The sequence below is a fragment of the Camelus dromedarius genome, chromosome 9 (assembly GCF_036321535.1).
Source record: "Camelus dromedarius isolate mCamDro1 chromosome 9, mCamDro1.pat, whole genome shotgun sequence".
NCBI classification, from domain to species: domain Eukaryota; kingdom Metazoa; phylum Chordata; class Mammalia; order Artiodactyla; family Camelidae; genus Camelus; species Camelus dromedarius.
In genome coordinates this window covers 54,928,533-55,000,621 of record NC_087444.1, presented here as the reverse complement: position 1 = coordinate 55,000,621, position 72,089 = coordinate 54,928,533, and positions in this window count along the sequence as shown.

Here is a 72,089-nt window from a genome sequence, read left to right as displayed (position 1 = left end):
AAGGGGAGATAGAAGCTCCACCACGGTTTTACAGTGAAAACTGCAGGAACTTCAAACCGGCACTAGGAAACAGACTGAGAAACAGAGAAAAAGTTTCTCCTGCAACCCGTTCCTTTGGTGCTAGATGAACGAAACTCTCTCCACATGCTCAGTTCTCAGAGATAATTGTGTGTGAAAGACGTCCTTCACCTAGCTTGTTGGGAACACATAGATACTTTTCAGTTGCAAACTGCATTCCATACATATATATGGGGAGGTACAAGTTCCAACTCTGTTTTACACTAAAACTGCAGGAACTTCAAACTGGCATTAGAAAACATACTGAGAAACCAGGGAATAATTTATCCTGCAAACCGTTCCCTTTGTGCTAGATGAACGAATGCCTCTCCACATGCTCAGATGTGAGAGATAAGTGTGTGTGAAAGCCGTCCTTCACCTAGCTTGTTGGGAACACAAATTTTCTTTTCAGTTCCAAACTCCACCCCATACATATATATGGGGAGGTACAAGCTCCAAATTTTTTTTATAGTGAAAACTGCTGGAGCTTCAAACCGGCACTAGGAAACAGACTGAGAAACCAGAGTAAAAGTTTCTAATGCAAACCTTTCCCTTTGTGCTAGATGAACGAAAGTCTCACCACATGCTCATTTCAGAGAAATAAGTGTGTGTGAAAGCCGTCCTACAAATGGCTTGTTGGGAACACAAATTTTCTTTTCAGTTGCAAACTCCACTCCATACATATATATTGAGAGGTACAAGCTCCAAATCGGTTTTACAGTGAAAACTGCAGGAACTTCAAACCGGAACTAGGAATCAGACTGAGAATTCAGAGTAAAAGTTTCTCCTGCAAACCGCTCCCTTTGTGCTACATGACGAACGTCTCCCACATGCTCAGTTGTGAGAGATAAGTGTGTGTGAAAGCCGTCCTTCACCTAGCTTGTTGGGAACACAAATTTCCTTCTCAGAAGCAAACTCCACTCCATAATTATATATGGGGAGTTACTAGCTCCAACTCTGCTTTACAGTGAAACATGCAGGAACTTCAAACAGGCACTAGGAAACAGAATGAGGAACCAGAGTAAAAGTTTTTCCTGCAACACGTTCCCTTTTTGCTAGATGAACGAACGTCTCTCCACATGCTCAGTTGTGAGAGATAAGTGTGTGTGATAGCCGTCCTTCACCTAGCTTGTTGGGAACAAAAAGTTTCTTTTCAGTTGCAAACCCCACTCCATACGTATATATGGGGTGGTACAAGCTCCAAATCGATTTTGTAGTGAAAACTGCAGGAGCTTCAAACCGGCACTAGGAAACAGACTGAGAAACCAGAGTAAAATTTTCTCCTGCAAACCTTTCCCTTTGAGCTAGATGAAAGAACGTCTCTCCACATGCTCAGTTCAGAGAGATTATTGTGTGTGAAATCCGTCCTTCACCTATCTATTTGGGAACACAAATTTTTTTTTCAGTTGCAAAGAACATTCCATATATATATATGGGGAGGTAAAAGCTCCACCTCTGTTTTACTGTGAATACTGCAAGAACTTCAAACCGGCACTAAGAAACAGACTGAGAAACAGAGAAAAATTTCTCCTGCTACACGTTCCATTTGTGCTAGATGAACGGACGTCTCTCCACATGCTCAGTTCTCAGAGTTAAGTGTGTGTGAAAGCCGTCCTTCACATAGCTTGTTGGGAACACATGGATACTTTTCAGTTGCAAACTGCATTCCATACTTATATATGGGGAGGTAGAAGCTCCAACTCTGTTTTACACTGAAAAATGCAGGAGCTTCAAACCGGCACTAGGAAACAGACTGAGAAACCAGAGTAAAAGTTTCTCCTGCAAACCATTCCCTTTGTGCTAGATGAACGAACGTCTCTCCACATGCTCAGTTGTGGGAGATAAGTGTGTGTGAAAGCCGTCCTTCACCTACCTTTTTGGGAACACAAATTTTTTTTCAGTTGCAACACGACTCCTTATATGTGTATGGGGATGTACTAGCTAAAACTCTGTTTTATAGTGAAAACTGAAGGAACTTCAAACCGGCACTAGGAATCAGACTGAGAAACAGAGAAAAAGTTACTCCTGCAACCCGTTCCATTTGTGCTAGATGAATGAACGTCTGTCCACATGCTCAGATCTCAGAGATAATTGTGTGTGAAAGCCGACCTTCACCTAGCTTGTTGGGAACACATAGATACTTTTCAGTTGCAAACTGCATTCTATAAATATATATGGGGAGGTACAAGCTCCAACTCTGCTTTACACTGAAAACTGCAGGAACATCAAACCGGCATTTGGAAACAGACTGAGAAACCAGAGAATAATTTCTCCTGCAAACCGTTCCCTTTGTGCTAGATGAACGAACGTCTCTCCACATGCTCAGTTGTGAGAGATAATTGTGTGTGAAAGCCGTCCTTCACCTAGCTTGTTGGGAACACAAAGTTTCTTTTCAGTTGCAAACACCACTCCATACATATATATATGGGGAGGTACAAGCTCCAAATTTGTTTTATAGTGAAAACTGCTGGAGCTTCAAACCGGCACTAGGAAACAAACTGAGAAACCAGAGTAAAAGTTTCTCCTGCAAACCTTTCCCTTTTTGCTAGATGAACGAAAGTCTCACCACATGCTCTTTTCTGAGAAATAAGTGTGTGTGAAAGCCGTCCTACAAATGGCTTGTTGGGAACACAAATTTTCTTTTCAGAGGCAAACTCCTCTCCATACATATATATTGAGAGGTACAAGCTCCAAAACAATTTTGCAGTGAAAACTGCAGGAACTTCAAAACGGCACTAGGAATCAGACTGAGAATACAGAGTAAAAGATTCTCCTGCAAACCGTTCCCTTTGTGCTACATGAACGAACGTCTCCCACATGCTCAGTTGTGAGAGATAAGTTTGTGTGAAAGCCGTCCTTCACCTAGCTTGTTGGGAACACAAAGTTTCTTTTAAGTAGCAAAATCCATTCCATATATTTATAAGGGGAGGTAGAAGCTCCACCACGGTTTTACAGTGAAAACGGCAGGAACTTCAAAAAGGCACTAGAAAACAGACTGAGAATCCAGAGAAAAAGTTTCTCCTGCAACCCGTTCCCTTTGTGCTAGATGAACGATCGTCTCTCCACATGCTCAGTTTTGAGAGATAAGTGTGTGTGAAAGCCGTCCTTCACCTAGATTGTTGGGAACACAAAGTTTCTTTTCAGTTGCAAACTCCAGTCCATAAATATATATGGAGAAGTACAAGCTTCAATTCGGTTTTACAGTGAAAACTGCAGGAACTTCAAACCGGCACTAGGAAACAGACTGAGAAACAGAGAAAAAGTTTCTCCTGCAACCCGTTCCTTTGGTGCTAGATGAACGAAACTCTCTCCACATGCTCAGTTCTGAGAGATAATTGTGTGTGAATGCCGTACTTCACCTAGCTTGTTGGGAGCACATAGATACTTTTCAGTTGCAAACTGCATTCCATACATATATATGGGGATGTACAAGCTCCATATCTGTTTTACACTAAAACTGCAGGAACTTGAAACCGGCATTAGAAAACATACTGAGAAACCAGAGAATAATTTATCCTGCAAACCGTTCCCCTTGTGCTAGATGAACGAATGTCTCTCCACATGCTCAGTTGTGAGAGATAAGTGTGTGTGAAAGCCGTCCTTCACCTAGCTTGTTGGGAACACATAGTTTCTTTTCAGTTGGAAACACCACACCATACATAAATATGGGGAGGTACACGCTCCAAATTTGTTTTATAGTGAAAGCTGCTGGAGCTTCAAACCGGCACTAGGAAACAGACTGAGAAACAGAGAAAAAGTTTCTCCTGCAACCCGTTCCTTTGGTGCTAGATGAACGAAACTCTCTCCACATGCTCAGTTCTCAGAGATAATTGTGTGTGAAAGACGTCCTTCACCTAGCTTGTTGGGAACACATAGATACTTTTCAGTTGCAAACTGCATTCCATACATATATATGGGGAGGTACAAGCTCCAACTCTGTTTTACACTAAAACTGCAGGAACTTCAAACTGGCATTAGAAAACATACTGAGAAACCAGGGAATAATTTATCCTGCAAACCGTTCCCTTTGTGCTAGATGAACGAATGCCTCTCCACATGCTCAGATGTGAGAGATAAGTGTGTGTGAAAGCCGTCCTTCACCTAGCTTGTTGGGAACACAAATTTTCTTTTCAGTTCCAAACTCCACCCCATACATATATATGGGGAGGTACAAGCTCCAAATTTTTTTTATAGTGAAAACTGCTGGAGCTTCAAACCGGCACTAGGAAACAGACTGAGAAACCAGAGTAAAAGTTTCTAATGCAAACCTTTCCCTTTGTGCTAGATGAACGAAAGTCTCACCACATGCTCATTTCAGAGAAATAAGTGTGTGTGAAAGCCGTCCTACAAATGGCTTGTTGGGAACACAAATTTTCTTTTCAGTTGCAAACTCCACTCCATACATATATATTGAGAGGTACAAGCTCCAAATCGGTTTTACAGTGAAAACTGCAGGAACTTCAAACCGGAACTAGGAATCAGACTGAGAATTCAGAGTAAAAGTTTCTCCTGCAAACCGCTCCCTTTGTGCTACATGACGAACGTCTCCCACATGCTCAGTTGTGAGAGATAAGTGTGTGTGAAAGCCGTCCTTCACCTAGCTTGTTGGGAACACAAATTTCCTTCTCAGAAGCAAACTCCACTCCATAATTATATATGGGGAGTTACTAGCTCCAACTCTGCTTTACAGTGAAACATGCAGGAACTTCAAACAGGCACTAGGAAACAGAATGAGGAACCAGAGTAAAAGTTTTTCCTGCAACACGTTCCCTTTTTGCTAGATGAACGAACGTCTCTCCACATGCTCAGTTGTGAGAGATAAGTGTGTGTGATAGCCGTCCTTCACCTAGCTTGTTGGGAACAAAAAGTTTCTTTTCAGTTGCAAACCCCACTCCATACGTATATATGGGGTGGTACAAGCTCCAAATCGATTTTGTAGTGAAAACTGCAGGAGCTTCAAACCGGCACTAGGAAACAGACTGAGAAACCAGAGTAAAATTTTCTCCTGCAAACCTTTCCCTTTGAGCTAGATGAAAGAACGTCTCTCCACATGCTCAGTTCAGAGAGATTATTGTGTGTGAAATCCGTCCTTCACCTATCTATTTGGGAACACAAATTTTTTTTTCAGTTGCAAAGAACATTCCATATATATATATGGGGAGGTAAAAGCTCCACCTCTGTTTTACTGTGAATACTGCAAGAACTTCAAACCGGCACTAAGAAACAGACTGAGAAACAGAGAAAAATTTCTCCTGCTACACGTTCCATTTGTGCTAGATGAACGGACGTCTCTCCACATGCTCAGTTCTCAGAGTTAAGTGTGTGTGAAAGCCGTCCTTCACATAGCTTGTTGGGAACACATGGATACTTTTCAGTTGCAAACTGCATTCCATACTTATATATGGGGAGGTAGAAGCTCCAACTCTGTTTTACACTGAAAAATGCAGGAGCTTCAAACCGGCACTAGGAAACAGACTGAGAAACCAGAGTAAAAGTTTCTCCTGCAAACCATTCCCTTTGTGCTAGATGAACGAACGTCTCTCCACATGCTCAGTTGTGGGAGATAAGTGTGTGTGAAAGCCGTCCTTCACCTACCTTTTTGGGAACACAAATTTTTTTTCAGTTGCAACACGACTCCTTATATGTGTATGGGGATGTACTAGCTAAAACTCTGTTTTATAGTGAAAACTGAAGGAACTTCAAACCGGCACTAGGAATCAGACTGAGAAACAGAGAAAAAGTTACTCCTGCAACCCGTTCCATTTGTGCTAGATGAATGAACGTCTGTCCACATGCTCAGATCTCAGAGATAATTGTGTGTGAAAGCCGACCTTCACCTAGCTTGTTGGGAACACATAGATACTTTTCAGTTGCAAACTGCATTCTATAAATATATATGGGGAGGTACAAGCTCCAACTCTGCTTTACACTGAAAACTGCAGGAACATCAAACCGGCATTTGGAAACAGACTGAGAAACCAGAGAATAATTTCTCCTGCAAACCGTTCCCTTTGTGCTAGATGAACGAACGTCTCTCCACATGCTCAGTTGTGAGAGATAATTGTGTGTGAAAGCCGTCCTTCACCTAGCTTGTTGGGAACACAAAGTTTCTTTTCAGTTGCAAACACCACTCCATACATATATATATGGGGAGGTACAAGCTCCAAATTTGTTTTATAGTGAAAACTGCTGGAGCTTCAAACCGGCACTAGGAAACAAACTGAGAAACCAGAGTAAAAGTTTCTCCTGCAAACCTTTCCCTTTTTGCTAGATGAACGAAAGTCTCACCACATGCTCTTTTCTGAGAAATAAGTGTGTGTGAAAGCCGTCCTACAAATGGCTTGTTGGGAACACAAATTTTCTTTTCAGAGGCAAACTCCTCTCCATACATATATATTGAGAGGTACAAGCTCCAAAACAATTTTGCAGTGAAAACTGCAGGAACTTCAAACCGGCACTAGGAATCAGACTGAGAATACAGAGTAAAAGATTCTCCTGCAAACCGTTCCCTTTGTGCTACATGAACGAACGTCTCCCACATGCTCAGTTGTGAGAGATAAGTTTGTGTGAAAGCCGTCCTTCACCTAGCTTGTTGGGAACACAAAGTTTCTTTTAAGTAGCAAAATCCATTCCATATATTTATAAGGGGAGGTAGAAGCTCCACCACGGTTTTACAGTGAAAACGGCAGGAACTTCAAAAAGGCACTAGAAAACAGACTGAGAATCCAGAGAAAAAGTTTCTCCTGCAACCCGTTCCCTTTGTGCTAGATGAACGATCGTCTCTCCACATGCTCAGTTTTGAGAGATAAGTGTGTGTGAAAGCCGTCCTTCACCTAGATTGTTGGGAACACAAAGTTTCTTTTCAGTTGCAAACTCCAGTCCATAAATATATATGGAGAAGTACAAGCTTCAATTCGGTTTTACAGTGAAAACTGCAGGAACTTCAAAAAGGCACTAGGAAACAGACTGAGAAACAGAGAAAAAGATTCTCCTGCAACCCGTTCTTTGATGCTAGATGAACGAAACTCTCTCCACATGCTCAGTTCTGAGAGATAATTGTGTGTGAATGCCGTACTTCACCTAGCTTGTTGGGAGCACATAGATACTTTTCAGTTGCAAACTGCATTCCATACATATATATGGGGATGTACAAGCTCCATATCTGTTTTACACTAAAACTGCAGGAACTTGAAACCGGCATTAGAAAACATACTGAGAAACCAGAGAATAATTTATCCTGCAAACCGTTCCCCTTGTGCTAGATGAACGAATGTCTCTCCACATGCTCAGTTGTGAGAGATAAGTGTGTGTGAAAGCCGTCCTTCACCTAGCTTGTTGGGAACACATAGTTTCTTTTCAGTTGGAAACACCACACCATACATATATATGGTTAGGTACACGCTCCAAATTTGTTTTATAGTGAAAGCTGCTGGAGCTTCAAACCGGCACTAGGAAACAGACTGAGAAACCAGAGTAAAAGTTTCTCCTGCAAACCTTTCATTTTGTGCTAGATGAACGAAAGTCTCACCATATGCTCTTTTCTGAGAAATAAGTGTGAGTGAAAGCCGTCCTACAAATGGCTTGTTGGGAACATAAATTTTCTTTTCAGATGCAAACTACACTCCATACATATATATTGAGAGGTACAAGCTATAAATAGGTTTTGGAGTGAAAACTGCAGGAACTTCTAACCGGCACTAGGAATCAGACTGAGAATACAGAGTAAAAGTTTCTCCTGCAAACCGTTCCCTTTGTGCTACATGAATGAACGTCTCCCACATGCTCAGTTGTGAGAGATAAGTGTGTGTGAAAGCCGTCCTTCACCTAGCTTGTTGGGAACACAAATTTCCTTTTCAGAACCAAACTCCAATCCATAATTTTATATGGGGTGTTACTAGCTCCAACTCTGCTTTACAGTGTATCATGCAAGAACTTCAAACCGGCACTAGGAAACAGAATGAGGAACCAGAGTAAAAGTTTCTCCTGCAAACCGTTCCCTTTGTGCTACATGAATGAACGTCTCCCACATGCTCAGTTGTGAGAGATAAGTGTGTGTGAAAGCCGTCTTTCACCTAGCTTGTTGGGAACACAAATTTCCTTTTCAGAACCAAACTCCAATCCATAATTATATATGGGGTGTTACTAGCTCCAACTCCGCTTTACAGTGTAACATGCAAGAACTTCAAACCGGCACTAGGAAACAGAATGAGGAACCAGAGTAAAAGTTTTTCCTGCAACCCGTTCCCTTTTTGCTAGATGAACGAACGTCTCTCCACATGCTCAGTTGTGAGAGATAAGTGTGTGTGAAAGCCGTTCTTCACTTAGCTTGTTGGGAACAGAAAGTTTCTTTTCAGTTGCACACTCCACTACATACGTATACATGGGGAGGTACCAGCTCCAAATCGGTTTTGTAGTGAAAACTGCAGAAGCTTCAAATCGGCACTAGGAAACAGACTGAGAAACCAGAGTAAAATTTTCTCCTGCAAACCTTTCCCTTTGAGCTAGATGAACGAACTTCTCTCCACATGCTCAGTTCTGAGAGATAATTGTGTGTGAAATCCGTCCTTCACCTATCTATTTGGGAACACAAATTTTTTTTTGAGTTGCAAACTCCATGCAATACATATATATGGGGAGGTAAAAGCTCCATCTCGGTTTTACAGTGAAAACTGCGGGAACTTCAAACCGGCACTACGTAACAGACTGAGAATCCAGAGAAAATGTTTCTCCTGCAACCCGTTCCCATTGTGCTAGATGAACGAACGTCTCTACACATGCTCAGTTGTGAGAGATAAGTGTGTGTGAAAGCCGTCCTTCACCTAGCTTGTTGGGAACACAAAGTTTCTTTTCAGTTGCAAACTCCAGTCCATACATATATATGGAAAAGTACAAGCTTCAACTCGGTTTTACAGTGAAAACTGCCGGAACTTCAAACCGGAACTAAGAAACAGACTGAGAAACAGAGAAAAAGTTTCTCCTGCAAACCGTTCCATTTGTGCTAGATGAATGAAAGTCTCTCCACATGCTCAGTTCTCAAAGATAAGTGTGTGTGAAAGCCGTCCTTCACATAGCTTGTTGGGAACAAATGGATACTATTCATTTGCAAATTGCATTCCATACATATATATGGGGAGGTACAAGCTCCAACTATGTTTTACACTGAAAAATGCAGGAGCTTCAAACCGGCACAAGGAAACAGACTGAGAAACCAGAGTATAAGTTTCTCCTGCAAACCATTCCCTTTGTGCTAGATGAACGAACGTCTCTCCACATGCTCAGTTGTGGGAGATAAGTGTGTGTGAAAGCCGTCCTTCCCCTACATTTTTGGGAACACAAATTTTTTTCAGTTGCAAAAACGACTCCTTATATGTGTATGGGGATGTACTAGCTAAAATTCTGTTTTATAGTGAAAATTGCAGGAACTTCAAACCGGCACTAGGAATCAGACTGAGAAACAGAGAAAAAGTTTCTCCTGCAACCCGTTCCATTTGTGCTAGATGAACGTAAGTCTCTCCACATGCTCAGATCTCAGAGATAAGTGTGTTTGAAAGCCGACCTTCACCTATTTTGGAACACATAGATACTTTTAAGTTGCAAACTGCATTCCATACATATAAATGGGGAGGTACAAGCTCCAACTCTGTTTCACACTGAAAACTGCAGGAACATCAAACCGGCATTTGGAAACAGACTGAGAAACCAGAGAATAATTTCTCCTGCAAACCGTTCCATTTGTGCTAGATGAACGAATGTCTCTCCACATGCTCAGTTGCGAGAGATAATTGTGTGTGAAAGCCGTCTTTCACCTAGCTTGTTGGGAACACAAAGTTCCTTCTCAGGTGCGAACTCCACTCCATACATATATATGGGGAGTTACTAGCTCCAAATCTGCTTTACAGTGAAACATGCAGGAAATTCACACCGGCACTAGGAAACAGATTGAGAAACCAGAGTAAAAATTTCTCCTGTAACCCGTTCCCTTTGTGCTAGATGAACGAACGTCTCTCCACATGCTCATTTGTGAGGGATAAGTGTGTGGTAAAGCGGTACTTCACCTAGCTTGTTGGGAACACAAAGTTTCTTTTCCGTTGCCAACTCCACTCCTTACATATATATGGAGAGGTACAAGCTCCAACAGTTTTACAGTGAAAACTGCAGGAACTTCAAACCGGCACTAGGAAACAGACTGAGAAAACAGAGTAAAACTTTCTCCTGAAACCCGTTCCTTTGTGCTAGATGAACGAACGTCTCCCACATGCTCAGATCTGAGAGATAAGTGTGTGTGAAATCCGTCCTTCACCTAGCTTGTTGGGAACACAAAGATACTTTTCAGTTACAAACTGCATTCCATACATATATATGGGGAGGTACAAGTTCCAACTCTTTTTTACACTGAAAACTGAAGGAACTTCAAACCGGCATTAGGAAACAGACTGAGAAACCAGAGAATAATTTCTCCTGCAACCCATTCTTTTGTGCTAAATGGACGAACGTCTCACACATGCTCAGTTGTGAGAGATAAGTTTGTGTGAAAGCCGTCCTTCACCTAGCTTTTTGGGAACACAAATTTCCTTTTCAGAAGCAAACTACACTCCATAAATATATATGGGGAGTTACTAGCTCCAACTCTGCTATACAGTTAAACATGCAGGATCTTCAAACGGGCACTAGGAAACAGATTGTGGAAACAGAGTAAAAGTTTTTCCTTCAACCCGTCCCCTTTGTGCTAGATGAACGAACGTCTCTATACATGCTCAGTTGTGAGAGATAAGTGTGTGTGAAAGCCGTCTTTCACCTAGCTTGTTGGGAACACAAAGTTTCTTTTCAGTTGCAAACCCCACTTCATACGTATATATGGGGAGGTACAAGCTCCAAATCGGTTTTGTAGTGAAAAATGCAGGAGCTTCAAACCGGCACTAGGAAACAGACTGAGAAAACAGAGTAAAAGTTTCTCTTGCAACCCGTTCCATTTGTGATAGCTGAACGAAGTTCTCTCCCCGTGCTGAGTTCTGAGAGATAAGTGTGTGTGAAAGCCGTTCTTCACCTAGCTTGTTGGGAACACAAAGTTTCTTTTCAGATGCAAACTCCACTCCATACATATATATTGAGAAGTACAAACTCCAAATCTGTTTTACAGTGAAAACTGCAGGAACTTCAAACCGGCACTAGGAATCAGACTGAGAATACAGAGTAAAAGTTACTCCTGCAAACCGTTCACTTTGTGCTACATGAACGAACATCTCTCCGCATGATCAGTTGTGAGAGAATTGTGTGTGTGAAAGCCATCCTTCACCTAGCTTGTTGGGAACACAAAGTTTCTTTTCCGTTGCAAACTCCACCCCATACATATATATTTAGAGGTACAAGCTCCAACAGTTTTACAGTGAATACTGCAGGAACTTCAAACGGGCACTAGGAAACAGACTGAGAAAACAGAGTAAAACTTTTTCCTGAAACCCGTTCCTTTGTGCTAGATGAACGAAAGTCTCTCCACATGCTCAGTTCTGAGAGATAAGTGTGTGTGAAAGCCGTTCTTCACCTAGCTTGTTGTGAACACAAAGTTTCTTTTCAGTTTCAAACTCCAATCCATACATATATATGGAGAAGTACTAGCTCCAACTCGGTTTTACAGTGAAAACTGCAGGAAATTCAAACCGGCACTAGGAAACAGACTGAGAAACCAGTGTAATAGTTTCTCCTGCAACCCGTTCCCTTTGTGCTAGATGAACGAACGTCTCTCCACAAGCTCAGTTTTGAGAGATAAGTGTGTGTGAAAGCCGTCCTTCACCTAGGTTGTTGGGAACACAAAGATACTTTTCAGTTACAAACTGCATTCCATACATATATATGGGTTGGTACAAGCTCCAACTCTGTTTTGCACTGAAAACTGAAGGAACTTCATACCGGCATTAAGAAACAGACTGAGAAACCAGAGAATAATTTTTCCTGCAACCCGTTCCATTTGTGCTAGATGAACGAACGTCTCCCACATGCTCAGTTGTGAGAGATAAGTTTGTGTGAAAGCCGTCCTTCACCTAGCTTGTTGGGAAAACAAATTTCCTTTTCAGAAGCAAACTACACTCCATAAATATATATGGGGAGTTACTAGCTCCAACACTGCTATACAGAGAAACATGCAGGAACTTCAAACCGGCACTAGGAGACAGAATGAGGAAAAAGAGTAAAAGTTTTTCCTGCAAACCATTCCCTTTGTGCTAGATGAACGAACGTCTCTCCGCATGCTCAGTTGTTAGAGATAAGTGTGTGTGGAATGCCGTCCTTCACCTTGCTTGTTGGGAACACAAAGTTTCTTTTCAGTTGCAAACTCCACTCCATACGTATATATGGGGTGGTACAATCTCCAAATCGGTTTTGTAGTGAAAACTGCAGGAGCTTCAAACCGGCACTAGGAAACAGACTGAGAATCCAGAGTAAAAGTTTCTCCTGCAAACCTTTCCATTTGTGCTTGTTGAACGAACGTTTCACCACATGCTCAGTTCTGAGAAATAAGTTTGTGTGAAAGCCGTCCTTCACTTAACTTGTTGGGAACAGAAATTTTCTTTTCAGTTGCAAAATCCTTTCCATAAATATATATGCAGAAGTACAAGCTCCAACTCGGTTTTACAGTGAAAACTGCAGGTATTTCATACCGGCAATAGGAAACAGGCTGAGAAACCAGAAAAAAAGTTTCTCCTGCAACCCGTCCCATTTGTGCTAGATGAACGAAAGTCTCTCCCCGTGCTGAGTTCAGAGAGATAAGTGTGTGTGAAAACCGGCCTTCACCTAGGTTGTTGGGAACACATAGTTTCTTTTCAGTTGCAAACACCATTCATTATATTTATATGCGGATGTACAATCTCCAACACGGATTTATACTGAAAACTGCAGGAACTTCAAACCGGCACTAGGAAACAGACTGAGAAACCAGAGAAAATATTTCTCCAGCATCCCGTTCCTTTGTGCTAGATGAACGAACGTCTCACCACATGCTCATTTCTGAGAGACAAGTGTGTGTGAAAGCCGTCCTTCACTTAGCTTGTTGGGAACACAAAGTATCTTTTAAGTTGCAAACTCCACTCCATACATATATATGGGGAGGTACTAGCTCCAAATCGGTTTTAGAGTGAAAACTTCAGGAACTTCAAACCGGCACTAGGAAACAGACTGAGAAAGCAGAGAAAAAGTTTCTCCTGCAAACCGTTCCATTCGTGCAAGATGACTGAACGTCTCTCCACAAGCTCAGTTGAGAGAGATAAGTGTGTGTGAATGCCGCCTTCACCTATCTTGTAGGGAACACAAAGTTTCTTTTAAGTTGCAAACTCCAATCCATAAATATATATGGGGAGGTACAAGCTCCAACTCTGTTTTACAGTGAAAACATCAGGAACATCATACCAGCACAAGGAAACAGACTGAGAATACAGAGTAAAAGTTTCCCCTGCAAAGCTTTCCCATTGTGCTAGATGAACGAACGTCTCACCACATTCTAATTTCTGAGAGATAACTGTGTGTGAAAGCCGTCCTTCTCTTAGCTTGTTGGGAACATAAAGTTACTTTTCAGTTGCAAACACCTTTCCATACATATATAAGCGGAGGTACAAGCTCCAACTCGGTGTTACAGTGAAAACTGCAGGAACCTCCAACCGGCACTAGGAAACAAACTGAGAAACCAGAGAAAAAGTTTCTCCTGCAAACCGTTCCATTTGTGCTAGATGAACGAACGTCTCTCCACATGCTCATTTGTGAGGGATAAGTGTGTGGGAAAGCGGTCCTTCACCTAGCTTTTTGGGAACACAAAGTTTCTTTAAAGTAGCAAAATCCATTCCATACATATATAAGGGTAGGTAGAAGCTCCACCACGGTTTTACAGTGAAAACTGCAGGAATTTCAAAAAGGCACTAGGAAACAGACTGAGAAACCAGAGAAAGGTTTCTCCTGCAACCCGTTCGCTTTGTGCTAGATGAACGAACGTCTCTCCACATGCACAGTTGTGAGAGATAAGTGTGTGTGAAAGCCGTCCTTCATCTAGCTTGTTGGGAACACATATTTTCTTTTCAGATGCAAACTCCACTCCATACATATATATTGAGAAGTACAAACTCCAACTCGGTTTTACAGTGAAAACTGCAGGAACTTCAAACCGGCACTAGGAATCAGACTGAGAGACCAGAGAAAAAGTTGCTCCTGCAAACAGTTCCTTTTGTGCTAGATGAACGAACGTCTCTCCACATGCTCAGTTGTGAGAGATAAGTGTGTGTGAATGCCGTCCTTCACATAGCTTGTTGGGAACACAAAGTTTTTTTCAGTTGCAAACTCCACTCCATACATATATATGGAGAAGTACAAGCTCCAACTCAGTTTTACACTGAAAACTGCAGGAAATTCAAACCGGCACTAGGAAACAGACTGAGAAACCAGTGTAAAAGATTCTCCTGCAACCCGTTCCGTTTGTGCTAGATGAACGAACGTCTATCCACATGCTCAGTTCTGAGAGATAATTGTGTGTGAAAGCCGCCTTCAACTAGCTTGTTGGGAACACAAAGATACTTTTCAGTTACAAACTGCATTCCATACATATATTTGGGGAGGTACATGCTCCAACACTTTTTTACACTGAAAACTGAAGGAACTTCATACCGACATTAGGAAACAGACTGAGAAACCAGAGAATAATTTCGCCTGCAACCCGTTCCATTTGTGCTAGATGAACGAACGTCTCCCACATGCTCAGTTGTGAGAGATAATTTTGTGTGGAAGCCGTCCTTCACCTAGCTTGTTGGGAACAAATATTTCCTTTTCAGAAGCAAACTACAATCCATAAATATATATGGGGATTTACTAGTTCCAACTCTGCTATACAGAGAAACATGCAGGAATTTCAAACCGGCACTAGGAAACAGAATGAGGAACCAGAGTAAAAGTTTTCACTGCAACCTGTTCCCTTTGTGCTAGATGAACGAACGCCTCTCCACATGCTCATTTGTGAGAGATAAGTGTGTGTGGAATGCCGTACTTCAACTAGCTTGTTGGGAACACAAAGTTTCTTTTCAGTTGCAAACACCACACCATACGTATATATGGGGAGGTACAAGCTCAAAATCGGTTTTGTAGTGAAAACTGTAGGAGCTTCAAACCGGCACTAGGAAACAGACTGATAAACCAGAGTAAATGTTTGTCATGCAAAGCTTTCCAATTGTGCTAGATGAACGAACGTCTCACCACCTGCTCTGTTCTGAGAGATATGTTTTTGTGAAAGCCGTACTTCACTTAGCTTGTTGGGAACACAAAGTTTCTTTTCAGTTGCAAAGTGCAATCCATACATATATATGGGCAGGTACAAGCTCCAACTCTGTTTTACACTGAAAACTGCAGGAACTTCAAACCGGCACTAGGAAACAGACTAAGAAACCAGAGAATAATTTCTCCTGCAACCCGTTCTCTTTGTGCTAGATGAACGAAAGTCTCTCCACATGCTCAGTTGTGAGAGATAAGTGTGTGTGAAAGCCGGCCTTCACCTAGCTTGTTGGGAACACATAGTTCCTTTTCAGTTGCAAACACCATTCATTACATTTATATGCGGAGGTTCAATCTCCAACTCGGATTTATATTGAAAACTGCAGGAACTTCAAACCGGCACTAGGAAACAGACTGAGAAACTAGAGAAAATGTTTCTCCAGCAACCCGTTCCCTTTGTGCTAGATGAACGAACGTCTCACCACATGCTCATTTCTGAGATAGAAGTGTGTGTGAAAGCCGTCCTTTACTTAGCTTGTTGGGACCACAAAGTTTCTTTTCAGTTTCAAACTCCACTCCATACATATATATGGAGAAGTACAAGCTCCAACTCGGTTTTAGAGTGAAAACTGCAGGAACTTCAAACGGGCACTCGAAAAAAGACTGAGAAATCAGAGTAAAAGTTTCTCCTGCAACCCGTTCCCTTGGTGCAAGATGAACGAACGTCTCTCCACATGCTCAATTGTGAGAGATAAGTGTGTGTGAATGCCGCCTTCACCTATCTTGTAGGGAACACAAAGTTTCTTTTCAGTTGCAAACTCCACTCCATAAATATATATGGGGAGGTACAAGCTCCAACTCGTTTTTACAGTGAAAACATCAGGAACTTCAAACCGGCACAAGGAAACAGACTGAGAAACCAGAGTAAAAGTTTCCCCTGCAAAGCTTTCCCATTGTGCTAGATGAACGAACGTCTCACCACATTCTCATTTCTGAGAGATAACTGTGTGTGAAAGCCGTCCTTCATTTTGCTTGTTGGGAACATAAAGTTACTTTTCAGTTGCAAACACCTTTCCATACATATATAAGCGGAGGTACAAGCTCCAACTCGGTTTTACAGAGAAAACTGCAGGAACATCCAACCGGCACTAGGAAACAGACTTAGAAACCAGAGAATTAGTTTCTCCTGCAAACGTTCCCTTTGTGCTAGATGAACGAACGTCTCTCCACATGCTCAGTTGTGAGAGAAATGTGTGTGGGAAAGCGGTACTTCACCTAGCTTGTTGGGAACACAAAGTTTCTTTTCCGTTGCCAACTCCACTCCTTACATATATATGGAGAGGTACAAGCTCCAACAGTTTTACAGTGAAAACTGCAGGAACTTCAAACCGGCACTAGGAAACAGACTGAGAAAACAGAGTAAAACTTTCTCCTGAAACCCGTTCCTTTGTGCTAGATGAACGAAAGTCTCCCACATGCTCAGATCTGAGAGATAAGTGTGTGTGAAATCCGTCCTTCACCTAGCTTGTTGGGAACACAAAGATACTTTTCAGTTACAAACTGCATTCCATACATATATATGGGGAGGTACAAGTTCCAACTCTTTTTTACACTGAAAACTGAAGGAACTTCAAACCGGCATTAGGAAACAGACTGAGAAACCAGAGAATAATTTCTCCTGCAACCCATTCCTTTTGTGCTAAATGAACGAAAGTCTCCCACATGCTCAGTTGTGAGAGATAAGTTTGTGTGAAAGCCGTCCATCAACTAGCTTGTTGGGAACACAAATTTCCTTTTCAGAAGCAAACTACACTCCATAAATATATATGGGGAGTTAGTAGCTCCAACTCTGCTATACAGTTAAACATGCAGGATCTTCAAACGGGCACTAGGAAACAGAATTTGGAAACAGAGTAAAAGTTTTTCCTTCAACCCGTCCCCTTTGTGCTAGATGAACGAACGTCTCTCCACATGCTCAGTTGTGAGAGGTAAGTGTGTGTGAAAGCCGTCTTTCACCTAGCTTGTTAGGGAACACAAAGTTTCTTTTCAGTTGCAAACCCCACTCCATACGTATATATGGGGAGGTACAAGCTCCAAATCGGTTTTGTAGTGAAAACTGCAGGAGCTTCAAACCGGCACTAGGAATCAGACTGAGAATACAGAGTAAAAGTTACTCCTGCAAACCTTTCCCTTTGTGCTACATGAACGAACGTCTCTCCGCATGATCAGTTGTGAGAGAATTGTGTGTGTGAAAGCCGTCCTTCAACTAGCTTGTTGGGAACACAAAGTTTCTTTTCCGTTGCAAACTCCACCCCATACATATATATTTAAAGGTACAAGCTCCAACAGTTTTACAGTGAAAACTGCAGGAACTTCAAACCGGCACTAGGAATCAGACTGAGAATACAGAGTAAAAGTTTCTCCTGCAAAATTTTCCATTTGTGCTAGATGAACGAACGTTTCAGAACATGCTCAGTTCTGAGAAATAAGTTTGTGTGAAAGCCGCCCTTCACTTAACTTGTTGGGAACACAAATTTTCTTTTCAGTTGCAAACTCCTTATCATAAATATATATGCAGAGGTACAAGCTCCAACTCGGTTTTACAGTGAAAACTGCAGGTATTTCATACCGGCAATAGGAAACAGGCTGAGAAACCAGAAAAAAAGTTTCTCCTGCAACCCGTTCCATTTGTGCTAGATGAAGGAAAGTCTCTCCCCGTGCTGAGTTCCGAGAGATAATTGTGTGTGAAAGCCGTCCTTCACCTAGCTTGTTGGGAACACAAAGTTTCTTTTCAGTTGTAAACTCCACTCCAAACATATATATGGAGAGTTACAAGCTCCAACTCGGTTTTACAGTGAAAACTGCAGGAACTTCAAACCGGCACTAGGAAACACACTGAGAAAACAGAGTAAAATTTTCTCCTTCTACCCGTTCCCTTTGTGCCAGATGAACGAACGTCTCTACACATGCTCAGTTCTGAGAGATAAGTGTGTGTGAAAGCATGCTTCACTTAGCTTCTTGGGAACACAAAGATTCTTTTCAGTTGCAAACTCCTTTCCATACATATATATGCGGATGTAAAAGCCCCAACTCGGTTTTATAGTGAAAACTGCAGGAACTTCAAACCGGCGCTATTAAACAGACTGATAAACCAGAGTAAATGTTTGTCATGCAAAGCTTTCCAATTGTGCTAGATGAACGAACGTCTCACCACGTGCTCTGTTCTGAGAGATATGTGTGTGTGAAAGCCGTACATCACTTAGCTTGTTGGGAACACAAAGTTTCTTTTCAGTTGCAAAGTGCAATCCATACATATATATGGGCAGGTACAAGCTCCAACTCTGTTTTACACTGAAAACTGCCGGAATTTCAAACCGGCACTAGGAAACAGACTAAGAAACCAGAGAATAATTTCTCCTGCAACCCGTTCCCTTTGTGCTAGATGAACGAAAGTCTCTCCACATGCTCAGTTGTGAGAGATTAGTGTGTGTGAATGCCGCCTTCACCTATCTTGTAGGGAACACAAAGTTTCTTTTCAGTTGCAAACTCCACTCCATAAATATATATGGGGAGGTACAAGCTCCAACTCGGTTTTACAGTGAAAACTTCAGGAACTTCAAACCGGCACAAGGAAACAGACTGAGAAACCAGATTAAAATTTCCGCTGCAAAGCTTTCCCATTGTGCTAGATGAACGAACGTCTCACCACATTCTCATTTCTGAGGGATAACTGTGTGTGAAAGCCGTCCTTCATTTAGCTTGTTGGGAACATAAAGTTACTTTTCAGTTGCAAACACCTTTCCATACATATATAAGCGGAGGTACAAGCTCCAACTCGGTTTTACAGAGAAAACTGCAGGAACATCCAACCGGCACTAGGAAACAGACTGAGAAACCAGAGAAAAAGTTTCTCCTTCAACCCGTTCCCTTTGTGCTAGATGAACGAACGTCTCTCCACATGCTCAGTTTTGAGAGATAAGTGTGTGTGAAAGCCGTACTTCACCTAGATTGTGGGGAACACAAAGTTACTTTTCAGTTTCAAACACCACTCCTTACATATATATGGAGAAGTACAAGCTCCAACTCGGTTTTACAGTGAAAACTGCAGGAACTTCAAACCGGCAATAGGAAAAAGACTGAGAAATCAGAGTAATAGTTTCTCCTGCAACACTTTCCCTTTGTGCTAGATGAACGAAAGTCTCTCCACATGCTCAGTTGTGAGAGATAAGTGTGTGTGAAAGCCGCCTTCACCTTTCTTGTAGGGAACACAAAGTTTCTTTTCAGTTGCAAACTCCATTCCATATAATTATATGGGGAGGTACAAACTACAACTCGGTTTTACAGTGAAAACTTCAAGACCTTCAAACCGGCACTAGGAAACAGACTGAGATAATAGAGAAAAAGTTTCTCCTGCAACCCGTTCCCTTTGTGCTAGATGAACGAACGTCTCTCCACATGCTCAGTTGTGAGAGATATGTGTGTGTGAAAGCCGTACTTCACCTAGCTTGTTGGGAACACAAAGTTTCTTTTTAGTTGCAAACTCCACTCCGTACATATATATGGAGAAGTACAAGCTTCAATTCGGTTTTACAGTGAAAACTGAAAGAACTTCAAGCCGGAACTAGGAAACAGACTGAGAAAGAGAAAAGTTTCTCCTGAAACCCGTTCCATTGGTGCTAGTTGAACGAAATTCTCTCCACATGCTCAGTACTCAGAGATAATTGTGTGTGAAAGCCGTCCTTCACCTAGCTTGTTGGGAACACATAGATACTTTTCAGTTGCAAACTGCATTCCATTCATATATATGGGGAGGTACAAGCTCCAACTCTGTTTTACACTAAAACTGCAGGAACTTCAAACCGGCATTAGAAAACATACTGAGAAACCAGAGAATAATTTATTCTGCAAACATTTCCCTTTGTGCTAGATGAACGAATGTCTCTCCACATGCTCAGATGTGAGATAAGTGTGTGTGAAAGCCGTCCTTCACCTAGCTTGTTGGGAACACAAAATTTCTTTTCAGTTGCAAACCCCATTCCATACATATATATGGGAAGGTACAAGCTCCAACTCGGTTTTAGAGTGAAAACTTCAGGAACTTCAAACCGGCACTAGGAAACAGACTGAGAAAGCTGAGAAAAAGTTTCTCCTGCAAAGCTTTCCCATTTGTGCTAGATGAAGGAAAGTCTCTCCCCGTGCTGAGTTCCGAGAGATAATTGTGTGTGAAAGCCGTCCTTCACCTAGCTTGTTGGGAACACAAAGTTTCTTTTCAGTTGTAAACTCCACTCCAAACATATATATGGAGAGTTACAAGCTCCAACTCGGTTTTACAGTGAAAACTGCAGGAACTTCAAACCGGCACTAGGAAACACACTGAGAAAACAGAGTAAAATTTTCTCCTTCTACCCGTTCCCTTTGTGCCAGATGAACGAACGTCTCTACACATGCTCAGTTCTGAGAGATAAGTGTGTGTGAAAGCATGCTTCACTTAGCTTCTTGGGAACACAAAGATTCTTTTCAGTTGCAAACTCCTTTCCATACATATATATGCGGATGTAAAAGCCCCAACTCGGTTTTATAGTGAAAACTGCAGGAACTTCAAACCGGCGCTATTAAACAGACTGATAAACCAGAGTAAATGTTTGTCATGCAAAGCTTTCCAATTGTGCTAGATGAACGAACGTCTCACCACGTGCTCTGTTCTGAGAGATATGTGTGTGTGAAAGCCGTACATCACTTAGCTTGTTGGGAACACAAAGTTTCTTTTCAGTTGCAAAGTGCAATCCATACATATATATGGGCAGGTACAAGCTCCAACTCTGTTTTACACTGAAAACTGCCGGAATTTCAAACCGGCACTAGGAAACAGACTAAGAAACCAGAGAATAATTTCTCCTGCAACCCGTTCCCTTTGTGCTAGATGAACGAAAGTCTCTCCACATGCTCAGTTGTGAGAGATTAGTGTGTGTGAATGCCGCCTTCACCTATCTTGTAGGGAACACAAAGTTTCTTTTCAGTTGCAAACTCCACTCCATAAATATATATGGGGAGGTACAAGCTCCAACTCGGTTTTACAGTGAAAACTTCAGGAACTTCAAACCGGCACAAGGAAACAGACTGAGAAACCAGATTAAAATTTCCGCTGCAAAGCTTTCCCATTGTGCTAGATGAACGAACGTCTCACCACATTCTCATTTCTGAGGGATAACTGTGTGTGAAAGCCGTCCTTCATTTAGCTTGTTGGGAACATAAAGTTACTTTTCAGTTGCAAACACCTTTCCATACATATATAAGCGGAGGTACAAGCTCCAACTCGGTTTTACAGAGAAAACTGCAGGAACATCCAACCGGCACTAGGAAACAGACTGAGAAACCAGAGAAAAAGTTTCTCCTTCAACCCGTTCCCTTTGTGCTAGATGAACGAACGTCTCTCCACATGCTCAGTTTTGAGAGATAAGTGTGTGTGAAAGCCGTACTTCACCTAGATTGTGGGGAACACAAAGTTACTTTTCAGTTTCAAACACCACTCCTTACATATATATGGAGAAGTACAAGCTCCAACTCGGTTTTACAGTGAAAACTGCAGGAACTTCAAACCGGCAATAGGAAAAAGACTGAGAAATCAGAGTAATAGTTTCTCCTGCAACACTTTCCCTTTGTGCTAGATGAACGAAAGTCTCTCCACATGCTCAGTTGTGAGAGATAAGTGTGTGTGAAAGCCGCCTTCACCTTTCTTGTAGGGAACACAAAGTTTCTTTTCAGTTGCAAACTCCATTCCATATAATTATATGGGGAGGTACAAACTACAACTCGGTTTTACAGTGAAAACTTCAAGACCTTCAAACCGGCACTAGGAAACAGACTGAGATAATAGAGAAAAAGATTCTCCTGCAGCCCGTTCCCTTTGTGCTAGATGAACGAACGTCTCTCCACATGCTCAGTTGTGAGAGATATGTGTGTGTGAAAGCCGTACTTCACCTAGCTTGTTGGGAACACAAAGTTTCTTTTTAGTTGCAAACTCCACTCCGTACATATATATGGAGAAGTACAAGCTTCAATTCGGTTTTACAGTGAAAACTGAAAGAACTTCAAGCCGGAACTAGGAAACAGACTGAGAAAGAGAAAAGTTTCTCCTGAAACCCGTTCCATTGGTGCTAGTTGAACGAAATTCTCTCCACATGCTCAGTACTCAGAGATAATTGTGTGTGAAAGCCGTCCTTCACCTAGCTTGTTGGGAACACATAGATACTTTTCAGTTGCAAACTGCATTCCATTCATATATATGGGGAGGTACAAGCTCCAACTCTGTTTTACACTAAAACTGCAGGAACTTCAAACCGGCATTAGAAAACATACTGAGAAACCAGAGAATAATTTATTCTGCAAACATTTCCCTTTGTGCTAGATGAACGAATGTCTCTCCACATGCTCAGATGTGAGATAAGTGTGTGTGAAAGCCGTCCTTCACCTAGCTTGTTGGGAACACAAAATTTCTTTTCAGTTGCAAACCCCATTCCATACATATATATGGGAAGGTACAAGCTCCAACTCGGTTTTAGAGTGAAAACTTCAGGAACTTCAAACCGGCACTAGGAAACAGACTGAGAAAGCTGAGAAAAAGTTTCTCCTGCAAAGCTGTCCCATTTTGCTAGATGAACGAACGTCTCACCACATGCTCAGTTCTGAGAGATATGTGTGTGTGAAAACCGTCCTAAAATTAGCTCGTTGGGAACACAAAGGTTCTTTTCAGTTGCAAACTCCTTTCCATAAATATATATGCGGAGGTACAAGCTCCAACGAGGTTTTACAGTGAAAACTGCAGGAACTTCATACCGGCACTTGGAAAAAGGCTAAGAAAACAGAGTAAAAGTTTCTCCTGCGACCCGTTCCCTTTGTGCTACATGAATGAACGTCTCTCCACATGCTCACTTGTGAGAGATAAGTGTGTGTGAAAGCCGTCCTTCACCTAACTTGTTGGTAACACAAAGTTAGTTTTCAGTTGACAACTCCACTCCATACATATATATGGGGAGTTAGAAGCTACACCACAATTTTACAGTGAAAACTAAAGGAAATTAAAACCGGCACTAGGAAACAGACTGAGAAACCAGAGAAAAAGTTTCTACTGCAACCCGTTCCCTTTGTGCTAGATGAACGAACGTCTCTCCACATGCTAAGTTGTGAGATATAAGTGTGTTTGAAAGCCGTCCTTCACCTAGCTTGTTGGGACCACAAAGTTTCTTTTCAGTTTCAAACTCCACTCCATACATAAATATGGGGAGGTACGAGCTCCATCTCGGTTTTACAGTGAAAACTTAAGGAACTTCAAACCAGCACTAGGAAACAGACTGAGAATACCAGAGAAAATTTTTTCCTGCAACCCGTTCCCTTTTTGCTAGATGAACGAACGTCTCTCCACATGCTCAGTTGTGAGAGATAAGTGTGTGGGAAAGCGGTGGTTCAACTAGCATGTTGGGAACACAAAGTTTCTTTTAAGAAGCAAACTCCATTCCGTACATATATATGGGGAGGTAGAAGCTCCACCACGGTTTTACAGTGAAAAATTCAGGAACTTCAAACCAGCAAAAGGAAACAGACTGAGAAACCAGAAATAAACTTTCTCCTGCAACCAGTTCCATTTTTGCTAGATGAAAGAACGTCTCTCCACATGCTCAGTTGTGAGAGATAAGTGTGTGTGAAAGCCGACCTTCACCTAGCTTGTTGGGAACACAAATTTTTTTTCAGTTTCAAACCCCTTTCCATACATATATATGGGAAGGTACAAGCTCCAACTCGGTTTTATAGTGAAAACTGCAGGAACTTCAAACCGGCACAAGGAAACAGACTGAGAAACCAGAGTAAAAGTTTCCCTTGCTAAGCTTTCACATTGTGCTAGATGAACGAACGTCTCACCACATTCTCATTTCTGAGAGATAACTGTGTGTGAAAGCCGTACTTCACTTAGGTTGTTGGGAACATAAAGTTACTTTTCAGTTGCAAACACCTTTCCATATATATATAAGCGGAGGTACAAGCTCCAACTCGGTTTTACAGTGAAAACTGCAGGAACCTCCAACCGGCACTAGGAAACAGACAGAGAAACCAGAGAAAAAGTTTCTCCTGAAACCCGTTCCGTTTGTGCTAGATGAACGAACGTCTCTCCACATGCTCATTTGTGAGGGATAAGTGTGTGTGAAAGCCACCTTCACCTATCTTGTAGGGAACACAAAATTCCTTTTCAGTTGCAAACTCCATTCCATATAATTATATGGGGAGGTACAAACTCCAACTCGGTTTTACAGTGAAAACTTCAAGACCTTCAAACCGGCACTAGGAAACAGACTGAGATACCAGAGAAAAAGTTTCTCCTGCAGCCCGTTCCCTTTGTGCTAGATGAAGGAACGTCTCTCCACATGATCAGTTGTGAGAGATAAGTGTGTGTGAAAGCCGTCTTTAACCTAGCTTGCTGGGAACACAAAGTTTCTTTTTAGTTGCATACTCCACTCCATACATATATATGGGAAGGTACAAGCTCCAACTCGTTTTTATAGTGGAAACTGCAGGAACTTCAAACCGGCACTAGGAAACAGACTGAGAAAGCTGAGTAAAAGTTTCTCCTGCAAAGCTTTCCCATTTTGCTAGATGAACGAACGTCTCACCTCATGCTCAGTTCTGAGAGATATGTGTGTGTGAAAACCGTCCTTAACTTAGCTCGTTGGGAACACAAAGTTTCTTTTCAGTTGCAAACCCCTTTCCATAAATATATATGCGGAGGTACATGCTCCAACGAGGTTTTACAGTGAAAACTGCAGGAACTTAATACCGGCACTTGGAAACAGGCTGAGAAACCAGAAATAAAGTTTCTCCTGTGACCCGTTCCCTTTGTGCTACATGAAAGAACGTCTCTCCACATGCTCAGTTGTGAGAGATAAGTGTGTGTGAAAGCCGTACTTCACCTAACTTGTTGGTAACACAAAGTTTCTTTTCAGTTGACAACTCCACTCCATACATATATATGGGGAGGTAGAAGCTCCACCACGATTTTACAGTGAAAACAAAAGGAACTTAAAACCGGCACTAGGAAAAAGACTGAGAAACCAGAGAAAATGTTTCTACTGCAACCCGTTCCCTTTGTGCTAGATGAACGAACGTCTCTCCACATGCTAAGTTGTGAGATATATGTGTGTTTGAAAGCCGTCCTTCACCTAGCTTGTTGGGACCACAAAGTTTCTTTTCAGTTTCAAACTCCACTCCATACATAAATATGGGGAGGTACGAGCTCCATCTCGGTTTTACAGTGAAAACTTAAGGAGCATCAAACCGGCACTAGGAAACAGACTGAGAAACCAGAGTAAAAGTTTCTCCTGCAAACCTTTCCCTTTGTGCTAGATGAACGAAAGTCTCACCACATGCTCATTTCTGAGAAAAAAATGTGTGTGAAAGCCGTCCTACAATTGGCTTGTTTGGAACACAAATTTTCTTTTCAGATGCAAACTCCACTCCATACATATATATTGAGAGGTACAAGCTCCAAATCGGTTTTACAGTGAAAACTAAAGGAACTTATAACCGGCACGAGGAATCAGACTGAGAATACAGAGTAAAAGTTTCTCCTGCAACCCGTTCCAATTTTGCTAGATGAACGAACTTCTCTCCACATGCTCAGTTGTGAGAGATAAGTGTGTGTGAAAGCCGTCCTTCACTTAGCTTGATGGGAAAATAAAGTTACTTTTCAGTTGCAAACACCTTTCCATACATATATAAGCGGAGGTACAAGCTCCAACTCGGTTTTACAGTGAAAACTGCAGGAACCTCTAACCGGCATTAGGAAACAGAATGAGAAACCAGAGAAAAAGTTTCTCCTGCAACCCGTTCCCTTTGTGCTAGATGAACGAACGTCTCTCCACATGCTCATTTGTGAGTGATAAGTGTGTGGGAAAGCCGTCCTTCACCTAACTTGTTGGGAACACAAAGTTTCTTTTAAGTAGCAAAATCCATTCCATACATATATAAGGGAAGTAGAAGCTCCACCACGGTTTTACAGTGAAAACTGCAGGAAATTCAAAAAGGCACTAGGACACAGACTGAGAAACCAGAGAAAAAGTTTCTCCTGCAACACGTTCCCTTTGTGCTAGATGAACGAACGTCTCTCCACATGCTCAGTTTTGAGAGATAATTGTGTGTGAAAGCCGTCCTTCAACTAACTTGTTGGGAACACAAAGTTTCTTTTCAGTTTCAAACACCACTCCTTACATATATATGGAGAAGTACAAGCTCCAACTCGGTTTTACAGTGAAAACTGCAGGAACTTCAAAACGGCACTAGGAAACAGACTGAGAAATCAGAGTAATAGTTTCTCCTGCAAGCCTCTCCCTTTGTGCTAGATGAACGAACGTCTGTCCTCATGCTCAGTTGTGAGAGATAAGTGTGTTTGAAAGCCGCCTTCACCTATCTTGTAGGGAACAAAAAGTTTCTTTTCAGTTGCAAACTCCATTCCATATAATTATATGGGAGGTACAAACTCCAACTCGGTTTTATAGTGAATATTTCAAGAACTCCAAACCGGCACTAGGAAACAGACAGAGATACCAGAGAAAAAGTTTCTCCTGCAACCCGTTCCCTTTGTGCTAGATGATGGAACGTCTCTCCACATGCTCAGTTGTGAGAGATAAGTGTGTGTGGAATGCCGCCCTTCACCTTGCTTGTTGGGAACACAAAGTTTCTTTTCAGTTGCAAACCCCACTCCATACGTATATGTGGGGAGGTACAAGCTCCAAATCGGTTTTACAGTGAAAACTGCAGGAGCTTCAAACTGGCACTAGGAAACAGACTGAGAAACCAGAGTAAAAGTTTCTCCTGCACACCTTTCCATTTTTGCTAGATGAACGAACGTCTCTCCACATGCTCAGATGTGAGAGATAAGTGTGTGTGAAAGCCGTACTTCACCTAGCTTGTTGGGAACACAAAGTTTCTTTTCAGTTGCAAACCGCACTCCATACGTATATATGGGGAGGTACAAGCCCCAAATCGATTTTGTAGTGAAAACTGCAGGAGCTTCAAACCGGCACTAGGAAACAGACTGAGAAACCAGATTAAAATTTTCTATTGCAAATCTTTCCCTTTGAGCTAGATGAACGAACTTCTCTCCACATGCTCAATTCTGAGAGATAATTGTGTGTGAAATCCGTCCTTCACCTATCTATTTGGGAACACAAATATTTTTTTCAGATGCAAACTACATTCCATACATATATATGGGGAGGTAAAAGCTCCACCCCGGTTTTACAGTGAAAAATGCAGGAACTAAATACTGGCACTAGGAAACAGACTGAGAAACCGGAGAATATGTTTCCCTGCAAGCCGTTCCCATTGTGCTAGATGAACGAACGTCTCTACACATGCTCAATTGTGAGAGATAAGTGTGTGTGAAAGCCGTCCTTCACTTAGCTTGTTGGGAACACAACGTTTCTTTTCAGTTGCAAACTCCACTCCATACATAAATATGGGGAGGTACGAGCTCCATCTCGATTTTACAGTGAAAACTTAAGGAACTTCAAACCGGCACTAGGAAACAGACTGAGAAAACCAGAGAAAATTTTTTCCTGCAACCCGTTACTTTTTGCTAGATGAACGAACGTCTCTCCACATGCTCAGTTGTGAGAGATAAGTGTGTGGGAAAGCGCTGGTTCAACTAGCATGTTGGGAACACAAAGTTTCTTTTAAGAAGCAAACTCCATTCCGTACATATATATGGGAAGGTACAAGCTCCAACTCGGTTTTATAGTGAAAACTGCAGGAACTTCAAACCGGCACAAGGAAACAGACTGAGAAACCAGAGTAAAAGTTTCCCTTGCTAAGCTTTCTCATTGTGCTAGATGAACGAACGTCTCACCACATTCTCATTTCTGAGAGATAACTGTGTGTGAAAGCCGTCCTTCACTTAGGTTGTTGGGAACATAAAGTTACTTTTCAGTTGCAAACACCTTTCCATACATATATAAGCGGAGGTACAAGCTCGAACTCGGTTTTACAGTGAAAACTGCAGGAACCTCCAACCGGCACTAGGAAACAGACAGAGAAACCAGAGAAAAAGTTTCTCCTGAAACCCGTTCCGTTTGTGCTAGATGAACGAACGTCTCTCCACATGCTCATTTGTGAGGGACAAGTGTGTGTGAAAGCCACCTTCACCTATCTTGTAGGGAACACAAAATTCCTTTTCAGTTGCAAACTCCATTCCATATAATTATATGGGGAGGTACAAACTCCAACTCGGTTTTACAGTGAAAACTTCAAGACATTCAAACCGGCACTAGGAAACAGACTGAGATACCAGAGAAAAAGTTTCTCCTGCAGCCCGTTCCCTTTGTGCTAGATGAAGGAACGTCTCTCCACATGATCAGTTGTGAGAGATAAGTGTGTGTGAAAGCCGTCCTTCACCTAGCTTGCTGGGAACACAAAGTTTCTTTTCAGTTGCAAACTCCACTCCATACATATATATGGGAAGGTACAAGCCCCAACTCGTTTTTATAGTGGAAACTGCAGGAACTTCAAACCGGCACTAGGAAACAGACTGAGAAAGCTGAGTAAAAGTTTCTCCTGCAAAGCTTTCCCATTTTGCTAGATGAACGAACGTCTCACCTCATGCTCAGTTCTGAGAGATATGTGTGTGTGAAAACCGTCCTTAACTTAGCTCGTTGGGAACACAAAGTTTCTTTTCAGTTGCAAACCCCTTTCCATAAATATATATGCGGAGGTACATGCTCCAACGAGGTTTTACAGTGAAAACTGCAGGAACTTAATACCGGCACTTGGAAACAGGCTGAGAAACCAGAAATAAAGTTTCTCCTGTGACCCGTTCCCTTTGTGCTACATGAACGAACGTCTCTCCACATGCTCAGTTGTGAGAGATAAGTGTGTGTGAAAGCCGTCCTTCACCTAACTTATTGGTAACACAAAGTATCTTTTCAGTTGACAACTCCACTCCATACATATATATGGGGAGGTAGAAGCTCCACCACGATTTTACAGTGAAAACAAAAGGAACTTAAAACCGGCACTAGGAAAAAGACTGAGAAACCAGAGAAAAAGTTTCTACTGCAACCCGTTCCCTTTGTGCTAGATGAACGAACGTCTCTCCACATGCTAATTTGTGAGATATAAGTGTGTTTGAAAGCCGTCCTCCACCTAGCTTGTTGGGACCACAAAGTTTCTTTTCAGTTTCAAACTCCACTCCATACATAAATATTGGGAGGTACGAGCTCCATCTCGGTTTTACAGTGAAAACTTAAGGAACATCAAACCGGCACTAGGAAACAGACTGAGAAACCAGAGTAAAAGTTTCTCCTGCAAAACTTTCCCTTTGTTCTAGATGAACGAAAGTCTCACCACATGCTCATTTCTGAGAAAAAAATGTGTGTGAAAGCCGTCCTACAAATGGCTTGTTTGGAACACAAATTTTCTTTTCAGATGCAAACTCCACTCCATACATATATATTGAGAGGTACAAGCTCCAAATCGGTTTTACAGTGAAAACTAAAGGAACTTAAAACCGGCACTAGGAATCAGACTGAGAATACAGAGTAAAAGTTTCTCCTGCAACCCGTTCCAATTTTGCTAGATGAACGAACGTCTCTCCACATGCTCAGTTGTGAGGGATAAGTGTGTGTGAAAGCCACCCTTCACCTAGCTTGTTGGGAACACAAAGTTTCTTTTCAGTTGCAAACCGCACTCCATACGTATATATGGGGAGGTACAAGCCCCAAATCGGTTTTGTAGTGAAAACTGCAGGAGCTTCAAACCGGCACTAGGAAACAGACTGAGAAACCAGATTAAAATTTTCTATTGCAAATTTTTCCCTTTGAGCTAGATGAACGAACGTCTCTCCACATGCTCAGTTCTGAGAGATAATTGTGTGTGAAATCCGTCCTTCACCTATCTATTTGGGAACACAAATATTTTTTTCAGTTGCAAACTACATTCCATACATATATATGGGGAGGTAAAAGCTCCACCCCGGTTTTACAGTGAAAACTGCAGGAACTTCAAACCGGCACTAGGAAACAGACTGAGAAACCGGAGAAAATGTTTCCCTGCAAGCCGTTCCCTTTGTGCTAGATGAACGAACGTCTCTACACATGCTCAGTTGTGAGAGATAAGTGTGTGTGAAAGCCGTCCTTCACCTAGCTTGTTGGGAACACAACGTTCCTTTTCATTTGCAAACTCCACTCCATACATATATATGGAAAAGTACAAGCTACAAATCGGTTTTACAGTGAAAACTGCAGGAACTTCAAACCGGCACTAAGAAACAGACTGAGAAAGAGAGAAAAAGTTTCTCCTGCAACCCGTTCCATTTGTGCTAGATGAACGAACGTCTCTCCACATGCTCAGTTCTCAGAGATAAGTGTGTGTGAAAGCCGTCCTTCACATAGCTTGTTGGGAACACATGGATACTTTTCAGTTGCTAACTGCATTCCATACATATATATGGGGAGGTACAAGCTCCAAATCGGTTTTGTAGTGAAAACTGCAGGAGCTTCAAACCGGCACAAGGAAACAGACTGAAGATCCAGAGTAAAATTTTCCCCTGAAAAGCTTTCCCTTTGTGCTAAATGAACGAAAGTCTCACCACATTCTCATTTCTGAGAGATATCCGTGTGTGAAAGCCGTCCTTCACTTAGCTTGATGGGAAAATAAAGTTACTTTTCAGTTGCAAACACCTTTCCATACATATATAAGCGGAGGTACAAGCTTCAACTCGGTTTTACAGTGAAAACTGCAGGAACCTCCAACCGGCATTAGGAAACAGAATGAGAAACCAGAGAAAAAGTTTCTCCTGCAACCCGTTCCCTTTGTGCTAGATGAACGAACGTCTCTCCACATGCTCATTTGTGAGTGATAAGTGTGTGGGAAAGCCGTCCTTCACCTAACTTGTTGGGAACACAAAGTTTCTTTTAAGTAGCAAAATCCATTCCATACATATATAAGGGAAGTAGAAGCTCCACCACGGTTTTACAGTGAAAACTGCAGGAAATTCAAAAAGGCACTAGGACACAGACTGAGAAACCAGAGAAAAAGTTTCTCCTGCAACACGTTCCCTTTGTGCTAGATGAACGAACGTCTCTCCACATGCTCAGTTTTGAGAGATAATTGTGTGTGAAAGCCGTCCTTCAACTAACTTGTTGGGAACACAAAGTTTCTTTTCAGTTTCAAACACCACTCCTTACATATATATGGAGAAGTACAAGCTCCAACTCGGTTTTACAGTGAAAACTGCAGGAACTTCAAAACGGCACTAGGAAACAGACTGAGAAATCAGAGTAATAGTTTCTCCTGCAAGCCTCTCCCTTTGTGCTAGATGAACGAACGTCTGTCCTCATGCTCAGTTGTGAGAGATAAGTGTGTTTGAAAGCCGCCTTCACCTATCTTGTAGGGAACAAAAAGTTTCTTTTCAGTTGCAAACTCCATTCCATATAATTATATGGGGAGGTACAAACTCCAACTCGGTTTTATAGTGAAAATTTCAAGAACTCCAAACCGGCACTAGGAAACAGACAGAGATACCAGAGAAAAAGTTTCTCCTGCAACCCGTTCCCTTTGTGCTAGATGATGGAACGTCTCTCCACATGCTCAGTTGTGAGAGATAAGTGTGTGTGGAATGCCGCCCTTCACCTTGCTTGTTGGGAACACAAAGTTTCTTTTCAGTTGCAAACCCCACTCCATACGTATATGTGGGGAGGTACAAGCTCCAAATCGGTTTTACAGTGAAAACTGCAGGAGCTTCAAACTGGCACTAGGAAACAGACTGAGAAACCAGAGAAAAAGTTTCTCCTGCACACCTTTCCATTTTTGCTAGATGAACGAACGTCTCTCCACATGCTCAGTTCTGAGAGATATGTGTGTGTGAAAACCGTCCTTAACTTAGCTCGTTGGGAACACAAAGGTTCTTTTCAGTTGCAAACCCCTTTCCATAAATATATATGCGGAGGTACATGCTCCAACGAGGTTTTACAGTGAAAACTGCAGGAACTTAATACAGGCACTTGGAAACAGGCTGAGAAACCAGAAATAAAGTTTCTCCTGTGACCCGTTCCCTTTGTGCTACATGAACGAACGTCTCTCCACATGCTCAGTTGTGAGAGATAAGTGTGTGTGAAAGCCGTCCTTCACCTAACTTGTTGGTAACACAAAGTTTCTTTTCAGTTGACAACCCCACTCCATACATATATATGGGGAGGTAGAAGCTCCACCACGATTTTACAGTGAAAACAAAAGGAACTTAAAACCGGCACTAGGAAAAAGACTGAGAAACCAGAGAAAAAGTTTCTACTGCAACCCGTTCCCTTTGTGCTAGATGAACGAACGTCTCTCCACATGCTAATTTGTGAGATATAAGTGTGTTTGAAAGCCGTCCTTCACCTAGCTTGTTGGGACCACAAAGTTTCTTTTCAGTTTCAAACTCCACTCCATACATAAATATTGGGAGGTACGAGCTCCATCTCGGTTTTACAGTGAAAACTTAAGGAACATCAAACCGGCACTAGGAAACAGACTGAGAAACCAGAGTAAAAGTTTCTCCTGCAAAACTTTCCCTTTGTGCTAGATGAACGAAAGTCTCACCACATGCTCATTTCTGAGAAAAAAATGTGTGTGAAAGCCGTCCTACAAATGGCTTGTTTGGAACACAAATTTTCTTTTCAGATGCAAACTCCACTCCATACATATATATTGAGAGGTACAAGCTCCAAATCGGTTTTACAGTGAAAACTAAAGGAACTTAAAACCGGCACTAGGAATCAGACTGAGAATACAGAGTAAAAGTTTCTCCTGCAACCCGTTCCAATTTTGCTAGATGAACGAACGTCTCTCCACATGCTCAGTTGTGAGGGATAAGTGTGTGTGAAAGCCACACTTCACCTAGCTTGTTGGGAACACAAAGTTTCTTTTCAGTTGCAAACCGCACTCCATACGTATATATGGGGAGGTACAAGCCCCAAATCGGTTTTGTAGTGAAAACTGCAGGAGCTTCAAACCGGCACTAGGAAACAGACTGAGAAACCAGATTAAAATTTTCTATTGCAAATTTTTCCCTTTGAGCTAGATGAACGAACGTCTCTCCACATGCTCAGTTCTGAGAGATAATTGTGTGTGAAATCCGTCCTTCACCTATCTATTTGGGAACACAAATATTTTTTTCAGTTGCAAACTACATTCCATACATATATATGGGGAGGTAAAAGCTCCACCCCGGTTTTACAGTGAAAACTGCAGGAACTTCAAACCGGCACTAGGAAACAGACTGAGAAACCGGAGAAAATGTTTCCCTGCAAGCCGTTCCCTTTGTGCTAGATGAACGAACGTCTCTACACATGCTCAGTTGTGAGAGATAAGTGTGTGTGAAAGCCGTCCTTCACCTAGCTTGTTGGGAACACAACGTTCCTTTTCAGTTGCAAACTCCACTCCATACATATATATGGAAAAGTACAAGCTACAAATCGGTTTTATAGTGAAAACTGCAGGAACTTCAAACCAGCACTAAGAAACAGACTGAGAAAGAGAGAAAAAGTTTCTCCTGCAACCCGTTCCATTTGTGCTAGATGAACGAACGTCTCTCCACATGCTCAGTTCTCAGAGATAAGTGTGTGTGAAAGCCGTCCTTCACATAGCTTGTTGGGAACACATGGATACTTTTCAGTTGCAAACTGCATTCCATACATATATATGGGGAAGTACAAGCTCCAAGTCGGTTTTGTAGTGAAAACTGCAGGAGCTTCAAACCGGCACAAGGAAACAGACTGAAGATCCAGAGTAAAATTTTCCCCTGAAAAGCTTTCCCTTTGTGCTAAATGAACGAAAGTCTCACCACATTCTCATTTCTGAGAGATAACCGTGTGTGAAAGCCGTCCTTCACTTAGCTTGATGGGAAAATAAAGTTACTTTTCAGTTGCAAACACCTTTCCATACATACATAAGCGGAGGTACAAGCTCCAACTCGGTTTTACAGTGAAAACTGCAGGAACCTCAAACCGGCATTAGGAAACAGAATGAGAAACCAGAGAAAAAGTTTCTCCTGCAAACCGTTCCCTTTGTGCTAGATGAACGAACGTCTCTCCACATGCTCATTTGTGAGTGATAAGTGTGTGGGAAAGCCGTCCTTCACCTAACTTGTTGGGAACACAAAGTTTCTTTTAAGTAGCAAAATCCATTCCATACATATAAAAGGGAAGTAGAAGCTCCACCACGGTTTTACAGTGAAAACTGCAGGAAATTCAAAAAGGCACTAGGACACAGACTGAGAAACCAGAGAAAAAGTTTCTCCTGCAACACGTTCCCTTTGTGCTAGATGAACGAACGTCTCTCCACATGCTCAGTTTTGAGAGATAATTGTGTGTGAAAGCCGTCCTTCAACTAACTTGTTGGGAACACAAAGTTTCTTTTCAGTTTCAAACACCACTCCTTACATATATATGGAGAAGTACAAGCTCCAACTCGGTTTTACAGTGAAAACTGCAGGAACTTCAAAACGGCACTAGGAAACAGACTGAGAAATCAGAGTAATAGTTTCTCCTGCAAGCCTCTCCCTTTGTGCTAGATGAACGAACGTCTGTCCTCATGCTCAGTTGTGAGAGATAAGTGTGTTTGAAAGCCGCATTCACCTATCTTGTAGGGAACAAAAAGTTTCTTTTCAGTTGCAAACTCCATTCCATATAATTATATGGGGAGGTACAAACTCCAACTCGGTTTTATAGTGAAAATTTCAAGAACTCCAAACCGGCACTAGGAAACAGACAGAGATACCAGAGAAAAAGTTTCCCCTGCAACCCGTTCCCTTTGTGCTAGATGATGGAACGTCTCTCCACATGCTCAGTTATGAGAGATAAGTGTGTGGGAAAGCGCTGGTTCAATTAGCATGTTGGGAACACAAAGTTTCTTTTAAGAAGCAAACTCCATTCCGTACATATATATGGGGAGGTAGAAGCTCCACCACGGTTTTACAGTGAAAAATTCAGGAACTTCAAAACGGCAAAAGGAAACAGACTGAGAAACCAGAAATAAAGTTTCTCCGGCAACCAGTTCCCTTTGTGCTAGATGAAAGAACGTCTCTCCACATGCTCAGTTGTGAGAGATAAGTGTGTGTGAAAGCCGTCCTTCACCTAGCTTGCTGGGAACACAAATTTTTTTTCAGTTGCAAACCCCATTCCATACATATATATGGGAAGGTACAAGCTCCAACTCGGTTTTATAGTGAAAACTGCAGGAATTTCAAACCGGCACTAGGAAACAGACTGAGAAACCAGAGTAAAAGTTTCTCCTGCAAAGCTTTCCCATTGTGCTAGATGAACGAACGTCTCACCACATGCTCAGTTCTGAGAGATAAGTGAGTGTGAAAACCGTCCTTCACTTGGCTGGTTGAGAACCCAAAGTTTCTTTTCATTTGCAAACTCCTTTCCATACATATATATGCGGAGGTACAAGTTCCAAATCGGTTTAACGGTGAAACTTCAGCAACTTCAAACCGGCACTAAGAAACAGGCTGAGAAACCAGAAATAAAGTTTCTCCTGCAAACCGTTCATTTTGTGCTACATGAACAAAGTCTCTCCACATGCTCAGTTGTGAGAGATAAGTGTGTGTGAAAGCTGTTCTTCACCTAGCTTGTTGGGAACACAAAGTTTCTTTTCAGATGCAAACTTCACTCCATACGTATATATGGAGAGGTACAAGCTACAAATCGGTTTTACAGTGAAAACTGCAGTAACTTCAAACCGGCACTAGGAAACAGACTGAGAAATCAGAGTAAAAGTTTCACCTGCAACCCTTTCCCTTTGTGCTAGACGAACGAACGTCTCTCCGCATGCTCATTTGTGAGAGATAAGTGTGTTTGAATGCTGCCTTCACCTATCTTGTAGGGAACACAAAGTTTATTTTCAGTTGCAAACTCCACTCCATAAATATATATGGGGATGTACAAGCTCCAACTCGATTTTACAGTGAAAACTTCAGGAACTTCAAACCGGCACATGGAAACAGACTGAGGATCCAGAGTAAAAGTTTCCCCTGCAAAGATTTCCCATCGTGCTAGATGAACGAACGTCTCAGAACATTCTCATTTCTGAGAGATAACTGTGTGTGAAAGCCGTCCTTCACTTAGCTTGTTGGGAACATAAAGTTACTTTTCAGTTGCAAACACCTGACCATACATATATAAGCGGAGGTACAAGCTCCAACACGGTTTTACAGTGAAAACTGCAGGAACCTCCAACCGGCACTAGGAAACAGACTGAGAAAACTAGAGAAAATTTTTTCCTGCAACCCGTTCCTTTTTGCTACATGAACGAACGTCTCTCCACATGCTCAGTTGTGAGAGATAAGTGTGTGGGAAAGCGCTGGTTCAACTAGCATGTTGGGAACACAAAGTTTCTTTTAAGAAGCAAACTCCATTCCGTACATATATATGGGGAGGTAGAAGATCCACCACGGTTTTACAGTGAAAAATTCAGGAACTTCATACCGGCAAAAGGAAACAGACTGAGAAACCAGAAATAAAGTTTCTCCTGCAACCAGTTCCCTTTGTGCTAGATGAAAGAACGTCTCTCCACATGCTCAGTTGTGAGAGATAAGTGTGTGTGAAAGCCGTCCTTCACCTAGCTTGCTGGGAACACAAATTTTTTTTTCAGTTGCAAACCCCATTCCATACATATATATGGGAAGGTACAAGCTCCAACTCGGTTTTATAGTGAAAACTGCGGGAACTTCAAACCGGCACTAGGAAACAGACTGAGAAACCAGAGTAAAAGTTTCTCCTGCAAAGCTTTCCCATTGTGCTAGATGAACGAACGTCTCACCACATGCTCAGTTCTGAGAGATAAGTGAGTGTGAAAACCGTCCTTCACTTGGCTGGTTGAGAACACAAAGTTTCTTTTCATTTGCAAACTCCTTTCCATACATATATATGCGGAGGTACAACTTCCAAATCGGTTTAACAGTGAAACTTCAGCAACTTCAACCCGGCACTAAGAAACAGGCTGAGAAACCAGAAATAAAATTTCTCCTGCAAACCGTTCATTTTGTGCTACATGAACAAAAGTCTCTCCACATGCTCAGTTGTGAGAGATAAGTGTGTGTGAATGCTGCCTTCACCTATCTTGTAGGGAACACAAAGTTTATTTTCAGTTGCAAACTCCACTCCATAAATATATATGGGGAGGTACAAGCTCCAACTCGGTTTTACAGTGAAAACTTCAGGAACTTCAAACCGGCACATGGAAACAGACTGAGGATCCAGAGTAAAAGTTTCCCCTGCAAAGCTTTCCCATCGTGCTAGATGAACGAACATCTCAACACATTCTCATTTCTGAGATATAACTGTGTGTGAAAGCCGTCCTTCACTTAGCTTGTTGGGAACATAAAGTTACTTTTCAGTTGCAAACACCTTTCCATACATATATAAGCGGAGGTACAAGCTCCAACTCGGTTTTACAGTGAAAACTGCAGGAACCTCCAACCGGCACTAGGAAACAGACTGAGAAAGCAGAGAAGAAGTTTCTCCGGCAAACCGTTCCCTTTTTGCTAGATGAACGAACGTCTCTCCACATGCTCATTTGTGAGGGTTAAGTGTGTGGGAAAGCGGTCCTTCAACTAGCTTGCTGGGAACACAAAGTTTCTTTTAAGAAGCAAACTCCATTCCGTACATATATATGGGGAGGTAGAAGCTCCACCACGGTTTTACAGTGAAAAATTCAGGAACTTCAAACCGGCAAAAGGAAACAGACTGAGAAACCAGAAATAAAGTTTCTCCTGCAACCAGTTCCCATTGTGCTAGATGAAAGAACGTCTCTCCACATGCTGAGTTGTGAGAGATAAGTGTGTGTGAAAGCCGTCCTTCACCTAGCTTGCTGGGAACACAAATTTTTTTTTCAGTTGCAAACCCCATTCCATACATATATATGGGAAGGTACAAGCTCCAACTCGGTTTTATAGTGAAAACTGCGGGAACTTCAAACCGGCACTAGGAAACAGACTGAGAAACCAGAGTAAAAGTTTCTCCTGCAAAGCTTTCCCATTGTGCTAGATGAACGAACGTCTCACCACATGCTCAGTTCTGAGAGATAAGTGAGTGTGAAAACCGTCCTTCACTTGGCTGGTTGAGAACACAAAGTTTCTTTTCATTTGCAAACTCCTTTCCATACATATATATGCGGAGGTACAACTTCCAAATCGGTTTAACAGTGAAACTTCAGCAACTTCAACCCGGCACTAAGAAACAGGCTGAGAAACCAGAAATAAAATTTCTCCTGCAAACCGTTCATTTTGTGCTACATGAACAAAAGTCTCTCCACATGCTCATTTGTGAGAGATAAGTGTGTGTGAATGCTGCCTTCACCTATCTTGTAGGGAACACAAAGTTTATTTTCAGTTGCAAACTCCACTCCATAAATATATATGGGGAGGTACAAGCTCCAACTCGGTTTTACAGTGAAAACTTCAGGAACTTCAAACCGGCACATGGAAACAGACTGAGGATCCAGAGTAAAAGTTTCCCCTGCAAAGCTTTCCCATCGTGCTAGATGAACGAACGTCTCACCACATTCTCATTTCTGAGAGATAACTGTGTGTGAAAGCCGTCCTTCACTTAGCTTGTTGGGAACATAAAGTTACTTTTCAGTTGCAAACACCTTTCCATACATATATAAGCGGAGGTACAAGCTCCAACTCGGTTTTACAGTGAAAACTGCAGGAACCTCCAACCGGCACTAGGAAACAGACTGAGAAACCAGAGAAGAAGTTTCTCCGGCAAACCGTTCCCTTTTTGCTAGATGAACGAACGTCTCTCCACATGCTCATTTGTGAGGGATAAGTGTGTGGGAAAGCGGTCCTTCAACTAGCTTGCTGGGAACACAAAGTTTCTTTTAAGTAGCAAAATCCATTCCATAAATATATAAGGGGAGGTAGAAACTCCACCACGGTTTTACAGTGAAAACTGCAGGAACTTCAAAAAGGCACTAGGAAACAGACGGAGGAACCAAAGAAATAGTATCTCCTGCAACCCGTTCCCTTTGTGCTAGATGAACGAACGTCTCTACACATGCTCAGTTGTGAGAGATAAGTGTGTGTGAAAGCCGTACTTCACCTAGCTTGTTGGGAACACAACGTTTCTTTTCAGTTGCAAACTCCACTCCATACATATATATGGAAAAGTACAAGCTACAAATCGGTTTTACAGTGAAAACTGCAGGAACTTCAAACCGGCACTAAGAAACAGACTGAGAAAGAGAGAAAAAGTTTCTCCTGCAACCCGTTCCATTTGTGCTAGATGAACGAACGTCTCTCCACATGCTCAGTTCTCAGAGTTAAGTGTGTGTGAAAGCCGTCCTTCACATAGCTTGTTGGGAACACATGGATACTTTTCAGTGCAAACTGCATTCCATACATATATATGGGGAGGTTCAAGCTCCAAATCGGTTTTGTAGTGAAAACTGCAGGAACTTCAAACCGGCACAAGGAAACAGACTGAGGATCCAGAGTAAAATTTTCCCCTAAAAGCTTTCCCATTGTGCTAGATGAACGAACGTCTCACCACATTCTCATTTCTGAGAGATAACCGTGTGTGAAAGCCGTCCTTCACTTAGCTTGATGGGAAAACAAAGTTACTTTTCAGTTGCAAACACCTTTCCATACATATATACGCGGAGGTACAAGCTCCAACTCGGTTTTACAGTGAAAACTGCAGGAACCTCCAACCGGCACTAGGAAACAGAATGAGAAACCAGAGAAAAAGTTTCTCCTGCAACCCGTTCCCTTTGTGCTAGATGAACGAACGTCTCTCCACATGCTCATTTGTGAGTGATAAGTGTGTGGGAAAGCCGTCCTTCACCTAACTTGTTGGGAACACAAAGTTTCTTTTAAGTAGCAAAATCCATTCCATACATATATAAGGGAAGTAGAAGCTCCACCACGGTTTTACAGTGAAAACTGCAGGAAATTCAAAAAGGCACTAGGACACAGACTGAGAAACCAGAGAAAAAGTTTCTCCTGCAACACGTTCCCTTTGTGCTAGATGAACGAACGTCTCTCCACATGCTCAGTTTTGAGAGATAATTGTGTGTGAAAGCCGTACTTCACCTAACTTGTTGGGAACACAAAGTTTCTTTTCAGTTTCAAACACCACTCCTTACATATATATGGAGAAGTACAAGCTCCAAATCGGTTTTACAGTGAAAACTGCAGGAACTTCAAAACGGCACTAGGAAACAGACTGAGAAATCAGAGTAATATTTTCTCCTGCAAGCCTCTCCATTTGTGCTAGATGAACGAACGTCTGTCCTCATGCTCAGTTGTGAGAGATAAGTGTGTTTGAAAGCCGCCTTCACCTATCTTGTAGGGAACACAAAGTTTCTTTTCAGTTGCAAACTCCATTCCATATAATTATATGGGGAGGTACAAACTCCAACTGGGTTTTATAGTGAAAATTTCAAGAACTTCAAACCGGCACTAGGAAACAGACAGAGATACCAGAGAAAAAGTTTCTCCTGCAACCCGTTCCCTTTGTGCTAGATGATGGAACGTCTCTCCACATGCTCAGTTGTGAGAGATAAGTGTGTGTGGAATGCCGCCCTTCACCTTGCTTGTTGGGAACACAAAGTTTCTTTTCAGTTGCAAACCCCAATCCATACGTATATGTGGGGAGGTACAAGCTCCAAATCGGTTTTACAGTGAAAACTGCAGGAGCTTCAAACCGGCACTAGGAAACAGACTGAGAAACCAGAGTAAAAGTTACTCCTGCAAACCTTTCCATTTTTGCTAGATGAACGAACGTCTCTCCACATGCTCAGTTGTGAGAGATAAGTGTGTGTGAAAGCCATCCTTCACCTAGCTTGTTGGGAACACAAAGTTTCTTTTCAGTTGCAAACCGCACTCCATACGTATATATGGGGAGGTACAAGCCCCAAATCGATTTTGTAGTGAAAACTGCAGGAGCTTCAAACCGGCACTAGGAATCAGACTGAGAAACCGGATTAAAATTTTCTATTGCAAATCTTTCCCTTTGAGCTAGATGAACGAACGTCTCTCCACATGCTCAGTTCTGAGAGATAATTGTGTGTGAAATCCGTCCTTCACCTATCTATTTGGGAACACAAATATTTTTTTCAGTTGCAAACTACATTCCATACATATATATGGGGAGGTAAAAGCTCCACCCCGGTTTTACAGTGAAAAATGCAGGAACTAAATACCGGCACTAGGAAACAGACTGAGAAACCGGAGAATATGTTTCCCTGCAACCCGTTCCCTTTGTGCTAGATGAACGAACGTCTCTACACATGCTCAGTTGTGAGAGATAAGTGTGTGTGAAAGCCGTCCTTCACCTAGCTTGTTGGGAACACAACGTTTCTTTTCAGTTGCAAACTCCACTCCATACATAAATATGGGGAGGTACGAGCTCCATCTCGGTTTTACAGTGAAAACTTAAGGAACTTCAAACCGTCACTAGGAAACAGACTGAGAAAATCAGAGAAAATTTTTTCCTGCAACCCGTTCCTTTTTGCTACATGAACGAACGTCTCTCCACATGCTCAGTTGTGAGAGATAAGTGTGTGGGAAAGCGCTGGTTCAACTAGCATGTTGGGAACACAAAGTTTCTTTTAAGAAGCAAAATCCATTCCGTACATATATATGGGGAGGTAGAAGCTCCACCACGGTTTTACAGTGAAAAATTCAAGAACTTCAAACCGGCAAAAGGAAACAGACTGAGAAACCAGAAATAAAGTTTCTCCTGCAACCAGTTCCCATTGTGCTAGATGAAAGAACGTCTCTCCACATGCTCAGTTGTGAGAGATAAGTGTGTGTGAAAGCCGTCCTTCACCTAGCTTGCTGGGAACACAAATTTTTTTTTCAGTTGCAAACCCCATTCCATACATATATATGGGAAGGTACAAGCTCCAACTCGGTTTTATAGTGAAAACTGCAGGAACTTCAAACCGGCACTAGGAAACAGACTGAGAAACCAGAGTAAAAGTTTCTCCTGCAAAGCTTTCCCATTGTGCTAGATGAACGAACGTCTCACCACATGCTCAGTTCTGAGAGATAAGTGTGTGTGAAAGCCGTCCTTCACCTAGCTTGTTGAGAACACAACGTTTCTTTTCAGTTGCAAACTCCACTCCATACATAAATATGGGGAGGTACGAGCTCCATCCCGGTTTTACAGTGAAAACTTAAGGAACTTCAAACCGGCACTAGGAAACAGACTGAGAAAACCAGAGAAAATTTTTTCCTGCAACCCGTTCCTTTTTGCTAGATGAACGAACGTCTCTCCACATGCTCAGTTGTGAGTGATAAGTGTGTGGGAAAGCGGTCTTTCACCTAGCTTGTTGGGAACACAAAGTTTCTTTTAAGTAGCAAAATACATTCCATACATATATAAGGGAAGTAGAAGCTCCAACACGGTTTTACAGTGAAAACTGCAGGAAATTCAAAAAGGCACTAGGACACAGACTGAGAAACCAGAGAAAAAGTTTCTCCTGCAACCCGTTCCCTTTGTGCTAGATGAACGAACGTCTTTCCACATGCTCAGTTTTGAGAGATAATTGTGTGTGAAAGCCGTCCTTCACCTAACTTGTTGGGAACACAAAGTTTCTTTTCAGTTGCAAACCCCACTCCATACGTATATGTTGGGAGGTACAAGTTCCAAATCCGTTTTGTAGTGAAAACTGCAGGAGCTTCAAACCGGCACTAGGAAACAGACTGAGAAACCATAGTAAAAGTTTCTCCTGTAAACCTTTCCATTTGTGCTAGATGAATGAACGTTTCACCACATGCTCAGTTCTGAGAAATAAGTTTGTGTGAAAGCCGTACTTCACCTAGCTTGTTGGGAACACAAAGTTTCTTTTCAGTTGTAAACTCCACTCCATACATATATATGGAGAGTTACAAGCTCCAACTGGGTTTTACAGTGAAAACTGCAGGAACTTCAAACCGGCACTAGGAAACAGACTGAGAAAACAGAGTAAAAGTTTCTCCTTCAACCCGTTCCATTTCTGCCAGATGAACGAACGTCTCTACACATGCTCAGTTCTGAGAGATAAGTGTGTGTGAAAGCGTGCTTCACTTAGCTTCTTGGGAACACAAAGATTCTTTTCAGTTGCAAACTCCTTTCCATACATATATATGCGGATGTACAAGCTCCAACTCGATTTTATAGTGAAAACTGCAGGATCTTCAAACCGGCGCTATTAAACAGACTGATAAACCAGAGTAAATGTTTGTCATGCAAAGCTTTCCAATTGTGCTAGATGAACGAACGTCTCACCACCTGCTCTGTTCTGAGAGATATGTGTGTGTGAAAGCCGTACTTCACTTAGCTTGTTGGTAACACAAAGTTTCTTTTCAGTTGCAAAGTGCAATCCATACATATATATGGGCAGGTACAAGCTCCAACTCTGTTTTACACTGAAAACTGCAGGAACTTCAAACCGGCACTAGGAAACAGTCTAAGAAACCAGAGAATAATTTTTCCTGCAAACCGTTCCCCTTGTGCTAGATGATCGAAAGTCTCTCCACATGCTCAGTTGTGAGAGATAAGTGTGTGTGAAAGCCGGCCTTCACCTTGCTTGTTGGGAACACATAGTTTCTTTTAAGTTGCAAACACCATTCATTGCATTTATATGCGGAGGTACCATCTCCAACTCGGATTTATACTGAAAACTGCAGGAACGTCAAACCGGCACTAGGAAACAGACTGAGAAACCAGAGAAAAAGTTTCTCCAGCAACCCGTTCCCTTTGTGCTAGATGAACGAACGTCTCACCACATGCTCATTTGTGAGAGATAATTGTGTGTGAAAGCCGTCCTTCACTTAGCTTGTTGGGAACACAAAGTTTCTTTTAAGTTGCAAACTCCACTCCATACATATATATGGGGAGGTACTAGCTCCAAATCGGTTTTAGAGTGAAAAATTCAGGAACTTCAAACCGGCACTAGGAAAAAGACTGAGAAACCAGAGAAAAAGTTTCTACTGCAACCCGTTCCCTTTGTGCTAGATGAACGAACGTCTCTCCACATGCTAAGTTGTGAGATATAAGTGTGTGTGAAAGCCATCCTTCACCTAGCTTGTTGGGAACACAAAGTTTCTTTTCAGTTGCAAACCGCACTCCATACGTATATATGGGGAGGTACAAGCCCCAAATCGATTTTGTAGTGAAAACTGCAGGAGCTTCAAACCGGCACTAGGAATCAGACTGAGAAACCGGATTAAAATTTTCTATTGCAAATCTTTCCCTTTGAGCTAGATGAACGAACGTCTCTCCACATGCTCAGTTCTGAGAGATAATTGTGTGTGAAATCCGTCCTTCACCTATCTATTTGGGAACACAAATATTTTTTTCAGTTGCAAACTACATTCCATACATATATATGGGGAGGTAAAAGCTCCACCCCGGTTTTACAGTGAAAAATGCAGGAACTAAATACCGGCACTAGGAAACAGACTGAGAAACCGGAGAATATGTTTCCCTGCAACCCGTTCCCTTTGTGCTAGATGAACGAACGTCTCTACACATGCTCAGTTGTGAGAGATAAGTGTGTGTGAAAGCCGTCCTTCACCTAGCTTGTTGGGAACACAACGTTTCTTTTCAGTTGCAAACTCCACTCCATACATAAATATGGGGAGGTACGAGCTCCATCTCGGTTTTACAGTGAAAACTTAAGGAACTTCAAACCGTCACTAGGAAACAGACTGAGAAAATCAGAGAAAATTTTTTCCTGCAACCCGTTCCTTTTTGCTACATGAACGAACGTCTCTCCACATGCTCAGTTGTGAGAGATAAGTGTGTGGGAAAGCGCTGGTTCAACTAGCATGTTGGGAACACAAAGTTTCTTTTAAGAAGCAAAATCCATTCCGTACATATATATGGGGAGGTAGAAGCTCCACCACGGTTTTACAGTGAAAAATTCAAGAACTTCAAACCGGCAAAAGGAAACAGACTGAGAAACCAGAAATAAAGTTTCTCCTGCAACCAGTTCCCATTGTGCTAGATGAAAGAACGTCTCTCCACATGCTCAGTTGTGAGAGATAAGTGTGTGTGAAAGCCGTCCTTCACCTAGCTTGCTGGGAACACAAATTTTTTTTTCAGTTGCAAACCCCATTCCATACATATATATGGGAAGGTACAAGCTCCAACTCGGTTTTATAGTGAAAACTGCAGGAACTTCAAACCGGCACTAGGAAACAGACTGAGAAACCAGAGTAAAAGTTTCTCCTGCAAAGCTTTCCCATTGTGCTAGATGAACGAACGTCTCACCACATGCTCAGTTCTGAGAGATAAGTGTGTGTGAAAGCCGTCCTTCACCTAGCTTGTTGAGAACACAACGTTTCTTTTCAGTTGCAAACTCCACTCCATACATAAATATGGGGAGGTACGAGCTCCATCCCGGTTTTACAGTGAAAACTTAAGGAACTTCAAACCGGCACTAGGAAACAGACTGAGAAAACCAGAGAAAATTTTTTCCTGCAACCCGTTCCTTTTTGCTAGATGAACGAACGTCTCTCCACATGCTCAGTTGTGAGTGATAAGTGTGTGGGAAAGCGGTCTTTCACCTAGCTTGTTGGGAACACAAAGTTTCTTTTAAGTAGCAAAATACATTCCATACATATATAAGGGAAGTAGAAGCTCCAACACGGTTTTACAGTGAAAACTGCAGGAAATTCAAAAAGGCACTAGGACACAGACTGAGAAACCAGAGAAAAAGTTTCTCCTGCAACCCGTTCCCTTTGTGCTAGATGAACGAACGTCTTTCCACATGCTCAGTTTTGAGAGATAATTGTGTGTGAAAGCCGTCCTTCACCTAACTTGTTGGGAACACAAAGTTTCTTTTCAGTTGCAAACCCCAATCCATACGTATATGTTGGGAGGTACAAGTTCCAAATCCGTTTTGTAGTGAAAACTGCAGGAGCTTCAAACCGGCACTAGGAAACAGACTGAGAAACCAGAGTAAAAGTTTCTCCTGTAAACCTTTCCATTTGTGCTAGATGAATGAACGTTTCACCACATGCTCAGTTCTGAGAAATAAGTTTGTGTGAAAGCCGTACTTCACCTAGCTTGTTGGGAACACAAAGTTTCTTTTCAGTTGTAAACTCCACTCCATACATATATATGGAGAGTTACAAGCTCCAACTGGGTTTTACAGTGAAAACTGCAGGAACTTCAAACCGGCACTAGGAAACAGACTGAGAAAACAGAGTAAAAGTTTCTCCTTCAACCCGTTCCATTTCTGCCAGATGAACGAACGTCTCTACACATGCTCAGTTCTGAGAGATAAGTGTGTGTGAAAGCGTGCTTCACTTAGCTTCTTGGGAACACAAAGATTCTTTTCAGTTGCAAACTCCTTTCCATACATATATATGCGGATGTACAAGCTCCAACTCGATTTTATAGTGAAAACTGCAGGATCTTCAAACCGGCGCTATTAAACAGACTGATAAACCAGAGTAAATGTTTGTCATGCAAAGCTTTCCAATTGTGCTAGATGAACGAACGTCTCACCACCTGCTCTGTTCTGAGAGATATGTGTGTGTGAAAGCCGTACTTCACTTAGCTTGTTGGTAACACAAAGTTTCTTTTCAGTTGCAAAGTGCAATCCATACATATATATGGGCAGGTACAAGCTCCAACTCTGTTTTACACTGAAAACTGCAGGAACTTCAAACCGGCACTAGGAAACAGTCTAAGAAACCAGAGAATAATTTTTCCTGCAAACCGTTCCCCTTGTGCTAGATGATCGAAAGTCTCTCCACATGCTCAGTTGTGAGAGATAAGTGTGTGTGAAAGCCGGCCTTCACCTTGCTTGTTGGGAACACATAGTTTCTTTTAAGTTGCAAACACCATTCATTGCATTTATATGCGGAGGTACCATCTCCAACTCGGATTTATACTGAAAACTGCAGGAACGTCAAACCGGCACTAGGAAACAGACTGAGAAACCAGAGAAAAAGTTTCTCCAGCAACCCGTTCCCTTTGTGCTAGATGAACGAACGTCTCACCACATGCTCATTTCTGAGAGATAATTGTGTGTGAAAGCCGTCCTTCACTTAGCTTGTTGGGAACACAAAGTTTCTTTTAAGTTGCAAACTCCACTCCATACATATATATGGGGAGGTACTAGCTCCAAATCGGTTTTAGAGTGAAAAATTCAGGAACTTCAAACCGGCACTAGGAAAAAGACTGAGAAACCAGAGAAAAAGTTTCTACTGCAACCCGTTCCCTTTGTGCTAGATGAACGAACGTCTCTCCACATGCTAAGTTGTGAGATATAAGTGTGTTTGAGAGCCATCCTTCACCTAGCTTGTTGGGACCACTAAGTTTCTTTTCAGTTTCAAACCCCACTCCATACATATATATGGAGAAGTACAAGCTCCAACTCGGTATTACAGTGAAATCTGCAGGAACTTCAAACCGGCACTCGAAAACAGACTGAGAAATCAGAGTAAAAGTTTCTCCTGCAAACCTTTCCCTTGGTGCAAGATGAACGAATGTCTCTCCACATGCTCAGTTGTGAGAGATAAGTGTGTGTGAATGCCGCCTTCACCTATCTTGTAGGGAACACAAAGTTTCTTTTCAGTTGCAAACACCACTCCATAAAAATATATGGGGAGGTACAAGCTCCAACTCGGTTTTACAGTGAAAACTTCAGGATCTTCAAACCGGCACAAGGAAACAGACTGAGAAACCAGAGTAAAAGTTTCCCCTGCAAAGCTTTCCCATTGTGCTAGATGAACGAACGTCTCACCACATTCTTATTTCTGAGAGATAACTGTGTGTGAAAGCCGTCCTTCACTTAGCTTGTTGGGAACATAAAGTTACTTTTCAGTTGCAAACACCTTTCCATACATATATAAGCGGAGGTGCAATCTCCAACTCGGTTTTACAGTGAAAACTGCAGGAACCTCCACCCGGCACTAGGAAACAGTCTGAGAAACCAGAGAAAACTTTCTCCTGAAACCCGTTCCCTTTGTGCTAGATGAACGAACGTCTCTCCACATGCTCATTTGTGAGGGATAAATGTGTGGGAAAGCGGTCCTTCACATAGCTTGTTGGGAACACAAAGTTTCTTTTAAGTAGCAAAATCCATACCATACATATATAAGGGTAGGTAGAAGCTCCACCACGGTTTTACAGTGAAAACTGCAGGAAATTCAAAAAGGCACTAGGAAACAGACTGAGAAACCAGAGAAAACGTTTCTCCTGCAACCGGTTCCATTTGTGCTATATGAACGAACTTCTTTCCACATGCTCAGTTTTGAGAGATAAGTGTGAATGAAAGCCTTCTTTCACCTAGCTTGTTGGGAACACAAAGTTTCTTTTCAGTTTCAAACACCACACCTTACATATATATGGAGGAGTACAAGCTCCAACTCGGATTTACAGTGAAAACTGCAGGAAATTCAAAACGTCACTAGGAAACAGACTGAGAAATCAGAGTAATAGTTTCTCCTGCAAACCTTTCCCTTTGTGCTAGATGAACGAACGTCTCTCCACATGCTCAGTTGTGAGAGATAAGTGTGTGTGAAAGCCGACTTCACCTATCTTGTAGGGAACATAAAGTTTCTTTTCAGTTGCAAACTCCATTCCATATAATTATATGGGGAGGTACAAACTCCAACTCGGTTTTACATTGAAAACTTCAAGACTTTCAAACCGGCATTAGGAAACAGTCTGAGATACCAGAGAGAAAGTTTCTCCTGGAAACCGTTCCCTTTGTGCTAGATGAAGAAACGTCTCTCCACATGCTCAGTTGTGAGAGATAAGTGTGTGTGAAAGCCGTCCTTCACCTAGCTTGTTTTGAACACAAATTTTTTTTTCAGTTGCAAACCCCATTCCATCCATATATATGGGAAGGTACAAGCTCCAACTCGGTTTTATAGTGAAAACTGCAGGAACTTCAAACCGGCACTAGGAAACAGACTGAGAAACCAGAGTAAAAATTTCTCGTGCAATGCTTTCCCATTGTGCAAGATGAACGAACGTCTCACCACATGCTCAGTTCTGAGAGATAATTGAGTGTGAAAACCGTCCTTCAGTTGGCTGGTTGAGAACACAAAGTTTCTTTTCAGTTGCAAACTCCTTTCCATACATATTTATGCGGAAGTACAAGTTCCTACTCGGTTTTACAGTGAAACTTCAGGAACTTAAAACCGGCACTAAGAAACAGGCTGAGAAACCAGAAATAAAGTTTCTCCTGCAAACCGTTCATTTTGTGCTACATGACCAAAGTCTCTCCACATGCTCAGTTGTGAGAGATAAGTGCGTGTGAAATCTGTCCGTCACCTAGCTTGTTGGGAACACAAAGTTTGTTTTCAGATGCAAACTTCACTCCATACGTATATATGGAGAGGTACAAGCTATAACTCGGTTTTACAATGAAAACTGTAGGAACTTCAAACCGGCACTAGGAAACAGACTGAGAAATCAGAGTAAAAGTTTCTCCTGCAACCCTTTCCCTTTGTGGTAGACGAACGAAAGTCTCTCCGCATGTTCATTTGTGAGAGATACGTGTGTGTGAATGCCGCCTTCACCTATCTTGTAGGGAACACAAAGTTTCTTTTCAGTTGCAAACTCCACTCCATAAATATATATGGGGAGGTACAAGCTCCAACTCGGTTTTACAGTGAAAACTTCAGGAACTTCAAACCGGCACATGGAAACAGACTTAGGAACCAGAGTAAAAGTTTCCCCTGCAAAGCTTTCCCATCGTGCTAGATGAACGAACGTCTCAACACATTCTCATTTCTGAGTGATAACTGTGTGTGAAAGCCGTCCTTCACTTAGCTTGTTGGGAACATAAAGTTACTTTTCTGTTGCAAACACCTTTCCATACATATATAAGCAGAGGTACAAGCTCCAACTCGGTTTTACAGTGAAAACTGCAGGAACCTCCAACCGGCACTAGGAAACAGACTGAGAAACCAGAGAAAAAGTTTCTCCTGCAACCCTTTCCCTTTGTGGTAGACGAACGAAAGTCTCTCCGCATGTTCATTTGTGAGAGATACGTGTGTGTGAATGCCGCCTTCACCTATCTTGTAGGGAACACAAAGTTTCTTTTCAGTTGCAAACTCCACTCCATAAATATATATGGGGAGGTACAAGCTCCAACTCGGTTTTACAGTGAAAACTTCAGGAACTTCAAACCGGCACATGGAAACAGACTTAGGAACCAGAGTAAAAGTTTCCCCTGCAAAGCTTTCCCATCGTGCTAGATGAACGAACGTCTCAACACATTCTCATTTCTGAGTGATAACTGTGTGTGAAAGCCGTCCTTCACTTAGCTTGTTGGGAACATAAAGTTACTTTTCTGTTGCAAACACCTTTCCATACATATATAAGCAGAGGTACAAGCTCCAACTCGGTTTTACAGTGAAAACTGCAGGAACCTCCAACCGGCACTAGGAAACAGACTGAGAAACCAGAGAAAAAGTTTCTCCTGCAACCCGTTCCCTTTGTGCTAGATGAACGAAATTTTCTCCACATGCTCAGTACTCAGAGATAATTGTGTGTGAAAGCCGTCCTTCACCTAGCTTGTTGGGAACACATAGATACTTTTCAGGTGCAAACTGCATTCCATTCATATATATGGGGAGGTACAAGCTCCAACTCTGTTTTACACTAAAACTGCAGGAACTTCAAACCGGCATTAGAAAACATACTGAGAAACCAGAGAATAATTTATTCTGCAAACCTTTCCCTTTGTGCTAGATGAACGAATGTCTCTCCACATGCTCAGATGTGAGAGATAAATGTGTGTGAAAGCCGTCCTTCACATAGCTTGTTGGGAACACAAAATTTCTTTTCAGTTGCAAACTCCACTCCATACATTTATATGGGGAGGTACAAGCTCCAAATTTGTTTTATAGTGAAAACTGCTGGAGCTTCAAACCGGCACTAGGAAACAGACTGAGAAACCAGAGTAAAAGTTTCTCCTGCAAACCTTTCCCTTTGTGCTAGATGAACGAAAGTCTCACCACAGGCTCAATTATGAAAAAAAATTGTGTGTGATAGCCGTCCTACAAATGGCTTGTTTGGAACACAAATTTTCTTTTCAGATGCAAACTCCACTCCATACATATATATTGAGAGGTACAAGCTCCAAATCGGTTTTACAGTGAAAACTGCAGGAACTTAAAACCGGCACTAGGAATCAGAATGAGAATACAGAGTAAAAGTTTCTCCTGCAACCCGTTCCATTTTTGCTAGATGAACGAACGTCTCTCCACATGCTCAGTTGTGAGAGATAAGTGTGTGTGAAAGCCGTCCTTCACCTAGCTTGTTGGGAACACAAAGTTTCTTTTCAGTTGCAAACCCCACTCCATACGTATATATGTGGAGGTACAAGCTCCAAATCGGTTTTGTAGTGAAAACTGCAGGAGTTTCAAACCGGCACTAGGAAACAGACTGAGAAACCAGAGTAAAATTTTCTATTGCAAATCTTTCCCTTTGAGCTAGATGAACGAACGTCTCTCCACATACTCAGTTCTGAGAGATAATTGTGTGTGAAATCCGTCCTTCACCTACCTATTTGAGAACACAAATTTTTTTTTCAGTTGCAAACTACATTCCATACATATATATGGGGAGGTAATAGCTCCACCTCGGTTTTACAGTGAAAACTGCAGGAACTAAATACCGGCACTAGGAAACAGACTGAGAAACCAGAGAAAATGTTTCTCCTGCAAGCCGTTCCCATTGTGCTAGATGAACGAACGTCTCTACACATGCTCAGTTGTGAGAGATAAGTGTGTGTGAAAGCCGTCCTTCACCTAGCTTGTTGGGAACACAACGTTTCTTTTCAGTTGCAAACTCCACTCCATACATATATATGGAAAAGTACAAGCTTCAAATCGGTTTTTCAGTGAAAACTGCAGGAACTTCAAAACGGCACTAAGAAACAGACTGAGAAAGAGAGAAAAATTTTCTCCTGCAACCCGTTCCATTTGTGCTAGATGAACGAACGTCTCTCCACATGCTCAGTTCTCAGAGATAAGTGTGTGTAAGCCGTCCTTCACCTAGCTTGTTGGGAACACAACGTTTCTTTTCAGTTGCAAACTCCACTCCATACATATATATGGAAAAGTACAAGCTTCAAATCGGTTTTTCAGTGAAAACTGCAGGAACTTCAAACCGGCACTAAGAAACAGACTGAGAAAGAGAGAAAAATTTTCTCCTGCAACCCGTTCCATTTGTGTTAGATGAACGAACGTCTCTCCACATGCTCAGTTCTCAGAGATAAGTGTGTGTGAAAGCCGTCCTTCACATAGCTTGTTGGGAAAACATGGATACTTTTCAGTTGCAAACTGCATTCCATACATATATATGGGGAGGTACAAGTTCCAAATCGGTTTTGTAGTGAAAACTGCAGGAGCTTCAAACCGGCACTAGGAAACAGACTGAGAAACAAGAGCAAAAGTTTTTCCTGCAACCCGTTCCATTTGTGCTAGATGAACAAACGTCTCTCCACATGCTCAGTTGTGAGAGATAAGTGTGTGTGAATGCCGCCTTCAACTATCTTGTAGGGAACACAAAGTTTCTTTTCAGTTGAAAACTCCACTCCAAAAATATATATGGGGAGGTACAAGCTCCAAATCGGTTTTACAGTGAAAACTTCAGGAACTTCCAACCGGCACAAGGAAACAGACTGAGGAACCAGAGTAAAATTTTCCCCTGCAAATCTTTCCCATTGTGCTTGATGAACGAACGTCTCAACACATTCTCATTTCTGAGAGATAACCGTGTGTGAAAGCCGTCCTTCACTTAACTTGATGGGAAAATAAAGTTACTTTTCAGTTGCAAACACCTTTCCATACATATATAATCGGAGGTACAAGCTCCAACTCGGTTTTACAGTGAATACTGCAGGAACCTCCAACCGGCAATAGGAAACAGAATGAGAAACCAGGGAAAAACTTTCTCCTGCAACCCGTTCCCTTTGTGCTAGATGAACGAACGTCTCTCCACATGCTCAGTTTTGAGAGATAATTGTGTGTGAAAGTCGTCCTTCACCTATCTTGTTGGGAACACAAAGTTTCTTTTCAGTTTCAAACACCATTCCTTACATATATATGGAGAAGTACTAGCTCCAACTCGGTTTTACAGTGAAAACTGCAGGAACTTCAAAACGGCACTAGGAAACAGACTGAGAAATCAGAGTAATAGTTTCTCCTGCAAGCATTTCCCTTTGTGCTAGATGAACGAACGTCTCTCCTCATGCTCAGTTGTGAGAGATAAGTGTGATTGAAAGCCGCCTTCAACTATCTTGTAGGGAACACAAAGATTCATTTCATTTGCAAACTCCACTCCATACACATATATGGAAAGGTACAAGCTCCAACTAGGTTTTATAGTGAAAACTGCAGGAACTTCAAACCGGCACTAGGAAACAGACTGAGATACCTGAGTAAAAGTTTCTCCTGCAAAGCTTTCCCATTTTGCTAAATGATCGAACGTCTCACCACATGCTCAGTTCTGAGAGATAAATGTGTGTGAAAACCGTCCTTAACTTAGCTCGTTGGGAACACAAAGTTTCTTTTCAGTTGCTAATTCCTTTCCATAAATCTATATGCGGAGGTACAAGCTCCAACGAGGTTTTACAGTGAAAAGTGTATGAACTTCAAACCGGCACTTGGAAACAGGCTGAGAAATCAGAAATAAAATTTCTCCTGCGACCCGTTCCCTTTGTGCTACATGAACGAACGTCTCTCCACATGCTCAGTTGTGAGAGATAAGTGTGTGTGAAAGCTGTCCTTCAACTAGCTTGTTGGTAACACAAAGTTTCTTTTCAGTTGAGAACTCCACTCCAAACATATATATTGGGAGGTAGGAGCTCCAACACGAATTTACAGTGAAAACTACAGGAACTTAAAACTGGCACTAATAAACAGACTGAGAAACCAGAGAAATAGTTTCTCCTGCAAACCGTTCATTTTGTGCTAGATGAACGAACGTCTCTCCACATGCTCAGTTGTGAGAGATATGTGTGTGTGAAAGCCGTCCTCCACTTAGCTTGTTGGGAACACAAAGTTTCTTTTCAGTTGCAGACTCCACTCCATACATATATATGGAGAGTTACAAGCTCCAAATCGTTTTTACAGTGAAAACTGCAGGAACTTCAAACCGGCACTAGGAAAGAGTCAGAGAATCCAGAGAAAAAGTTTCTCCTGCAAATCATTCCCTTTGTGCTAAATGAATAAAGTCTCTCTACATGCTCAGTTGTGAGATATAAGTGTGTGTGGAAGCCGTCCTTCACCTAGCTTGTTGGGAACACAAAATTTCTTCTCAGTTGCCAACTCCATTCCATATATTTATATTGGTTGGTACAAGCTCCAAATCTCTTTTATAGTGAAAACTGCATGAACTTCAAACCGGCACTAGGAAACAGACTGAGAAATCAGAGGAAAAGTATCTCCTGAAACCCTTTCCCTTTGTGCTTGATGAACGAACGTCTCTCCACATGCTCAGTTGTGAGAGATAAGTGTGTGTGAATGCCGCCTTCTCCTATCTTGTAGGGAACACAAAGTTTCTTTCAGTTGCAAACTCCACTCCATAAATATATATGGGAAGTTACAAGCCCCAACTCGGTTTTATAGTGAAAACTACAGGAACTACATAACCGGCACTAGGAAACAGACTGAGAAACCAGAGTAAAAGTGTCTCCTGCAACCCGTTCCCTTTGTGCAAGATGAACGAACGTCTCTCCACATGCTCAGTTGTGAGAGATAATTGTCTGTTAAAGCCGTACTTCACCTAGCTTGTTGGGAACACAAAGTTTCTTTTCAGTTGCCCACTCCACGCCATACATATATATGGGTTGGTAGAAGCTCCACCACGATTTTACAGTGAAAACTGCAGGAACTTAAAACCGGCACTAAGAAACAGACTGAGAAACCAGAGAAATAGTTTCTCCTGCAACCCGTTCCCTTTGTGCTAGATAAACGAACGTCCCTCCACATGCTCAGTTGTGAGAGAAAAGTGTGTGTGAAAGCCGTCCATCACCTAGCTTGTTGGGAACACAAATTTTCTTTTCAGTTGCAAACCCCGCTCCATAAATTTATATGGGGAGTTACAAGCTCCAACACGGCTTTACAGTGAAAACTGCAAGAAATTCTATCCGTCACTTGGAAACAGACTGAGAAACCAGAGTAAAAGTTTCTCCTGCAACCCGTTCCATTTGTGCTAGATGAACGAACGTCTCTCCACATGCTCAGTTGTGAGAGGCAAGTGTGAGTGAAAGCCGTCCTTCACCTAGCTTGTTGGGAACACAAAGTTTCTTTTCATTTGCCAACTCCATTCCATATATTTATAATGGTTGGTACAAGCTCCAAATCACTTTTATAGTGAAAACTGCAGGAAATTCAAACCGGCACTAGGAAACAGACTGAGAAATCAGAGGAATAGTATCTCCTGAAACCCCTTCCTTTTGTGCTTGATGAACGAACGTCTCTCCACATGCTCAGTTGTGAGAGATAAGTGTGTGTGAATGCCGCCTTCTCCTATCTTGTAGGGAACACAAAGTTTCTTTCAGTTGCAAACTCCACTCCATAAATATATATGTTAAGGTACAAGCTCCAACTCGGTTTTATAGTGAAAACTACAGGAACTACATAACCGGCACTAGGAAACAGACTGAGAAACCAGAGTAAAAGTTTCTCCTGCAAATCTTTCCCATTTTGCTAGATGAATGAACGTCTCACCACATGCTCAGTTCTGAGAGATAAGTGTGTGTGAAAACCGTCCTTAACTTAGCTTGTTGGGAACACAAAGTTTCTTTTCAGTTGCAAACTCCTTTCCATAAATATATATGCGGAGGTACATGCTCCAACTCGGTTTTATAGTGAAAAATGCAGGAACTTCAAACCGGCACTAGGAAACATGCTGAGAAACCAGTAAATAGTTTCTCCTGCAACCCGTTCCCTTTGTGCTAGATGAACAAAAGTCTCTCCACATGCTCAGGTGTGAGAGATAATTGTCTGTTAAAGCCATACTTCACCTAGCTTGTTTGGAACACAAAGTTTCTTCTCAGTTGCCCACTCCACTCCATACATATATATGGGTTGGTAGAAGCTCCACCACGGTTTTACAGTGTAAACTGCAGGAACTTAAAACCGGCACTAAGAAACAGACTGAGAAACCAGAGAAATAGTTTCTCTTGCAACCCGTTCCCTTTGTGCTAGATAAACGAACGTCCCTCCACATGCTCAGTTGTGAGAGAAAAGTGTGTGTGAAAGCCGTCCTTCACCTAGCTTGTTGGGAACACAAATTTTCTTTTCAGTTGCAAACCCCACTCCATAAATTTATATGGGGAGTTACAAGCTCCAACACTGCTTTACAGTGAAAACTGCAGGAAATTCTATCCGTCACTTGGAAACAGACTGAGATACCAGAGAAAAAGTTATTCCTGCAACCCGTTCCCTTTGTGCTAGATGAACGAAATTCTCTCCACATGCTCAGTTGTGAGAGATATGTGTGTGTGAAAGCCGTCCTTCACCTAGCTTGTTGGGAACACAAAGTTTCTTTTCAGGTGCAAACACCTTTACATACATATATATGCGGAGGTAGAAGCTCCAAATCGGTTATACAGTGAGAAATGCAGGAACGTCAAACCGGAACTAGAAACAGTCTGAGAAACCAGAATTAAAGTTTCTCCTGCAACCCTTTCCCTTTGTGCTACATGAATGATCGTCTCCCAACATGCTCAGTTGTGAGAAATAAGTGTGTATGAAAGCCGTCCTTCATGTAGCTTGTTGGGAACACAAAGTTTCTTTTCAGTTGCAAACTCCACTCCGTACATATATATGGAGAGGTACAAGCTCCAACACGGTTTTACAGTGAAAACTGCAGGAACTTCAAAACGGCACTAGGAAACAGACTGAGAAAGCAGAGTAATAATTCCTCATGCAACCCGTTCCCTTTGTGCTAGATGAACGAACGTCTCTCCACATGCTCAGGTGTGAGAGAAAAGTGTGTGTGTAAGCCGTCCTTTACCTAGCTTTTTGGGATCACAAATTTTCGTTTCAGTTGCAAACTCCAATCCATACATATATATGGGGTGTTACTAGCTCCAACTCTGCTTTACAGTGAAAACTGCAGGAACTTTAAACCGGCACTAGGAAAGAGACTTAGAAAACATAGTAAAAGTTTCTCCTGCAACCAGTTCCCTTTGCGCTAGATGAACGAACGTCTCTCCACATGCTCAGTTGTGAGATATAACTGAGTGTGATAGCCGTCCTTCAACTTGCTTTTTGGCAACAGAAAGTTTCTTATCAGTCGCAAACTGCATTCCATACATTTATATGTGGAGGAACTAGCTCCAACTCGGTTTTATTGTGAAAACTGCAGGAACTTCAAACCGGCACTAGGAAACAGACTGAGAACCCAGAGAAAAGTTTCTCCTGCAACCCGTTCCCTTTGTGCTAGATGAACGAATGTCTCTCCACATGCTCAGTTGTGAAACATAAGTGTGTGGGAATACGGTCCTTCACCAACATTTTTGGGAACACAAAGGTCCTTTTCAGTTGCAAACTCCATTCCATACATATATATGGGGAGGTAGAAGCTCCAACACGGTTTTACAGTGAAAACTGCAGGAACTTAAAACCGGCACTAAGAAACAGACTGAGAAACAAGAGAAATAGTTACTCCTGCAACCCGTTCCCTTTGTGCTAGATGAACGAAAGTCTCTCCACATGCTCAGTTGTGAAGAGATAAGTGTGTGTGAAAGCCGTCCTTCACCTAGCTTGTTGGGAACACAAAGTTTCTTTTCAGTTGCAAACTCCACTCCATATATATATATGAAGAGGTACAATCTCCAACTCGGGTTTACAGTGAAAAGTGCAGGAACTTCAATCCGACACTAGGAAACAGACTGAGAAACCACAGTAATAGTTTCTCCTGCAACCCGTTCCCTTGTGCTAGATGAACAAACGTCTCAACACATGCTCAGTTCTGAGAGATAATTGTGTGTGAAAGCCTTCTTTCACTTAGCTTGTTGGGAACACAAAGTTTCTTTTCAGTTGCAAACTCCACTCCATACATATATATGGAGATGTACAAGCTCCAACTCGGTTTTACAGTGAAAACTGCAGGAAATTCAAACCGGCATTAGGAAAGAGACTGAGAAAACATAGTAAATGTTTCTCATGCAACCATTTCCATTTGTGCTAGATGAACGAACGTCTCTCCACATGCTCAGTTTTGAGAGAGATGTGTGTGTGAAAGCCGTACTTTACCTAGCTTTTTGGGATCACAAATTTTCGTTTCAGTTGCAAACTACAATCCATACATATATATGGGGTGTTACTAGCTCCAACTCTCCTTTACAGTGAAAACTGCAGGAACTTCAAACCGGCACTAGGAAAGAGACTGAGAAAACATAGTAAAAGTTTCTCATGCAACCAGTTCCATTTGTGCTAGATGAACGAACGATTCTCCACATGATCAGTTCTGAGAGAAATGTGTGTTTGAATTCCGTACTTCAACTAGCTTGTTGGGACCACGAAGTTTTTTCTTAAGTTGGAAACTCCATTCCATACATATATATGGGGAGGTAGAAGCTCCACCTTGGTTTTACAGTGTAAACTGTAGGAACTTCAAACCTGCACTAGGAAACAGACTGAGTAATCAGAGTAAAAGTTTCTCCTGCAACCCGTTCCCTTTGTGCTATACGAACAAACGTCTCTCCACATGGTCAGTTGTGAGAGATAAGTGTGTGTGAATGCCGCCTTCAACTCTCTTGTAGGGAACACAAAGTTTCTTTTCAGTTGCAAATTCCACTCCATACATATATATGGGGAGGAAAAACTCCAACTCGGTTTTACAGTGAAAACTTCAGGAACTTCAAACCGGCACTAGGAAACAGACTGAGAAACCAGAGAAAAAGTTTCTCCTGGAAACCTTTCCATTTGTGCTAGATGAACGAACGTTTCAACACATGCTCAGTTCTGAGAAATAAGTTTGTGTGAAAGCCGTCCTTCACTTAACTTGTTGGGAACACATATTTTGTTTTCAGTTGCAAACGCCTTTCCATAAATATATATGCGGAGGTACAAGCTCCAAATCGGTTTTACAGTGAAAACTGCAGGTATTTCATACCGGCAATAGGAAACAGTCTGAGAAACCAGAAAAACAGTTTCTCCTGCCACCCGTTCCATTTGTGCTAGATGAACGAACTTCTCTCCACATGCTCAGTTGTGAGAGATATATGTGTGTGAATACCTCCTTCATCTATCTTGTAGGGAACACAAAGTTTGTTTTCAGTTGCAAACTCCACTCCATAAATATATATGGGGAAGTACAAGCTCCAACTCGGTTTTACAGTGAAAACTTCAGGAACTTCAAACCGGCACTAGGAAACAGACTGAGTAATCAGAGTAAAAGTTTCTCCTGCAACCCGTTCCCTTTGTGCTATACGAACAAACGTCTCTCCACATGGTCAGTTGTGAGAGATAAGTGTGTGTGAATGCCGCCTTCAACTCTCTTGTAGGGAACACAAAGTTTCTTTTCAGTTGCAAATTCCACTCCATACATATATATGGGGAGGAAAAACTCCAACTCGGTTTTACAGTGAAAACTTCAGGAACTTCAAACCGGCACTAGGAAACAGACTGAGAAACCAGAGAAAAAGTTTCTCCTGGAAACCTTTCCATTTGTGCTAGATGAACGAACGTTTCAACACATGCTCAGTTCTGAGAAATAAGTTTGTGTGAAAGCCGTCCTTCACTTAACTTGTTGGGAACACATATTTTGTTTTCAGTTGCAAACGCCTTTCCATAAATATATATGCGGAGGTACAACCTCCAAATCGGTTTTACAGTGAAAACTGCAGGTATTTCATACCGGCAATAGGAAACAGTCTGAGAAACCAGAAAAACAGTTTCTCCTGCCACCCGTTCCATTTGTGCTAGATGAACGAACTTCTCTCCACATGCTCAGTTGTGAGAGATATATGTGTGTGAATACCTCCTTCATCTATCTTGTAGGGAACACAAAGTTTGTTTTCAGTTGCAAACTCCACTCCATAAATATATATGGGGAAGTACAAGCTCCAACTCGGTTTTACAGTGAAAACTTCAGGAACTTCAAACCGGCACAAGGAAGCAGACTGAGGAACCAGAGTAAAAGTTTACCCTGCAAAGCTTTCCCATTTTGCTAGATGAACGAACGTCTCACCACATTCTCATTTCTGAGAGATAACTGTGTGTGAAAGCCGTCCTTCACTTAGCTTGATGGGAAAATAAAGTTACTTTTCAGTTTTCAAACACCTTTCCATACATATATAAGCGGAGGTACAAGTTCCAACTCGGTTTTACAGTGAAAACTGCAGGAACCTCCAACCGGCCCTAGGAAACAGACTGAGAAACCACAGAAAAAGTTTCTCCTGCAAACCGTTCCCTTTGTGCTAGATGAACGAACGTCTCTCCACATGCTCATTTGTGAGGGATAAGTGTGTGGGAAAGCGGTCCTTCACCTAGCTTTTTGGGAAAACAAAGTTTCTTTTAAGTAGCAAAATCCATTCCATACATATATAAGGGGAGATTGGAGCTCCACCACGGTTTTACAGTGAAAACTGCAGGAACTTCAAAAAGGCACTAGGAAACAGACTGAGAAACCAGAGAAAAAGTTTCCCCTGCAACCCGTTCCGTTTGTGCTAGATGAACGAACGTCTCTCCACATGCTCACTTTTGAGAGATAACTGTGTGTGAAAGCCGTCCTTCACCTAGCTTGTTGGGAACACAAAGTTTCTTTTCAGTTTCAAACACCACTCCTTACATATATATGGAGAAGTACAAGCTCCAACTCGGTTTTACAGTGAAAACTGCAGGAACTTCACACCGGCACTAAGAAACAGGCTGAGAAACCAGAAATAAAGTTTCTCCTGCAAACCGTTCATTTTGTGCTACATGACCAAAGTCTCTCCACATGCTCAGTTGTGAGAGATAAGTGTGTGTGAAATCTGTCCTTCACCTAGCTTGTTGGGAACACAAAGTTTGTTTTCAGATGCAAACTTCACTCCATACGTATATATGGAGAGGTACAAGCTATAACTCGGTTTTACAATGAAAACTGTAGGAACTTCAAACCGGCACTAGGAAACAGACTGAGAAATCAGAGTAAAAGTTTCTCCTGCAACCCTTTCCCTTTGTGGTAGACGAACGAAAGTCTCTCCGCATGTTCATTTGTGAGAGATACGTGTGTGTGAATGCCGCCTTCACCTATCTTGTAGGGAACACAAAGTTTTTTTTTCAGTTGCAAACTCCACTCCATAAATATATATGGGGAGGTACAAGCTCCAACTCGGTTTTACAGTGAAAACTTCAGGAACTTCAAACCGGCACATGGAAACAGACTTAGGAACCAGAGTAAAAGTTTCCCCTGCAAAGCTTTCCCATCGTGCTAGATGAACGAACGTCTCAACACATTCTCATTTCTGAGTGATAACTGTGTGTGAAAGCTGTCCTTCACTTAGCTTGTTGGGAACATAAAGTTACTTTTCTGTTGCAAACACCTTTCCATACATATATAAGCAGAGGTACAAGCTCCAACTCGGTTTTACAGTGAAAACTGCAGGAACCTCCAACCGGCACTAGGAAACAGACTGAGAAACCAGAGAAAAAGTTTCTCCTGCAACCCGTTCCCTTTGTGCTAGATGAACGAAATTTTCTCCACATGCTCAGTACTCAGAGATAATTGTGTGTGAAAGCCGTCCTTCACCTAGCTTGTTGGGAACACATAGATACTTTTCAGGTGCAAACTGCATTCCATTCATATATATGGGGAGGTACAAGCTCCAACTCTGTTTTACACTAAAACTGCAGGAACTTCAAACCGGCATTAGAAAACATACTGAGAAACCAGAGAATAATTTATTCTGCAAACCTTTCCCTTTGTGCTAGATGAACGAATGTCTCTCCACATGCTCAGATGTGAGAGATAAATGTGTGTGAAAGCCGTCCTTCACATAGCTTGTTGGGAACACAAAATTTCTTTTCAGTTGCAAACTCCACTCCATACATTTATATGGGGAGGTACAAGCTCCAAATTTGTTTTATAGTGAAAACTGCTGGAGCTTCAAACCGGCACTAGGAAACAGACTGAGAAACCAGAGTAAAAGTTTCTCCTGCAAACCTTTCCCTTTGTGCTAGATGAACGAACGTCTCACCACAGGCTCAATTATGAAAAAAAATTGTGTGTGATAGCCGTCCTACAAATGGCTTGTTTGGAACACAAATTTTCTTTTCAGATGCAAACTCCACTCCATACATATATATTGAGAGGTACAAGCTCCAAATCGGTTTTACAGTGAAAACTGCAGGAACTTAAAACCGGCACTAGGAATCAGAATGAGAATACAGAGTAAAAGTTTCTCCTGCAACCCGTTCCATTTTTGCTAGATGAACGAACGTCTCTCCACATGCTCAGTTGTGAGAGATAAGTGTGTGTGAAAGCCGTCCTTCACCTAGCTTGTTGGGAACACAAAGTTTCTTTTCAGTTGCAAACCCCACTCCATACGTATATATGTGGAGGTACAAGCTCCAAATCGGTTTTGTAGTGAAAACTGCAGGAGTTTCAAACCGGCACTAGGAAACAGACTGAGAAACCAGAGTAAAATTTTCTATTGCAAATCTTTCCCTTTGAGCTAGATGAACGAACGTCTCTCCACATACTCAGTTCTGAGAGATAATTGTGTGTGAAATCCGTCCTTCACCTACCTATTTGAGAACACAAATTTTTTTTTCAGTTGCAAACTACATTCCATACATATATATGGGGAGGTAATAGCTCCACCTCGGTTTTACAGTGAAAACTGCAGGAACTAAATACCGGCACTAGGAAACAGACTGAGAAACCAGAGAAAATGTTTCTCCTGCAAGCCGTTCCCATTGTGCTAGATGAACGAACGTCTCTACACATGCTCAGTTGTGAGAGATAAGTGTGTGTGAAAGCCGTCCTTCACCTAGCTTGTTGGGAACACAACGTTTCTTTTCAGTTGCAAACTCCACTCCATACATATATATGGAAAAGTACAAGCTTCAAATCGGTTTTTCAGTGAAAACTGCAGGAACTTCAAACCGGCACTAAGAAACAGACTGAGAAAGAGAGAAAAATTTTCTCCTGCAACCCGTTCCATTTGTGTTAGATGAACGAACGTCTCTCCACATGCTCAGTTCTCAGAGATAAGTGTGTGTGAAAGCCGTCCTTCACATAGCTAGTTGGGAACACAAAGTTTCTTTTCAGTTGCAAACTGCATTCCATACATATATATGGGGAGGTACAAGCTCCAAATCGGTTTTGTAGTGAAAACTGCAGGAGCTTCAAACCGGCACTAGGAAACAGACTGAGAAACAAGAGCAAAAGTTTTTCCTGCAACCCGTTCCATTTTTGCTAGATGAACAAACGTCTCTCCACATGCTCAGTTGTGAGAGATAAGTGTGTGTGAATGCCGCCTTCAACTATCTTGTAGGGAACACAAAGTTTCTTTTCAGTTGAAAACTCCACTCCAAAAATATATATGGGGAGGTACAAGCTCCAAATCGGTTTTACAGTGAAAACTTCAGGAACTTCCAACCGGCACAAGGAAACAGACTGAGGAACCAGAGTAAAATTTTCCCCTGCAAATCTTTCCCATTGTGCTTGATGAACGAACGTCTCAACACATTCTCATTTCTGAGAGATAACCGTGTGTGAAAGCCGTCCTTCACTTAAATTGATGGGAAAATAAAGTTACTTTTCAGTTGCAAACACCTTTCCATACATATATAATCGGAGGTACAAGCTCCAACTCGGTTTTACAGTGAATACTGCAGGAACCTCCAACCGGCAATAGGAAACAGAATGAGAAACCAGGGAAAAACTTTCTCCTGCAACCCGTTCCCTTTGTGCTAGATGAACGAACGTCTCTCCACATGCTCAGTTTTGAGAGATAATTGTGTGTGAAAGTCGTCCTTCACCTATCTTGTTGGGAACACAAAGTTTCTTTTCAGTTTCAAACACCATTCCTTACATATATATGGAGAAGTACTAGCTCCAACTCGGTTTTACAGTGAAAACTGCAGGAACTTCAAAACGGCACTAGGAAACAGACTGAGAAATCAGAGTAATAGTTTCTCCTGCAAGCATTTCCCTTTGTGCTAGATGAACGAACGTCTCTCCTCATGCTCAGTTGTGAGAGATAAGTGTGATTTAAAGCCGCCTTCAACTATCTTGTAGGGAACACAAAGATTCATTTCATTTGCAAACTCCACTCCATACACATATATGGGAAGGTACAAGCTCCAACTAGGTTTTATAGTGAAAACTGCAGGAACTTCAAACCGGCACTAGGAAACAGACTGAGATACCTGAGTAAAAGTTTCTCCTGCAAAGCTTTCCCATTTTGCTAAATGATCGAACGTCTCACCACATGCTCAGTTCTGAGAGATAAATGTGTGTGAAAACCGTCCTTAACTTAGCTCGTTGGGAACACAAAGTTTCTTTTCAGTTGCTAATTCCTTTCCATAAATCTATATGCGGAGGTACAAGCTCCAACGAGGTTTTACAGTGAAAAGTGTATGAACTTCAAACCGGCACTTGGAAACAGGCTGAGAAATCAGAAATAAAATTTCTCCTGCGACCCGTTCCCTTTGTGCTACATGAACGAACGTCTCTCCACATGCTCAGTTGTGAGAGATAAGTGTGTGTGAAAGCTGTCCTTCAACTAGCTTGTTGGTAACACAAAGTTTCTTTTCAGTTGAGAACTCCACTCCAAACATATATATTGGGAGGTAGGAGCTCCAACACGAATTTACAGTGAAAACTACAGGAACTTAAAACTGGCACTAATAAACAGACTGAGAAACCAGAGAAATAGTTTCTCCTGCAAACCGTTCATTTTGTGCTAGATGAACGAACGTCTCTCCACATGCTCAGTTGTGAGAGATATGTGTGTGTGAAAGCCGTCCTCCACTTAGCTTGTTGGGAACACAAAGTTTCTTTTCAGTTGCAGACTCCACTCCATACATATATATGGAGAGTTACAAGCTCCAAATCGTTTTTACAGTGAAAACTGCAGGAACTTCAAACCGGCACTAGGAAAGAGTCAGAGAATCCAGAGAAAAAGTTTCTCCTGCAAATCATTCCCTTTGTGCTAAATGAATAAAGTCTCTCTACATGCTCAGTTGTGAGATATAAGTGTGTGTGGAAGCCGTCCTTCACCTAGCTTGTTGGGAACACAAAATTTCTTCTCAGTTGCCAACTCCATTCCATATATTTATATTGGTTGGTACAAGCTCCAAATCTCTTTTATAGTGAAAACTGCATGAACTTCAAACCGGCACTAGGAAACAGACTGAGAAATCAGAGGAAAAGTATCTCCTGAAACCCTTTCCCTTTGTGCTTGATGAACGAACGTCTCTCCACATGCTCAGTTGTGAGAGATAAGTGTGTGTGAATGCCGCCTTCTCCTATCTTGTAGGGAACACAAAGTTTCTTTCAGTTGCAAACTCCACTCCATAAATATATATGGGAAGTTACAAGCCCCAACTCGGTTTTATAGTGAAAACTACAGGAACTACATAACCGGCACTAGGAAACAGACTGAGAAACCAGAGTAAAAGTGTCTCCTGCAACCCGTTCCCTTTGTGCAAGATGAACGAACGTCTCTCCACATGCTCAGTTGTGAGAGATAATTGTCTGTTAAAGCCGTACTTCACCTAGCTTGTTGGGAACACAAAGTTTCTTTTCAGTTGCCCACTCCACGCCATACATATATATGGGTTGGTAGAAGCTCCACCACGATTTTACAGTGAAAACTGCAGGAACTTAAAACCGGCACTAAGAAACAGACTGAGAAACCAGAGAAATAGTTTCTCCTGCAACCCGTTCCCTTTGTGCTAGATAAACGAACGTCCCTCCACATGCTCAGTTGTGAGAGAAAAGTGTGTGTGAAAGCCGTCCATCACCTAGCTTGTTGGGAACACAAATTTTCTTTTCAGTTGCAAACCCCGCTCCATAAATTTATATGGGGAGTTACAAGCTCCAACACGGCTTTACAGTGAAAACTGCAAGAAATTCTATCCGTCACTTGGAAACAGACTGAGAAACCAGAGTAAAAGTTTCTCCTGCAACCCGTTCCATTTGTGCTAGATGAACGAACGTCTCTCCACATGCTCAGTTGTGAGAGGCAAGTGTGAGTGAAAGCCGTCCTTCACCTAGCTTGTTGGGAACACAAAGTTTCTTTTCATTTGCCAACTCCATTCCATATATTTATAATGGTTGGTACAAGCTCCAAATCACTTTTATAGTGAAAACTGCAGGAAATTCAAACCGGCACTAGGAAACAGACTGAGAAATCAGAGGAATAGTATCTCCTGAAACCCCTTCCTTTTGTGCTTGATGAACGAACGTCTCTCCACATGCTCAGTTGTGAGAGATAAGTGTGTGTGAATGCCGCCTTCTCCTATCTTGTAGGGAACACAAAGTTTCTTTCAGTTGCAAACTCCACTCCATAAATATATATGTTAAGGTACAAGCTCCAACTCGGTTTTATAGTGAAAACTACAGGAACTACATAACCGGCACTAGGAAACAGACTGAGAAACCAGAGTAAAAGTTTCTCCTGCAAATCTTTCCCATTTTGCTAGATGAATGAACGTCTCACCACATGCTCAGTTCTGAGAGATAAGTGTGTGTGAAAACCGTCCTTAACTTAGCTTGTTGGGAACACAAAGTTTCTTTTCAGTTGCAAACTCCTTTCCATAAATATATATGCGGAGGTACATGCTCCAACTCGGTTTTATAGTGAAAAATGCAGGAACTTCAAACCGGCACTAGGAAACATGCTGAGAAACCAGTAAATAGTTTCTCCTGCAACCCGTTCCCTTTGTGCTAGATGAACAAAAGTCTCTCCACATGCTCAGGTGTGAGAGATAATTGTCTGTTAAAGCCATACTTCACCTAGCTTGTTTGGAACACAAAGTTTCTTCTCAGTTGCCCACTCCACTCCATACATATATATGGGTTGGTAGAAGCTCCACCACGGTTTTACAGTGTAAACTGCAGGAACTTAAAACCGGCACTAAGAAACAGACTGAGAAACCAGAGAAATAGTTTCTCTTGCAACCCGTTCCCTTTGTGCTAGATAAACGAACGTCCCTCCACATGCTCAGTTGTGAGAGAAAAGTGTGTGTGAAAGCCGTCCTTCACCTAGCTTGTTGGGAACACAAATTTTCTTTTCAGTTGCAAACCCCACTCCATAAATTTATATGGGGAGTTACAAGCTCCAACACTGCTTTACAGTGAAAACTGCAGGAAATTCTATCCGTCACTTGGAAACAGACTGAGATACCAGAGAAAAAGTTATTCCTGCAACCCGTTCCCTTTGTGCTAGATGAACGAAATTCTCTCCACATGCTCAGTTGTGAGAGATATGTGTGTGTGAAAGCCGTCCTTCACCTAGCTTGTTGGGAACACAAAGTTTCTTTTCAGGTGCAAACACCTTTACATACATATATATGCGGAGGTAGAAGCTCCAAATCGGTTATACAGTGAGAAATGCAGGAACGTCAAACCGGAACTAGAAACAGTCTGAGAAACCAGAATTAAAGTTTCTCCTGCAACCCTTTCCCTTTGTGCTACATGAATGATCGTCTCCCAACATGCTCAGTTGTGAGAAATAAGTGTGTATGAAAGCCGTCCTTCATGTAGCTTGTTGGGAACACAAAGTTTCTTTTCAGTTGCAAACTCCACTCCGTACATATATATGGAGAGGTACAAGCTCCAACACGGTTTTACAGTGAAAACTGCAGGAACTTCAAAACGGCACTAGGAAACAGACTGAGAAAGCAGAGTAATAATTCCTCATGCAACCCGTTCCCTTTGTGCTAGATGAACGAACGTCTCTCCACATGCTCAGGTGTGAGAGAAAAGTGTGTGTGTAAGCCGTCCTTTACCTAGCTTTTTGGGATCACAAATTTTCGTTTCAGTTGCAAACTCCAATCCATACATATATATGGGGTGTTACTAGCTCCAACTCTGCTTTACAGTGAAAACTGCAGGAACTTTAAACCGGCACTAGGAAAGAGACTTAGAAAACATAGTAAAAGTTTCTCCTGCAACCAGTTCCCTTTGCGCTAGATGAACGAACGTCTCTCCACATGCTCAGTTGTGAGATATAACTGAGTGTGATAGCCGTCCTTCAACTTGCTTTTTGGCAACAGAAAGTTTCTTATCAGTCGCAAACTGCATTCCATACATTTATATGTGGAGGAACTAGCTCCAACTCGGTTTTATTGTGAAAACTGCAGGAACTTCAAACCGGCACTAGGAAACAGACTGAGAACCCAGAGAAAAGTTTCTCCTGCAACCCGTTCCCTTTGTGCTAGATGAACGAATGTCTCTCCACATGCTCAGTTGTGAAACATAAGTGTGTGGGAATACGGTCCTTCACCAACATTTTTGGGAACACAAAGGTCCTTTTCAGTTGCAAACTCCATTCCATACATATATATGGGGAGGTAGAAGCTCCAACACGGTTTTACAGTGAAAACTGCAGGAACTTAAAACCGGCACTAAGAAACAGACTGAGAAACAAGAGAAATAGTTACTCCTGCAACCCGTTCCCTTTGTGCTAGATGAACGAAAGTCTCTCCACATGCTCAGTTGTGAAGAGATAAGTGTGTGTGAAAGCCGTCCTTCACCTAGCTTGTTGGGAACACAAAGTTTCTTTTCAGTTGCAAACTCCACTCCATATATATATATGAAGAGGTACAATCTCCAACTCGGGTTTACAGTGAAAAGTGCAGGAACTTCAATCCGACACTAGGAAACAGACTGAGAAACCACAGTAATAGTTTCTCCTGCAACCCGTTCCCTTGTGCTAGATGAACAAACGTCTCAACACATGCTCAGTTCTGAGAGATAATTGTGTGTGAAAGCCTTCTTTCACTTAGCTTGTTGGGAACACAAAGTTTCTTTTCAGTTGCAAACTCCACTCCATACATATATATGGAGATGTACAAGCTCCAACTCGGTTTTACAGTGAAAACTGCAGGAAATTCAAACCGGCATTAGGAAAGAGACTGAGAAAACATAGTAAATGTTTCTCATGCAACCATTTCCATTTGTGCTAGATGAACGAACGTCTCTCCACATGCTCAGTTTTGAGAGAGATGTGTGTGTGAAAGCCGTACTTTACCTAGCTTTTTGGGATCACAAATTTTCGTTTCAGTTGCAAACTACAATCCATACATATATATGGGGTGTTACTAGCTCCAACTCTCCTTTACAGTGAAAACTGCAGGAACTTCAAACCGGCACTAGGAAAGAGACTGAGAAAACATAGTAAAAGTTTCTCATGCAACCAGTTCCATTTGTGCTAGATGAACGAACGATTCTCCACATGATCAGTTCTGAGAGAAATGTGTGTTTGAATTCCGTACTTCAACTAGCTTGTTGGGACCACGAAGTTTTTTCTTAAGTTGGAAACTCCATTCCATACATATATATGGGGAGGTAGAAGCTCCACCTTGGTTTTACAGTGTAAACTGTAGGAACTTCAAACCTGCACTAGGAAACAGACTGAGTAATCAGAGTAAAAGTTTCTCCTGCAACCCGTTCCCTTTGTGCTATACGAACAAACGTCTCTCCACATGGTCAGTTGTGAGAGATAAGTGTGTGTGAATGCCGCCTTCAACTCTCTTGTAGGGAACACAAAGTTTCTTTTCAGTTGCAAATTCCACTCCATACATATATATGGGGAGGAAAAACTCCAACTCGGTTTTACAGTGAAAACTTCAGGAACTTCAAACCGGCACTAGGAAACAGACTGAGAAACCAGAGAAAAAGTTTCTCCTGGAAACCTTTCCATTTGTGCTAGATGAACGAACGTTTCAACACATGCTCAGTTCTGAGAAATAAGTTTGTGTGAAAGCCGTCCTTCACTTAACTTGTTGGGAACACATATTTTGTTTTCAGTTGCAAACGCCTTTCCATAAATATATATGCGGAGGTACAAGCTCCAAATCGGTTTTACAGTGAAAACTGCAGGTATTTCATACCGGCAATAGGAAACAGTCTGAGAAACCAGAAAAACAGTTTCTCCTGCCACCCGTTCCATTTGTGCTAGATGAACGAACTTCTCTCCACATGCTCAGTTGTGAGAGATATATGTGTGTGAATACCTCCTTCATCTATCTTGTAGGGAACACAAAGTTTGTTTTCAGTTGCAAACTCCACTCCATAAATATATATGGGGAAGTACAAGCTCCAACTCGGTTTTACAGTGAAAACTTCAGGAACTTCAAACCGGCACTAGGAAACAGACTGAGTAATCAGAGTAAAAGTTTCTCCTGCAACCCGTTCCCTTTGTGCTATACGAACAAACGTCTCTCCACATGGTCAGTTGTGAGAGATAAGTGTGTGTGAATGCCGCCTTCAACTCTCTTGTAGGGAACACAAAGTTTCTTTTCAGTTGCAAATTCCACTCCATACATATATATGGGGAGGAAAAACTCCAACTCGGTTTTACAGTGAAAACTTCAGGAACTTCAAACCGGCACTAGGAAACAGACTGAGAAACCAGAGAAAAAGTTTCTCCTGGAAACCTTTCCATTTGTGCTAGATGAACGAACGTTTCAACACATGCTCAGTTCTGAGAAATAAGTTTGTGTGAAAGCCGTCCTTCACTTAACTTGTTGGGAACACATATTTTGTTTTCAGTTGCAAACGCCTTTCCATAAATATATATGCGGAGGTACAACCTCCAAATCGGTTTTACAGTGAAAACTGCAGGTATTTCATACCGGCAATAGGAAACAGTCTGAGAAACCAGAAAAACAGTTTCTCCTGCCACCCGTTCCATTTGTGCTAGATGAACGAACTTCTCTCCACATGCTCAGTTGTGAGAGATATATGTGTGTGAATACCTCCTTCATCTATCTTGTAGGGAACACAAAGTTTGTTTTCAGTTGCAAACTCCACTCCATAAATATATATGGGGAAGTACAAGCTCCAACTCGGTTTTACAGTGAAAACTTCAGGAACTTCAAACCGGCACAAGGAAGCAGACTGAGGAACCAGAGTAAAAGTTTACCCTGCAAAGCTTTCCCATTTTGCTAGATGAACGAACGTCTCACCACATTCTCATTTCTGAGAGATAACTGTGTGTGAAAGCCGTCCTTCACTTAGCTTGATGGGAAAATAAAGTTACTTTTCAGTTTTCAAACACCTTTCCATACATATATAAGCGGAGGTACAAGTTCCAACTCGGTTTTACAGTGAAAACTGCAGGAACCTCCAACCGGCCCTAGGAAACAGACTGAGAAACCACAGAAAAAGTTTCTCCTGCAAACCGTTCCCTTTGTGCTAGATGAACGAACGTCTCTCCACATGCTCATTTGTGAGGGATAAGTGTGTGGGAAAGCGGTCCTTCACCTAGCTTTTTGGGAAAACAAAGTTTCTTTTAAGTAGCAAAATCCATTCCATACATATATAAGGGGAGATTGGAGCTCCACCACGGTTTTACAGTGAAAACTGCAGGAACTTCAAAAAGGCACTAGGAAACAGACTGAGAAACCAGAGAAAAAGTTTCCCCTGCAACCCGTTCCGTTTGTGCTAGATGAACGAACGTCTCTCCACATGCTCACTTTTGAGAGATAACTGTGTGTGAAAGCCGTCCTTCACCTAGCTTGTTGGGAACACAAAGTTTCTTTTCAGTTTCAAACACCACTCCTTACATATATATGGAGAAGTACAAGCTCCAACTCGGTTTTACAGTGAAAACTGCAGGAA